General features: G+C 57.7%; 3 protein-coding genes and 1 long non-coding RNA gene across 5 annotated transcripts in view; 2 read left to right on the top strand and 2 right to left on the bottom strand.

Moving 5' to 3' along the window:
* The first annotated feature begins 14,467 nt into the window (after window positions 1-14,467).
* On the top strand, window positions 14,468-20,744 carry CBX4 (chromobox 4). The gene is made up of 5 exons (XM_003913530.4): window positions 14,468-14,720; window positions 14,849-14,892; window positions 16,014-16,079; window positions 18,199-18,265; window positions 18,510-20,744. Exons 1-5 carry the CDS (start codon window positions 14,652-14,654, stop codon window positions 19,947-19,949), a joined length of 1,686 nt encoding a protein of 561 aa, XP_003913579.1. The 5' UTR covers window positions 14,468-14,651; the 3' UTR covers window positions 19,950-20,744.
* A 6,214-nt stretch (window positions 20,745-26,958) lies between these two features.
* Window positions 26,959-31,329, bottom strand: LOC108582725. 2 transcript variants are annotated; one of them, XR_004179532.1, is made up of 3 exons: window positions 31,224-31,329; window positions 29,873-30,112; window positions 26,959-27,551 (listed from the first exon to the last, which is right to left on the bottom strand). It is a non-coding gene; the product is annotated as an uncharacterized LOC108582725 (long non-coding RNA). The 2 variants fall into 2 exon arrangements; XR_001896558.3 differs by lacking the exon at window positions 31,224-31,329 and having other exon boundaries at window positions 29,873-30,173.
* A 24,333-nt stretch (window positions 31,330-55,662) lies between these two features.
* CBX8 (chromobox 8) lies at window positions 55,663-59,244 on the top strand. Its single transcript, XM_003913529.5, has 5 exons — window positions 55,663-56,143; window positions 56,538-56,581; window positions 56,773-56,838; window positions 56,965-57,031; window positions 57,517-59,244. Exons 1-5 carry the CDS (start codon window positions 56,075-56,077, stop codon window positions 58,426-58,428), a joined length of 1,158 nt encoding a protein of 385 aa, XP_003913578.1. The 5' UTR covers window positions 55,663-56,074; the 3' UTR covers window positions 58,429-59,244.
* Window positions 59,245-64,634: 5,390 nt separating this feature from the next.
* CBX2 (chromobox 2) overlaps window positions 64,635-68,546 on the bottom strand; it is a 10,184-nt gene continuing 6,272 nt past the window's right edge. The window contains exon 5 of the mRNA XM_031657840.1: window positions 64,635-68,546. This exon is cut by the window's right edge and continues 650 nt beyond it. Within this exon, the coding sequence (XP_031513700.1) occupies window positions 67,892-68,546 (655 nt within the window). The 3' untranslated portion in view covers window positions 64,635-67,891.

Here is a 68,546-nt window from a genome sequence, read left to right as displayed (position 1 = left end):
ACCCCGTCTCTACTAAAAAATACAAAAAATTAGCCGGGCGAGGTGGCGGGCGCCTGTGGTCCCAGCTACTCGGGAGGCTGAGGCGGGAGAATGGCGTGAACCCGGGAGGCGGAGCTTGCAGTGAGCTGAGATCCGGCCACTGCACTCCAGCCTGGGCGACAGAGCGAGACTCCGTCTCAAAAAAAATAAAATAAAATAAAATAAAATAAAATAAAAATAAAAAAATAAATAAATAGAAAATACTCCCCATTGTAAGCTCCATATACCGATTGATTCACAGAACATTTTTGTTGCTTTTTTGCCAAACTCTGGGATCAGTTGCCAGCCCAGGCTTGCCTTTGATAAATGAGTGTGGTTCTGACTTGAATGGCTGTAGGTATTTTCATTTAAGTCAACCAGTAAAATGAAAGTAAAACAATGAAGGAATAGGTCAAACTTCTCTTTCGTAATGATGTCAGTAACTTCTTTCACAAATCAGGTAATAGTTTTTTAATACTACTTCCTCCATTTCTGTGCCCTTCAGATCATAATAGGCCGGGTGTGGCGGCTCACGCCTGTAGTCTCACCACTTTGGGAGGCCGAGGTCAGTGGATCACTTGAGCCCTGAAGTTTGAGACCAGCCTGGACAACATAGCAAAAACTCGTCTCTACTAAAAAATACAAAAATATGCCGGGCGCGGTGGCTCAAGCCTGTAATCCCAGCACTTTGGGAGGCCGAGATGGGCGGATCACGAGGTCAGGAGATTGAGACCATCCTGGCTAACATGGTAAAACCCCGTCTCTACTAAAAAAATACAAAAAAAAAAACCTAGCCAGGAGTGGCTGAGGCAGGAGAATACTGTGAACCCGGGAGGCGGAGCTTGCAGTGAGCTGAGATACGGCCACTGCACTCCAGCCTGGACGACAGAGTGAGACTCCGTCTCAAAAAAAACAAAAACAAAAACAAAAACAAAAATATTAGCCAGGCATGGAAGTGCATGCCTGTAGTCCCAGCTAATTGGGAGACTGAGGTGGGAGGATTGCTTGAGCCCAAGAGGTACAGTTTGCAGTGAGCTGAAATTGTGCCACTGTACTCCAGCCTGGGTGACACAGTGAGACCCTGTCTCAAAAAAAAAAAAAGGAAAAGAAAAAGTAAAAAGAAAAAAAAGAGGGAACAAAAGAACATAATGGCTATAAACAGGACACACTTTTGTTTTTTGTTTTTTGAGATGGAATCTGCTGGAGTTCAGTGGTGCAATCTGGGCTCACTGCAACCTCCACCTCCTGGGAATTCTCCTGGCTAATTTTTGTATTTTTAGTAGAGATGGGGCTTCACCATGTTGGCCAGGCTGATCTCGAACTCCTGATCTCAAGTGATCTGCCCACCTTGGCCTCCCAAAGTGCTGGGATTACAGGCGTGAGCCGTCGTGCCCGGCCAACAGGACACACTTTTAAGTTTAATCTGCATCGTTAACATTTTTTCTATCACTTTCTAAAGTCTAGACAATCAACAAAATGAAAACTCAAGTCATGATTTGTCATGTTTACCAATTTCTGTTGAGTAAAAGCTCCAGCCATGGCTGGCTTCAAGCTACCAATAGGACAGCGCTGAAGGCAGAATTGGGCTGAGATGTGCAGCAGCCGCCCCTGCGTGGCATTTTCCAGCACACACACAGGGGACGCAAAGAACCCGGGAATGTGGGAATCTGAGGAAATCATTAGGAAGGAGTCAGTTGTGAGCATTTATTATCGTTGTTCTTTACATCATTTCATTGTGAATGTAAATCATTTAATTTGTAATCACGGCTGTGTTCAACAATGGGTTCACAAAACGTCTGAGAATGTGGCCAATGGCTCTTGCCAGCCCGTATGGGTGGACCAGCTTCACCTGGCTGTGTGAGCTCACTTGGCCCCCAAAAAAATCCTATTGATTCAACATTCATCCGACAGGCATGTGCTGGGCATTGTGCTAGATGCCGGGGACACATCGGACAAGGGTGTGGAGCGGCCCCGACCCTTGCAGCTCTTATGTTCCAGCAGGAGACGCAGGCCGGAGATGCATTCAACATCCAGAGGATACTGTTTGTTAGGAGGTGAGGGTGCTATGGAAGCAGGAATAAGGAGATTGGGAGTGTGGGTGGGGACAGGGCTGGGATGGTAGTGATCAGGTGGTCAGGGCCAACTCATTACTAAGATGACATTTGAGTAAAGACTTGAGTGAAAAAGAACCATGCAGATATTGGAGAAAGAACATTCCAGGCCAGGCGCGGTGGCTCAAGCCTGTAATCCCAGCACTTTGGGAGGCCGAGATGGGCGGATCACGAGGTCAGGAGATGGAGACCATCCTGGCTAACACGGTGAAACCCCGTCTCTACTAAAAAATACAAAAAACTAGCCGGGCGAGGTGGCAGGCGCCTGTAGTCCCAGCTACTCGGGAGGCTGAGGCAGGAGAATGGCGTAAACCCAGGAGGCGGAGCTTGCAGTGAGCTGAGATCTGGCCACTGCACTCCAGCCTGGGCGACAGAGCGAGACTCCGTCTCAAAAAAAAAAAAAAAAAAAAAAAGAACATTCCAAGTGGTGGCTACAGTCAGTTCAAAGGCCCTGAGGCAACACCAAGTCAGTGTTTGAGGATTAGTGGAGGAGCCCGTGTGCCCAGAACACAGTGTGCAAGGGAGAGAGTGGTAGAAAAGAAAGCCAGGAGGTGACGGGGACACATGAGGCAGGGCCTTGGATGTCAGAGGACTTCGTAGGGTGTTGAACCAAGAAAGTCTCCTCTCCCCTTTGCAGATGAATACACTGGTGCCCAGAGTCACGCTGGTGGCCGGCGGGAGAGCTGGGAGAAGCCCGGGTCAGTCTGGCTCTCACCACGCCATGCTCCTGCTTCCACATGGCAGGGGGACAGTCATCAGGTGTACAGCAACCCAGCTCCTACCTGTCTCAGCAGTCCTAACTGGCCATGGCCAAGAGTTCCCTCAGGTCAGTCCCGGTGGATCTGGACCTCTGCCTGAGTGGCTCACGGGAGCTGGGAGGAACAGAGACTCTACCAGGTATTAGGACCCAAGGACCTAGGAGACTCCCACACGAAGCTGAAGACAAGGCTGTCTAGGACAAGTAGATGAGTCACATCTAGTCTGACATGCAAGTCACTGGGGTGCACCCCACTTGCAGGGGCATTCCTGCCACATGAGTAAGTTGCTCAGCTGCCGGTGACCTGGGGAGGTGCAACCTTAATGGGGTAAAGAGGAAAAGGGGCTGGGTGTGGTGGCTCATGCCTATAATCCCAGCACTCTGGGAGGCCAAGGCTGGCAGATCACCTGAGGCCAGGCGTTCGAGACCAGCCTGGGCAACATGATGAAACCCCTTCTCTACTAAAAATACAAAAAAAAAAAAAAAAAATTAGCTGGGCATGTGATGCACGCTTGTAATCTCAGCTGCTCAGGAAGCTAAGGCAAGAGAATTGCTTGAACCTGGGAGGTGGAGGTTGCAGTGAGCCAAGACTGTGCCACTGCACTCCAGCCTGAGTGACAGACGGAGACTCCATCTCAAAAAAAAAAAAAAAGGAAAAGGAAAGGCGCATGTAGTGTAGCTGGGAGGAGGGTGACCGAGTGTGCAAACACCACTACTGGGGCACCTCAGCAGGCTTGGGGACTGATGAGGCCTCAGCTCAGAAAGCCTGCTCCAGGCCCCTCCTCCTCCCCCCTCAGCCACGTGAGCCTGCTCATCCTGACCACAGCTGGACACCTGACCCGGGGGCCCCCACTAGTTTCCCCCAACAGGGATGACGAGGATTAACAGGACAGCTCTCAGCCTGGGAGGACTCTGGCTGCTGGAATGAGCTGGTCTGTTGGGGGAGGGGGCACTGGAAGCCAAAGGACCCAGAGGGAAGCGGAGACCAGACAGGAGCCGAATCACAGCCACGGAAAGCCAGCAGAGACAAGGACAGTGAGCTGCCAGAGGAGGGGACAGGGCCGGTCTCATGGGACCTGCAGAGACCCATGGGGCCCTGAGATCAGAATGGCCCCAGGCGGGTGGTATGGTCCAACACCTTGAAATTGTTAATAATTATTAAGCAAGGAGCCCCACATTTTCATTTTGTCCTGTGAAGTGAATGGCCCCACCACCTTGTCTGGGGCTGGCAGGGAATGGGGAAACTCTTAAGAGGGGGTCCCTCTAGGCAGAGTCCTCTGGATAAAAAAGGGACAGGTTCCGGGGAGCTGGGATGTTCTTTGTGTCACCTCAAGTCACAAGCCAGGGTAGGAGTGAGGGAGGAAAGAAACCTTTCTTAGATTTCTTAGGTTTCAGACCCATGGGCCCAAGGGGTGGGCAGGGGTGCTGGTGGGTTCTGTCCTGGGAGCCCAGTGCTCATTCTCCCAGATATTTCCACCCAGCAAGGGTCCTGCCTGTGGGCCTCTGGGCCATGCGAGGAGGACCAGAGCCTGGCTGTTTTGAAATAGACAATTATGGCCAGTAGGACCAGCCTGTTCAATACTCTATTGACAAGTTCACCTTGGCAACCTGGAGCCTGGCTCCTCCGTGAGTGATTCTACCTCCTGGCGTCCCTTTGGTCTTAAAGGCACATCTCCACCCTCTCCCAGACTATGCATGACCCTGACGAAGGGACCAGACCATACATGCACCAGCAGAAGGTACAGGGACTCCTCTCTACCCAACTCTCAGCCCCACTGCTACTCCTCCTCTGTGCCCCACCCTCAGTCCCAGGACCTCACGATAAAGCTCGTTTTCCTGGGGCAGGGGTTGCAGAGGTAGATGATGTATTTCACCCTAGTCTGCTCTGGAGGGTGGGATATACAAACCCTCAGGTCCAGCGACACCTCTGCAGGATTGGAGGGTCTGAGCTGAGGGGAAATCACAGACATGTATTGCCCCTAATCAGACTGCTAATGAGTGACATGAAAAATGAAGGCGGCACAATCTATGTTGCCCAGGAGCGGCCTGCGCCAGCTCGGCAGGCTGCGTCCATCAACATCGACTTTTCCTTTCTGGAAAACCAGAGCTGCCCCAGGGCTGGGACTTGTCCTCCAGGACACACACAGGTGCCACAGCAGAGCACTTGGTAGTTCCTGCGATGTGCACGTCAGAAGACAGATGTGGTTCCCCTGGGTCAGGCTGAGAAGCAAGTGAGAAATTGTCAGGGGCCAAGTTGCCCTTGGTCCAATTGCTTAACGCCTCTAGCATTGTGTCTGCACCCATCTGTCTGTCTGCCTGCCTGCCAGGGCCTATCTGGGGAAAGAAGGCAGAAGTCAGGCTTAGTGCAAATGAGAACGTATCTTTGCCCGTGGGTAACCAAGAAAAAGATGAAAAAGTGGCATCGGCAGAGTGTGGGAGTGAGCTATCCTCAGATCGCTCTGTGTACATACAGCTGTGGCTGTTTTTCAAAATTCCGAGAAAGACTTCTCTCCCACATAGCTTCTGTGGCAATATTTTCTCTGGTTTTGTGCAATAGTTATTGGCTTCTATGGTACTAGTTCTTGGTCTCCAGGCTAAAAAGATAAAAACCGCAGTCATCCCCAATAGCTTCAAAAAGAGAAGGATCCTTTCTCTGTGGCTCTTCTTCCATGAGATCCTGCCATTTCCTTAGAATCAAAACACTAGTTTCAAGCAAGGGGTTGGGGGTGGAGGACACGGGTCTATTTCTGAACCTTCCGATGTGAATGAGTCAAAGAATACAAAATCACCCCATTATCATCATTACTGTCAAATCACAGGGCAATCAGCTCCCTGACACAGGCCAGACGGACATCCGGGAGAAATCCATAGTGCCGGAACTGGTTCAGAGCCCCACGAATTAACTGGGAATAAAACCACAAGAGAAAAGCAAGCTTGTGTTTCTTCCCCCTTTTCCCTGTTACTTTGACATGCTTTTTGTTTAAGCAAATAAACAGAAGCCAGCATTCAATAGCGAGGAGAAGTGGCCCAAGGTTGTCCTCGTGTTCCAGGGCACCCGGGCAGGTGGACTCTGGGCCACCAGGGCCATCAGTCTAGGGCCAACAGTTGATTTCACTGAAGGCATTCACACAGGAAGCTGGTGGTCCCGACTCGTGAGTTCTCCTCAGAGGTGCCATTCTCGAAACTTCCCCCAGAAGCGAGACTGCACCTTCACTTTCATGGCCCCTTCCTCCATACAAAGTTATTTAAAATCACATTTTATAGGCTGGGCGCGGTGGCTCATACCTGTAGTACCAGCACTTTGGGAGGCTGCAGGAATTACCTGAGGTCAGGAGTTGGAGACCAGCCTGGCCAACGTGGCGAAACCCTGTCTCTACTGAAAATACAAAAAAAAAATTAGCCGGGTGTGGTAGCCGGCACCTGTAGTCCCAGCTACTTGGGAGGCTGAGGTAGGAGAATTGCTTGAGCCTGGGAGGCAGAGGTTGCAGTGAGCCAAGACTGCGCCATTGCACTCCAGCCTGGGTGACAAGAATGAAAGTCCGTGCCCAAATAAAATAAGTAGAATTACATTTTATAGCTTTGTTGGAATGAACACATTAATATTATATACTAAAATATTTTGGGTTTTGGCTGGGCGTAGTGGCTCACACCTGTAATCCTAGCACTTTGGGAGGCCAAGACAGGCAGATCACCTGAAGTCAGGAGTTCAAGACCAGCCTGGCCAACATGGCGAAATCCTGTCTCTACTAAAAATACAAAAATTAGCTGGGCGTGGTGGCACATGCCTGTAGTCCCAGCTACTTGGGAGGCTGAGGCAGGAGAATCGCTTGAACCTAGGAGGGGGAGGTTGCAGAGAGGAGACATTATGCCACTGCACTCTAGCCTGGGCAACAGAGCAAGACTCCATCTCAAAAATAAATAAATAAAAATTAAAAAAAAAAAACAAAATAAAAGTCTGTTTTTTTGAGACAGGGTCCTGTCCTGTCACCAGGCTGGAGATCAGTGGCATGATTTCGGCTCCCTGCAACCTCCACCTCTTGGGCTCAAGAGATCCTTCCACCTCAGCCTCCCAAAGTAACTGGGACTACAGGTGTGCACCACCATGCCCAGCTAATTTCCGTATTTTGTTTAGAGATAGGGTCTCCTGACGTTGCCCTGCCTGAAATTGAACTCAAGGATGAGTTCAACTCATGGATGAGCTCAAGCGATCAGCCGGCTTCGGTGTCCCAACGTGCTGGGATTAAAGGCATGAGCCACTGCGCCCAGCTAGTTTCTTCCGATTTTAAAATAAATTATATATACACAAAATGGAATATTATTCAGCCTTTAAAAGAATGGAAATTCCCTGGAGATATTGGTTTAAAGAAAAAGGATGGGTGGGCCGGGCATGGTGGCTCATGCCTGTAATCCCAGCACTTTGGGAGGCCGAGGCGGGCGGATCACCTGAGGTTGGAAGTTCAAGACCAGCCTGACCAACATGGAGAAACCCTGTCTGTACTAAAAATTCAAAATTAGCTGGGCGTGGTAGCACATGCCTATAATCCCAGCTACCCAAGAAGCTGAGGCAGGAGAATCGCTTGAACCCAGGAGGCGGAGAGTTCAGTGAGCTGAGATCACACCATTGCACTCCAGCCTGGGCAACAAGAGCGAAACTCTATCTCAAAAAAAAAAAAAAAAAAAAAAGAGAGAAAGAAAAGAAAACAAAAGAAAAAGAGAAAGGATGGAAATTCTGACTCCTGCTACAGCATGGATGAACCTTGAGAACATTGTGCTGAGTGAAATAAGCCAGTCTCAATGGACAAATTCTGTGTGATTCCACTTATATGAGGTCCCTAGAGTAGTCAAATTCATAGAGACAGAAGGTAGAATGGAGGTTACCAGGGTCTAAGAGAGGGAACTGGTGTTTAATGAAGACAGAGTTTCAGTTTGGGAAGATGAAAAAGTTCTAGCAATGGACCGTGGTGATGGTCCCACTACAACACGAATGTGTATATGCCACTGAATTGAGCCTGAAAAATGGGTAAAATGGTTCGTTTTATGTTACATGTATTTTACCACAATTTTTAAAATAAACAGTTTTTTTTATTAGAACATTTTCATGGGCCCTGCACAAAGCCTCCTGGGCCTGATGGAGAAAAGCCCCACCCAGGAGAGCACAGGGCTGGCTCCACCCCTGCACCACACATGCCGTTTATCAACCGAACACTCCCACAGCCACACCCACAGGATTCCTTCCAGTCTGTGTCTGTCTGAGCCCAGAAAAAGAGGAAATACTGAGCTCTATCTGGACCTTCATCCAGCGATGATAAATAATCTCGTGTTCCAACCCAGCTCCCATCCTCTCAAGGCCATGGTCTCCACCAGAGGTCTAGGTCTTGGGGCCCCTTCCCCGGACCTAAGGCATCTCTTAGGGCTTTAGTGTCCTCAATTAGCAACCCAGGGAAAGCACAGAAGTGCCTGGGCTCTGTTAAGAGGCGGCATTTATCAGCCAAGCGAACATTTTTTTCAGTGAACCTCAGTTTAGGGGAAGCAGTTCCTGGCGGGGCTTTGGTTCCAGGTTCTTCCCCTCCCGGGACACCCATTCCTAAGGGGAGCAGGCTGGTCTGCCTGGAAACATTTGCCCTGTAATATCAGTTTGCTTCTTATTGGCCCTTTGATAGCAGAACAAGAGGCTCTGTGATCCTCTGGACCTCAGATTTCCTTTTAAACTCTCAAATAAATAGATATGTGTGTGCTGCTCGTGTGGACTTCCCGCTGGGAGTGGAAGGGCCCCGAGGACGGGGCCCGCGTCGGGGACAATGGCCCGCACCCCTGGGGCCTGTTCCGTGCTCAGGGCGCAGGGGCTCCCAAGGTTCAAAGTCCCCTGGAGCGGGTTGTTTCTGGCTGCGAAAGCAGCAGCCCGGCCGCCGTGGGGAGGGGGAGGGGACAGCGTGTGCAGGAGGCGGGGTGTGCGGGGCTTTTCCGTCCATCTCTCATTGCAGCGAGACCCCGGCTTTGCCCGCGTCCTCCTTCCCCCCTGCGGGAGAGGCGCGGAGGGGCTGCCCGGCCGGCCCGGGGGAGCCCGCCCCCTAGGGGAGGGCGTGGCGAGTGCAAGCTCCTCTGCGCCCCTGCCTGGGCCCCTCCTGGGCACTCCGGACTGGCAGGCGAGGAGCCAAGGGCGATCCCTGGGGGTGGGGGGTCGGGGGGCGGGGAGAGGTCCTCATGGACTATCCCCAGGGACCACTTCTGGAAACGGCCTTCTGGAAGAAGCTGGGGAGGGGGACTTCTAGGGCACACCTGGGGTATCTTCCCGGAGGTGGGGTCAAGGGGACACCCGCACATTTCTACCAGGATTCAGGAGGGCGGAGCGACCAGATGGACTGGGGTGACCGCGTCCCACAACCTCGTCATCGGGGATGGGGGTGGGGTTGGGGGCTGGACAGGTAGGGATGAAGTTGCACTGCGACCGGACTCGGCTCCGGAAGTGTCCAAAGCCTGGGCCCCATGCAGACAATATGGAATTTTGGGGGTGCCCGAGGTGTTACCACCCGCCCTGCAGTGCAGGCCAAGCTGCGGTCTGGCTGGGCCCTCCCGGCCGCCATCCCACAGCCTCAGGATCCCTGAGCCCCTCTCGGTTCGCCCCTCAGTCCTGCAGAGACATCGGGGGCCCCCAGGTGTCCGGCGGGGTTCACCGCGCTCCCGCCTTTGGGGATCGATCGGCTGGCGGGCGACGCGCGGCCGCGGCTCCGGAGCCTCCGCCCCCTCCCCCTCTCGGGCTACGCAGGACGCGGCCTCCAAGCAGCGTCCTCGCGGTTCCGGGCCGCGGCCAGGCCCGGCTGCAGGCCAGCCGGGGAGGCGGAGACGCGCCGGGCCCTTCCGATCGGGCCGCCCCTCGGCTCCGGGGTTGGGGAGAGGGAACTAGAGCGAGCCCAGCTTCTCCGCCAGCGGCGCTCGGCGCCCCCTTTTCTCGCCCCCTCCCAAGCCAAACACCCCCACCTCGCGCGCGTGCTTAACCCTCGGCGTGCCGCGAGGCTGGGAGCTGGGAGGGGGTAGCCGAGGGGGAGGGGCGCAGGGGAGCGAGTTGGAGGGGGGCAGTTGCGCTTCGGCTGACGACCACCTCGGGGTCCGCCTAGCGATATTTATTTCATTCCCTGGCTTGCTGCAGCAGCTCTTGGTTGGAAAAAGGAAGAAAGAAATCTGCCCTGTGTGTGGGCCCCGCTGGGTTTGGGGGCGCGACGGGGACACCCGAGAGGAAAACACAGGGGCGGGCGTGAAGGGGTGAACCTCAGGGGCACCAGAGAGCCTCGGGGCGACCTTGAGCAAACGAAACCCAAATAAAACCACAGTGCGCCGAGGCCGTTGTGAGCGCGGCGGCTGCAGCGGCGGCGGGCGGTGGAAGCGGTTCCAAAGATCATATTTGAAATATGGATCCCGGGAGCGCAGATCTCCGGGCCGGCGGGGCCTCGCGACTGAGTGGGGGCTGGGGGCCGGATGGGCTTCTCCGGGCGGGCCTGAGGTGGCTGCCCTGACGTTGGGAGGGACGGACGTCGTAGAAAATAGCGGTCCCGCTTCGGCGCCTGCCACCCCAGCGTGCCGCAATGCGGAGGCGCGGCCCTGCGGGCGGCGGTGTGGCCCCAAGGGGTGCCTGGGCCCTGTCAAAGGGCCCTGGCGTCGCGGTAACTCCGACCCCGCGTCCCGGTCCGCGCACCCTGTCGGGCCAGTCCGCAGGAACCCCCGGCTGCAGTGCCGCGCGGCACGCTAGGGTGGGACTCGGGGGCGTCGAAGGCTTCGCCGCCCAAATGAAAGCAGCCCTTTCACGGGCGGTGTGACAAAGAGCAGAAACATTGGAGTGGGGACCGGGAGGTTGGAGGGGCACCCTTAGAAAGAAAACCACCCTTCCAGGAGGGTGGAGGGGCGGAGTGCAGGGCTCCCTCACAGCCTCCCCCTGCACGCACAACCCCACCAGTTCCGCTGCCCCTAAGCCGCCGCTACAAGTACGATATGATCAACGCCAGCGCGAAGTTTTTCTAAGGACAAGGGAGAGAAATGAGTGCTTGTTAAAGTCCGGGTAGATTTTGTAGTGGTTACTGGTAAATCCCCTCTCGATGATCTGCAATCCACCTCCGAGGGCCGGGAAAACGACACCAACTTGAGAGCTTTCTGAGTCGGGGGAGCGACCCGGGAAGCCACGGGCGGCCCCCTCAAGGCAGAGCCCAAATCTGGGTTCCGTGGGCGGGCGGTGGCAATCTCCTTGCCCAGAGCACCGGCTCAGCGAGAGGATTCCTTTAAGAAGTCGTTTATTTCCCCGGGATGGTGCAGGTCATGCCCTTTACCATACCGAACACTTAGTAGCCACCCTCCAGCCCACGGCTGTTAAAAGGTTCCCGACTTCTCCAGGGTCCACTCCTTCAACATTGTCCCCACCAGGAGCGAGCCTGTGGCTGAGCTAGATGGCAGCTCTCCTCTCCAGGGGCCCCTGAGGGCCCCGGGGGCCCAAACTGCGGTGGCATCTGGAAGGCTTCAGTCTGGCAGCAGAACCAGGGGCTCGACGAGCCCCTGTCTGGGAGGGGGCAGTATCAAATGAGCAGGTCAGCGGACCTTCTTGGGGGCCTGTGGGTCTCTGGTTGTCCGAAGTCGGGGGCAGAAGCCCTAGCAGAAGGCTCTGGGAATCCCAGGTGTAAGGCTAGTCTCTCCTGCGGCTCCCTTGGAGGGGCCAAGACAGCCGGGTGGGATGGCAAGGGCACCCCCATGGGAGGCTTCCCAGGAAGGGCTCTCTGGGGCATCAGGGGAGCTTCCAGGGGCGCCCACTGTACCTTCCCAGGATTCTGTCCCACCTCCTGGCTCCCATTCGCTCTCCCGCGGACCTGAGCTCCTCCCTACACCCGCTGGCAGGGGTGCTCCAGGAACCAGCCACCCAAATTAGATAGGGGCCTCTCTCCCCATCTGCCCTCCATCCACTAAGACAAAATAAATAACCACGGAAGGGAAGTCAATTGCTGGTGCTTGTGAATTTCACTTTCAAAGTTGTAGGCAAAAAGGCCAGGAACCGGGGTGGCCGCGGGCTCCTTGGGCTTCTGAAGTGCTTGGGCGGCCCCTGCGGCAGTCTTGGGGAGCCTGAAGACGCTTCCTGCCGCCGCACAAGCAGCTCCAGGAAAGATCCGCTGTACAGACCCCCCCGCCCTTCCTCCCCAGCTCCGCGGCTGGTCCAGCCCGGGTCCTGCGCAAACACGTCGTCGGGGCAGCGGGTCCTGCTGTGTGGCCCCGAAGTCCTCAGCATGGGCCCCCGAGGGGCCTGGGCGTAGTGAGCGAAGCGGAGTCCGACGCCCCTGGCAGCAGGGAGGCTGCAGCAGCCACTCGGCCTCCCCCGACACCCCCGACCTGGACGCCGCGGAAACACCCACTGCAAACAGATTTTCCAGGGGATTTTCAAAAGGGGGAGGGTAGAGTGTCGGGAAGCTCAGCCCCTTCCCGGACAAGGGGACTGGCCGGGACAAAGTTGCTGCAGACCTCCCGATGGTCCGACGGCGCAGGTGGCCGGTGCGGCGTGGACGGGTGACTGCCACCTACAGCGCTTCTCGCGCCAGCCTCGCGACCCCTCTCCTTCCACAGTGGAGCTGTCCCGCGCGACAGTTCTTCGCCCTGGGCAAGAATGCCAGGAAAAAGCCAAACACGGCAGGAGAAAAATATTTTCCTGTACACCCACCCAGCTTTTATAAACCCTGAGAGCCGGCCCCCACCCCCTGCAACTAGTTAGGGAAACCAGGCAGGCGTCTTGCCACCTTGCTTGCTCCCCCCGCACCCCAACACTCAGGGAATCCTAGGTTTGCACCTCAAGCTCGTTAGAGATCAGTCGCAAACCCAACACTTCTGCTGCCATCAGAAGACAACCTTCACCCCTACACCCCTGGGGAGGGGCCACGTGGGTCTCCGTGGGCAGGAGCCGCCGGGCAGCAGCAGCCTCCGTGGTGCAAGAGGTGCAAGGTGATAATGAAATGGAGTCCACGTGTGCGTTCAACACCAGACCGTCTTCAGGCTTCTCAGGGATTCCTGGGCGAACACAAGCCCCGCGCAGGCTCCTCCCTCCCCTGCTCGCCCAAGCCTCCGCGCGGTCCCCAACAGACAGCCGGGTCGTGTGTCAGGGCGGTGGTGGAGACCCGGATGGCTCTTTGCCCGCCCCCATCCCTCGCTCCACTCTCGCTCGGCTTTTGCTCTTTTTCTTTCTCCGTGGACGCTCAGCCAAGGGATTGCGCAAGCTTCCTGCTCGCGGTCCTTCAAGAGCCTGTAGCCGGGGCCCAGACACACCCCAGATCAGGCGCGCCCCTGCCCCTGCCCCTCGGGCCGCCCTGTCCCCTCCTAGGTCCCCCCACCCCGACCCCACGGAGCTCGCGGGCCCTCGGCGGCGCCCTCGGCAGGCCGCATGGGGCGCAGCAGCTCCACCAGCCGGACGCAGGAGCCGTGCGCAGGAACGCGCCGTCTCGCCGCCGGAGGTGCCAAACTTCACACTCGCGGCTGCTCGGGCCGCGTCAGTCCAGAGGGCCTTGGCTTGGCCGCCTGTCGGGAACAAGGGTCCGCGGACACATGGCGAATGCGTGGCTCCTCGGTTATTCCGTTCATCTCCCCTTTGCGCTGCCCGTTCATCCCCCGCTCAGCCCCAATCTCTTCCCGGCCCTCCGAGGTCCCTCTTTCCAGGCCTTTCCCTGGACCCCACGAAGTCCCCTCGGGCCCCCAAGCGGACCTCGGCCTCCCGCACCCGTTCTGTCTGCCTCCTGTGCCTCTCGCCTAGCTTGACTCTGGAGGCGGATAGAAATAGGACATCTCGCCCCGTCAATAAAGAGGACCAAGTGTAAATTCGGAGCCCTTGAGGATCGAGGTGAGATCGTATTTGGAGTCCTTTCTGCTGAGGTTCTTGGGTGCCAGGGTCCCGGAGCTGGCTGCTCCTCGGTCCCGTTCCTCGTGCGTTCTTCAAGCTCTCTTTGGCACCCAGTCCTCGGCCTTCTCCCCGCCCTGTCCCTTTCCCTCCTCGCGCTCCGATATGCCCGGAGCCTGGAGGCGAGGCGGGGCCCGCAGGAGGGCGCGAGCTGCCCCTGCCCCATTCCGCCCCCTGCTGGCGGGGCCCGCGCGTCCCGGGCCGCTGGTGACGCAATTCGGTGCAACTGGGAGCGGCGGCGGATGCTTCCGTGGCCCCCAGCAGGGGTCCCGGGGCCGTGAACACTGAGAACGAGCTGCGAGGGGGAGGCCCGAGCACCAGGCTGCGGGCGAGGGGTCGCTGCCGAGACCCTCCCGGGCTGTCAAGCTCTCCGCCCGCCTCCGCCCCGGCGGACACACCTCTCCTTCCCGGTCCCGCTCCCTCTCTGCAGCCTCCCTCTCCCAGGCTCGCCGATCCCTCCCCCCTGCACCTCCCCGGCGCCCTCCCCTCTGCGTCCCCCACCCGCGCCCTTTCCTCCTCCCCCCGCCGCCCAGGCCCGGGGCCTCCGGTAGGCCCGGCTGCGCCAATCCGCGCAGCGGCCCGCCCCCTGACGCCGAGCTGGGCCCGGCGAGGCCCCGCCCGCTGACGTCCGGGATTTGCATGAGTTCTTGTGCAGCCGCGGCCCGGGCTCAGTTGTCTGAGCGAGCGCGAGCCGGGAGCCGGGGCGGGCGCGGGCAGCGGCGGGCCGGCCGGGGTGTGCGGGGCGAGCGGCGGCGGCGGCGGGGGCGCTTCGGCCGGGGCGGCAGCTGGGCGCCGGCGGGAGCTAGCAGCGTCTGCAGCCGCGCCGGCCGCCCGCGCCCCGGCGCGCTGCGGCTGGGCCATGGAGCTGCCAGCTGTTGGCGAGCACGTCTTCGCGGTGGAGAGCATCGAGAAGAAGCGGATCCGCAAGGTAGGGCGGCGCGGGGGCGGCGAGCGGCGGCCGGAGCGGCCAGCGAGAAGGCGGGGAGGGGGTGGGGAGGCTGCGGGCCGGGCCGGGGATCCCGCGGAAGCTGATGGAGTGCTGTCTCTTCCCCCCAGGGCAGAGTGGAGTATCTGGTGAAATGGAGAGGCTGGTCGCCCAAGTAAGTCGCGGCGGAGGGCGGGGGCCCGGGGCCGAGGCGCGGGGCTTGGGGCCGCGGACCCGCCGAGCCAAGCTGGGGTGGGGAGCGGACGGGAGGCGGGGTGGAGGTGGGGTGGAGGGAGGAGGGGGTGGGGAAGTCGGTGGCAGGCACTGGGGAAGCCGAGCCGCCGAGCCCGAGCCCGGCGCCCTGTGTTGTGCTCCGCTCTCCGGGAAATGCCATCACTAATTTATGCACTAAAAGGAGCCGGAGGAGCTGGAGAGACGCGGGGCAGAGCCGGGGAGGCCGGCGGAGGGAGGGAGGGCTTAGGCACTGACTGATGTGCAGCAGAAAATGGCTCCTTTCCCCTTTCCCTCCACCGAACGGCTCCATATTGCAAAACCAAAAAAAAAAAAAAAATTAAAAAGCGACGAAAATGCAATTGTGTGCCTTCTCCCTCCTAGTGGTGCAGGGAGGGGAAGAAGAAAGGCAGAAAATGTTGGGAACTGTCACTGCAGCGCTTTTGGTGGAGAATTTTTTTTCTTTAATTTGAAATGCGAAGGCACCGGATGGAGATAGACGCGCAGGCACACGCACACTCACACACACACACGGAGGCATATTTTTGTGTTGCTGAGTATTTGGGGTTTACTTGCCCGTGACAGCAGGCTCCTGGGCCACGAGGGGGTGTGGGGGGGCGCTTGGCTGTTGGTGATCGGATTAGGGGTCAAATGGAGAACGACTGAAGCCCTCGCGGGGACTCGGGGCTGGGGAGAGGAGGGGGAGTGCGACTTTGCATTTCGGCTGCTTTGCACGCAGGGTTCCTGGTGAGCAAAGTGGCTTTGGAACATGTCGCAGTAACATGCTTAAAATTCTTGACAACTGCAAAATAAACTGCTAGTTTCATTTTCCTTACCCCTCCCCTTTCTTCCTACCCTTGCGTGTTTATTTGAGGGGGGCAGTGTATCAGGGATTATGTCAGGCCTGCAGAAATCTACCCTCCACATCCACAGCTAAATGTTCATAAAGACAGAGTAAGGCTTTATGTCACTCCCCACCTGGAGGCCTCGGCAAAGCTGGCTTTTTTTTTTTTTTTTTTTTTTTTTTTTTTTTACACCGTGTCCCCCTCCCTTTTCCCTTGCAAGATATAACACGTGGGAACCGGAGGAGAACATCCTGGACCCCAGGCTGCTGATCGCCTTCCAGAACAGGTGAGCGTCCCCCACGCAGCCACCGCCTGCCACCCGTGACCGTATATGGGAATGGCAAAGGGGGCGACGCAGTAATAGGAAAGGGGCGGGTAGGGAGTTGGTGGGAGCCCCCTCCCTAACCGGCCTGGATGGGCACGCTGCGGCCCCAGCTCCTCTAACCAGCGTCCTTGGCGGTTGCTGCAGCTTGGGGTGGGGGCGGGGCAGGGCCAAGGAAGGCCAGGCTTGGGTTTTGGGGGAACTTTAGGAAGGGTGTGTGTGGGTGGCCCTGCAGCTGCCCGGAGAACTTGGGGCTGTGCCTGGCTCCCCAGGGGCCCCCCCTGTTGCAACCTGGGAGCCCCACCCCCGGAGCCTAGGTGTTGCTGTCCTGCAGCCACTGGCCGCTTGGCACCAGCACCTCGCGGTGCAGCTCTGAGGGAGCTGGCATTGTGAAACCGCCCGGACGTCATGGAACTGAACTTAACCTGTTGGCGGCTGGAGAAAAGTTGACATGGCCTTAAAAGCTGCACCCACACACCCCAGGGAATTTAAGCTTGGTCAGGAGTAGATTCCATACAGTGCTGGGTTGCCCCCCACCCTGACCCCACTGGGCTGTTTGGTAGGGCAGGGCCACCCACCCTCAAGGCAAGGGGGCTTGACCCAAGGGCCTGGGGTGGGCGCTGCCTGGTGGTGGAGGGGTGGCTTCTTCTGGGGACTCATCCTCGTGCGCACGGTTGCTTGTCACGCTGCAGCTGCTGCAGCTGGGTTCGTTGCCGGTGGCTGTGGTTCTCTGTTTCGGAGAGGGTAGAAGGGGGAAGGGCGGGGAGGGGAGGAGCAGCCGGGGCCCTTGGAGCTCGGCCACCCCGCTGCCTTCCATCTCTCCTCCCCCTTTTATTTTGCACTATTTCCTGTGGCGCATTTGGCGCTAAAACTGTAAACTGTAGACCCTCTGAGCTAGCCACCGGCGGGGCAGGGAAGTTGCCCTCCTGCAATGCAGGGGGGCCCAGAGCCGGGATCCTGCCCCATTCCACCTGGGAGTTCACCACCCTGTAACCATGTCAGCAGCTGATGCCACGTTGCATAATGGGCCCCTGAAGAATTAAAACACAGGCTGTTGCAATGCCACGCAACTTCAGAGTCAGGCCCTGGCCCCCACCCTGGGGCATGTCAGAACTCCCCAGGGTTAGTCCAAAGGGGCATGGGGGTGGTGGCTAGAGTCTGTGAAGAACCCGTTTCTGGCCCAGGAATGGGCTGCAACTTTGGCAACACTAGAGAGGCATCCCACTCTTCTGTGGAGGGCTGGGTAGTGCCTGGGAAGATCCAGCCCCCAGCTGTGGATCACCCTTAGGCTGGCCTGAAGGCAGGAGCCTGGTGGCTGTAGTGACCGGTGCCTCCGCCCATGGGCTTTATTAATAATTTGGAAATTGAGGCAGCCAGGAGCCAGACTCCAAGGAGGAGGTGGTGCTTCTCCTAGCTGCTCCGGCCACGCCCACCTGCTCAGCTGGGAGGAGCCCAGGGTTCACCAGGTGGCTACAAACCTGGCCAGACCCTGGCCTTGGTGGCCTGCCCCCGCCCCAGCCCCTAATTGGCTCATTTGCCGCTGTGTAAACAAGGGCGCAGCCCCTCCCCCTGTTTAGTGCCTGGCCTTTAAGAAAGAACCCTCCCTTCTGCCGGAGGCACTCGTTATCGGAATCTTAATGAGGTCATTAGCATCCCGCGCTTCTGACGGGAGGGATGAGGTCGGCGCACACCTCGCTTGGGCTGGTTTGTCTTCCCTGGACCCCAGTGTCCACTCCGCTTCGCACAGAGAGCCACAGGTCCAAGGCTGCGGGCACGAGTGCCAGAGGTGCAGCCCTAAGCTTCTGCCTCCTGAGCACAGAGGTGGGGCCTGGGGGGTGCTGATTCAGGTGTGGGCATCAAAGTGGGGGAGCCCTTCGCCCAGGACCTCTTGGGCAGAGGAGGGTTGATGCGAAGGTTGAGGGCACTGAGGACTGACCCGCCCTAAGCTCTTGATTCCTCTGTGTCCTGCCAGCCCTACCTGATGCTCTTTGAAAGTGGGGGGCCATCACCGAAGATTCCGGAATTAGCGGGGAGGGGGTGACTCAGAGGCTAACAGCACTGCCCTCTGTTCCCTCCCCCTCAGGGAACGGCAGGAGCAGCTGATGGGATATCGGAAGAGAGGGCCCAAGCCCAAACCGCTGGTGGTGCAGGTGAATACACGTGGCCGCCCCCGGGGACCCCCTTGACATGTCCACCAGAGCTGCCTCCAGGCCCGGGGATGGGGGGGTGGTTCCTCCCAGCACCCCAACCCCGCTTCCTTTCTACTAGACCTCCCACCTCCTGCCCCCCATGAGGCAGCTGCGGACCTGGTGAGGGCTGGGACACTCCAGAAACTCCTGGCATGCGGTGGGGCCGGCTTCCTCCCTCCTCTCACCCCTGCACCCGTTCCCTCAGGTGCCTACCTTTGCCCGTCGTTCCAATGTCCTGACCGGACTCCAGGACTCCTCCACTGACAACCGTGCCAAGCTGGATCTGGGCGCGCAGGGGAAGGGCCAGGGGCATCAGTACGAGCTCAACAGCAAGAAGCACCACCAGTACCAGCCACACAGCAAGGAGCGGGCGGGCAAGCCCCCGCCGCCGGGCAAGAGCGGCAAGTACTACTACCAGCTCAACAGCAAGAAGCACCACCCCTACCAGCCCGACCCCAAAATGTACGACCTGCAGTACCAGGGCGGCCACAAGGAGGCGCCCAGCCCCACCTGCCCGGACCTGGGGGCCAAGAGCCACCCGCCCGACAAGTGGGCGCAAGGCGCGGGGGCCAAGGGCTACCTGGGGGCAGTGAAGCCCCTGGCTGGTGCGGCGGGTGCTCCAGGCAAAGGCTCCGAGAAGGGCCCACCCAACGGAATGATGCCGGCCCCCAAAGAGGCTGTGACGGGCAACGGGATCGGGGGCAAGATGAAGATAGTCAAGAACAAGAACAAGAACGGACGCATCGTGATCGTGATGAGCAAATACATGGAGAACGGCATGCAGGCGGTGAAGATCAAGTCCGGCGAGGTGGCCGAGGGGGAGGCTCGCTCCCCCAGCCACAAGAAGCGGGCGGCCGAAGAGCGCCATCCCCCTGCCGACAGGACTTTTAAAAAGGCGGCAGGCGCAGAGGAGAAGAAGGTGGAGGCGCCGCCCAAGAGGAGGGAGGAGGAGGTGTCCGGGGTTAGCGATCCGCAGCCCCAGGATGCCGGCTCCCGCAAGCTGTCCCCGACCAAGGAGGCCTTTGGAGAGCAGCCCCTGCAGCTCACCACCAAGCCCGACCTGCTGGCCTGGGACCCGGCCCGGAGCACGCATCCGCCCTCTCACCACCCGCACCCGCACCCCCATCACCACCACCACCACCACCACCACCACCACCACACCGTCGGCCTGAATCTCTCCCACGTGCGCAAGCGCTGCCTCTCCGAGACCCACGGTGAGCGCGAGCCCTGCAAGAAGCGGCTGACTGCGCGCAGCATCAGCACCCCCACCTGCCTGGGGGGCAGCCCAGCCGCCGAGCGCCCAGCCGACCTGCCACCAACCGCCACCCTCCCGCAGCCCGAGGTCATCCTGCTGGACTCGGACCTGGATGAGCCCATAGACTTGCGCTGCGTCAAGACGCGCAGCGAGGCCGGGGAGCCGCCCAGCTCCCTCCAGGTGAAGCCCGAGACACCCGCGTCAGCGGCGGTGGCGGCCGTGGCAGTGGCAGCGGCGCCCACCACGGCGGCGGAGAAGCCTCCAGCCGAGGCCCAGGACGAACCTGCAGAGTCGCTGAGCGAGTTCAAGCCCTTCTTTGGGAATATAATTATCACCGACGTCACCGCGAACTGCCTCACCGTTACTTTCAAGGAGTACGTGACCGTGTAGCTGGAGGGCGTCGGAAGGGGAAGCGCCATTCCCGCGGGGGGGGGGGGGGGCTGAGCACCTGGGGCCTCGGGGCAGACTCCCCTCTCGCCAACCCGCCAACCGCGAGAGACCCGGGCTGGCCCCCAGGGTGAGGACGCCCGGAGCGGAGGTAACCATGCTCCCCCTGCGGCGGCTCAGACTCGGGCAGAGGCCCGTTCCACGCGGTGCCGGCGGGGCTCGCCCTCTCCTGCCCTTCCCTGCTGGAGATGGACCCCCGGAACGAACAGGGCAGCTGTGCGCCCGGCCTCAGAGTTCTGGTATTATATTTTAACCGTGCTAACTTGTCAAGTGCTGACTCTACTCCCGTTTGTACGTGGTGTTATTATTGAAATGTATTGTTTGAGCTCAAAAGGCCCGACCACCCCTCTTCGGGCTGCTATATATATATTTATTTGTAGGTATTTATATATTGAAATATAAAAACCTAGATTTATGGAGTTTCCTCTAGATCATGTTATATTCTATATCAAACAAACTATTTTCTTTTGACCTTTTTTCTCCTCCATCCAGTATTTCGGTTGACTTCATTTTCTCCCCTCTTCCCGTTCCAGGAACTGCAATACCAGTAACCTTGGTATATATTTTTTGATACTGTACACATGGATGTGTTGTTTCTATGTGCAAAAAAAAAAAAAAAGTTTGTTAAAAGGCTACACGAGCTCTCTAGAAACTGCTGCTACTAGAAATGTCTAAACTATAAGCTTCCAACTATTACCTGCTTGAATGTAAATATTAAATGGAGATGTTGAAGGTGCATTTTCGCTGTTTGAGATGAGCTCAGAAGGAACGTCGGAGGCAGGGAGGGGCCGGACCCCTCTGGCCACCAACTCCGCCTTCGAGCCCTGTGCTGAACCTTTGCACCAGCAAAGTGGGCTGGTTTTGCGGGCCGCAGCGCCGGCGCAGGAGGGTGACCCCGCTCCCTGGGAAGTCGAGAGGCGCCCGGCTGGAAAGGGGAATTCCTGCGGGGGGGTGGGTGTGGGAGCCGTCCCCGCCCCCAGGGCTTTCCAGCCGGCGGTGCCCACTGCACTGGCAAACACTGCGTTCTAGGTAGGGGAGGAGGGGGTGCAGGGGTGGGCGGCGTGGACACGCGGGCGGGGCTAGTCCCCCTCGCGGCCCCCACCGGGCAGCGGCTGACCTTTGGCTCTCCTCCCCTCCAGCCCCCACCCTTGGGGCTCAACACACCCAGGCGCAGGCCCTGGCGGGGCAGGGAGGTTCCTTAATAACCGCGCCCGGTAGGGCAGGTTCCGCGGGGCGGGGACCCCCAGCCTCTCCGCGTCCCCGGCTGGCATCGCCGGCCCCGCCCCACCGAGGAAGCTGCCGAGGCCCTTGCTCTTCGGGCTCTCTCCCCGGAAACCACCAGGCCAGAGGCTCCCACTAGAGGCGCGGCGAACGCGGCTGGGGTGGGGGGTGGGGGGCTTCCTGCAAGATGGATGGGGACGGGGAGGAGGGCAGGCGAGCGAGGCCTGCCACCCCCACTTCCTTAGCGAGGAGAACTGGGACTCCTTACCCTTCTCCCTTGGGGTGGCAAGGCCAGGGCCCTTGGTGTCGCGTGGGAGGAAGGGGTTAAGGGTCCGGAGGGGGCGACGGGACTGGGCCGAACTCTAGAGTGCGGCTCAGCTGGCCAGGAAGCCGCGACCCGGGAATGCGGCGGCGGTGGCCAGCTTTCTGCAGACGCAGCGATCTTACTCCTGGTCGAGGTGGCCGCACAGGGCCAGGGAATGCGGGGCTGGGGGCCTGGCAGGCGCGGGGCTGCTCCCGGCCTCCGAAGCCCTTCCCCTACCCACTTGGGACCAAGGGGCCCGGGCCTGTGCGGGGCGCCAGGGCGGAAGAGGTCAACGTGGTTCAGAGAGGTGGGGGGTGGCGAGGTGGCGAGAGAGCCAGTGTGGGGAAGGCTGGGGAGAGATGAGGGCCAGGAGGGCGGGGAGGCCTGAATGCGGACAGTGTGGCCAGTGTTGGCTGCAGGCCACCAGCGGCTGGACGTGGGGGAGGGGTGCCCAGGGGGGGGGGGGGGGGGGGGGGGAAGGGAAGTTCTTTAAAAAAAAAGCCGTTAGGAGTTTCTAGCCCTGGCTTTTGTGAGTGGTCCCTCCCACTCCCCGGTCACCCCAGCCCCATTTAGAGTGAGTTACACACTCCCCTCCCCCTCCACGGAATGAATGTCCTTTGCCACCCCTGGAGTGGAAGGAGGGTGATCTTGCTTCTGGCAAACTGCTTGCTGGGCACGAGAATTGGGCCTGTCCTTCACTGGCTGGTACACAAAGGCCCATGCCAGGCATGGACGTAGTCTCCCTGTTTTTCTAGCTGAGGAGAACTGAAGACTCAGGATGGGAAGGGAAACCCCTTGTTCAGGCCCGCACAGTTAGTGACCGGAGTGACCCTTAGTCCTTGGTGGTGTTCCCCACCCTGTGGGTGGCTTCTGCCTGGCTGGGTCTGGGGGTGGGAGGGGGAGGTAGAGGATGGCAGTCCCACAGAGCAGGGATGGAAACCGTTCCACTACCATTCCTGGAAAGGCATGGCCTGCAGGTGGCCTGAGGCCTTCAAAACCAGGCCTGCTGGCAGAGCCCTCGAGTGGAGAAGGGTGGTCCTGGGCAGAGCCTGAAGCCTGAGGTCAGAAGGCAGACAACGGGCAGAGCTGCTGGGATATCAGCCTGCTGCCAGACCTAACAGAGTGCCTAAGACCCCCTCTGCCCCTAGAGGGTCCAAGACCCCTTCTGTCCCTAGAGTGTCCAAGACCCCCTCTGTCCCTAGAAGGAAAGGGACATTTACTGACCTGAGACATGCCAGGTGCCACTGGGCTTGTGGCTCTTGTTCAATTCAGTCCTCACAGGGGTTGGGCTTCCCTGTGGGAGGAGAGTCTGAGGTCCTGATAGGCAGACAGCCTGCCCAGGTTCCATGCTCATTGGAGAGCCCAGCTGGCTGCTCCACCACCTGCAGGGAGACACCCCATGGCCACCTGCCCCAGGGCCTCTTAGACACAGGCCTTCTAAGGTGTCAAGGGTTTGGAAATGCTCCAAGGGGGTCAGGGGCCCTGGCACTGGGACAGGAGGGTTTCTCCTCAAAGGGTCTTTGGGGTGGGGAGAGTCCAGCTGCCTTGGTTCTCCTGGGTGTAGACTGCCTCTTCCTAACCCTGGATGTCCCTCAGTGCCCAGCACGTCACAAGCAAAGGGTAGTAAAACCTCTCTTTGAGCCCAAGCTCAGGGAAGAGAAGGAAAGCAGGGCACTAGGTCTTAACCTTGAACACTGGGAAGCCTACGTGTCTATTTTTTCTCGAAATGAATCTTTCTAATGGGGCTGAGCCTCCAGCATCCAGGCTGGAGTTCGCCCAGCGCAGAGAGAGAAGCACTTGTGTATCCACCCCTGAAAAGCGAGCCCTGCCTGCCCCAGCCCCGCCCCAGTCTCTGGTCTCGGTGTAGCCTGCCCCTCCCCCAGCTCATTTGCAGAAGAGCCAAGTTCAGCCTTTTAGCATTTGCTCCATCCCTGGATCCCACTGGGGCCAACGGAGAGGAGATCCACAGATCCAGGGTGCTTTGGGTCCAGTGTTGGCAGATTGAGCAAATAAAAATCTAGGGCGCCCAGTGAAATTTGAATTTCAGATGCATAATGCGTAATTTTTTAGTGGAAGTATGTCCCATGAAATGTTGGAGACATATTTCTACTTCTTAAAAAAAGGGATGTGTTGTTTATGTACAATTCAGACTTTAGTTGGCCATCCTGGATTTTATCTGGAAGCCCTATTTTGGTCCTGTGTCGTCAACAGGATCAGTCCCTGCCCACAGGAATGTTCTAGTCCAGTAGGAGAGAGAAGGCACAGGAAGCTGAAAGCCACCTGTCCTGCCACTGTGGTTATGATACTGCATGTTGTCAGGCATAGAACATGCTGGATGACTGCATGACGGTAGGGTCCTCACCTGGTGTTTAGTGGGGGCTGGCTAGGGGTTCTCGGGTTCTCTGTGCATGCGATACAACCCAGAGAAGTGGGGGAGACCAGAATGGGTCCCTCTGCCATTTGGCTCATGTTGGGCTCCTCCCCCACTCCTGCCAGCACCAAACAGCAAACTTCTAGAACAAACAAGGGAGACTTGGCTGGTGCACCAACTCCCCTCACCAGAGAACCTTTACCTGCCCACAACTCCCTTTTCTTGCTTACCTTAATGGATGAACCAAGATGGTGAAGATGAATTGGGTCGGGAGAGAACCTTGAGCACTCCTGGAAAACCCCCTAAGTAAACACACAGGTTGTCTTTTCACCAGGGAACAGTAAACATCTTGTGTCAGATCTAAATGCCTTCTAACGATTTCTGGCCTGGAGTCTTAGTTTGACTGAGGTATGGACACGCAGTCATATTTACCTCTGAAGAACTCTCCTGACCCCTCTCCCTCTCTCTAAAGCTCTCTGCCTTCTTCCCTCGGTTCCTGCTGGGGGGATTATTTGTGGATCTGAGACCTCAGCCTCAGCCTCCCCAACTTTATCCTGGATCCCTAAGAGTGACATTGAGAGAGTTAGGACGAGCCGCAAATTGGCAAGCCTGCACTTGGACAAAATCAAGTCTTCTTTCTTCTCCAAATAAGCGTATTCTCTGGTTCTGTGTTCTGGTGGCTGCTCCTCTAAGAAGGTGACTGCTGGGCGGAGGAAATCCTACTGAAGGTTGTTATTCTTGGACACAAGTGTCTACTTCCTGTAGCCACCACACCCCCAACTCCCTCCTCCTGCTCCTCTCTTCCCTTTGCAGTAAATGATAACAGTTAACATTGATTGAGCTTACTATGTGCCAGGCACTTTAGGGGGATTATCTCATTTAATCCTCACATCTGGTGAGGTGGGGAATGTCATTGTCCTTATCTCACAGGTGGCAATATGGAGGCTTGAGTAACCTGCCCAAGGTCAAACAGTCGGTCAATGAGGAAAGAAGGATTTAGAGCTAGCATCATCTGCCTCCCAGGGTCCTGCTCCCAATTTCCAGGGTTCGATGAGTCCTTCAGAGGCCAGCTCAGGCCCCATCCCCTCCCTGAGGTTGTTCTAGATTATTTCAGCCTTTACCAGGGCCTGCTCTGCTGAATTATTGACCTATTCACTGTTTACTGCCTCCCACCCCCGCCCACTACTCATTGTCAATCAATTGCACATTGCAGCACACATGTGTGCATGGGCCTGGATTCTCCAACTAGACAGAGACTGGAGCTCCTGAAAGGAAAACAGTGTGTCTTGGGTGTCCTCTCCACTCCCTCAGCTCCTGCACAGTTCTTAAATAGAAACCTCAGAATCTGATGCCTTGTGTGTGTCTGTATGGAACTGTGTGTGTGTGTGTGTGTGTGTGTGTGTGTGTGTGTGTCTGTGAGAGAGAGAGACTGGGGCTTTCAGGCAGGGAAGCCAGTTCCTGCTCTGCAAGCCATTAACATCACCCACAAACCAAGGGCCCAGGGCTGCCCCGAGGAGCTGCAGCATTCAGGAGACTCATCTCCCCCCAGCCCAGAGGCTGTTCCCTCTCTCCCCACCATGGGCAGAGCAGACACATGCACAGTCAGCTGCTCTGGGGTCCTGCTGCCCCCTGGCTCTCCACCTGATCCATTTGTGAGAATTTCAGGAGACTCCAGGTAATTATGTAGTAATTGAATTTGGGGAAACAGACCCTAAGGATAATCCTGGAGTAAGTTCCAGAAGGCTCATGGTTGAATTTCTGTATTTAGCCTAGTGGTACATGTTATACATTTCTTTTTCTTTTCCTTTTACTTTTCTTTTTTTTTTTTCTTTTTTCTTTTTTTTTTTGAGACAGAGTTTCACTCTTGTTGCCCAGGCTGGAGTACAATGGCGTGATCTCGGCTCACTGCAACCTCCATCTCCCGGGTTCAAGCAATTCTCCTGCCTCAGCCTCCCAAGTAGCTAGGATTACAGGTGCCCATCACCGTGCCTGGATAATTTTTGCATTTTTAGTAGAGATAAGGTTTTGCCATGTTGGTCAGACTAGTCTCAAGCTCCTGAGCTCAAGTGATCCACCCGCCTCAGCCTCCCAAAGTGGTGGGATTGCAGGCATGAGCCATCGCACCTGGACACACGTTATATGTTTCTAACAGCATGGCAACCACTTTACCCTTATGTAGGCAACTTTAATATGCAACTGAGGGTGGCAGAGATGTGGGTGTGCATGTGACCACACACACACACAGCAACACACAGAGGACAAAGCACACTTTGATTTTTGGATCTGGTCTTCATGTGAACTGTCTGGATAAGGCCTGACACATACGAGCTTACTAACTGTTGGCTGTGATTATTTCTCTTAACCAGAAAACTTGATTGCCTACAAGTTTTCAAATCTAGTCTGGGGCAGAGGGCTGACATTAACAAGAGATGTCCAAGATGCATGTGTGTGCATGCGTGTGTGTGTGTGCACGTGTGTGTGTGCATGCGTGTGTGTGTGCACGTGTGTGTGCACGTAGGGCTGGAGATCTGTAGCGATGCAACCTGTCCTGGCAGGAACGCCTCTCTTTGGCTGCCCGAGTGAAGGACCCTTTCAAACGCAGCCTGGAGTTTAATATTGCCAACAACTGGCCCCGAATCCTTTCAACCTGAGCCAGGTGTAATGTAAACCCCTCTGGATTTCCTCCCTTTCCTGTTTCATCTGAGAAATTCTTCACTAATTCCATGGTATCTGGTTTCTCATTGTTTCTCCCTGCGTTAGACAGCCTCTTGGGGTGGGCTTTGGGAAGGTGTGTGGAACGCTCTCAGCCCTTCAAAATGACACGGCTCTATGCTCACTCCCACTGCCACCCTCCGGAACCTCCTAAGAGACTGTGCTGGCTGTCAGGGCCACGTGAGCCTTAGTACCCTGTGGAAAGGAGCGAATACCTGTCACACAGTCAGAGAACAGTCTCCAGTGGTCACCACACTTTCGTAAACCAGTGTCCAAATTAGGAAGAGGACAATTATGTCAAGCTCCTTTGGAATATGACACTGAGAAGAATGTCACAAAAATAATAGCGTGCTATCCATTCTTTGTTAGGATACTTGCTGTTTGGGGTTGAGGACAAGGAAAAAGACAAGCCAGGTAGAGGAAGGCCAGGCCAGTGCAGCAGGACCCTCTCCTCCTCTGAGCCTCCAGAGGAGCTGGGAGTACAAAATCCTGTGCATGGTAGGGGGTGGGGAGAGGAGAGATTGGCGAGCAGAATCCCTTCTAGGAAGAGCGGAAGCGAGCATCATGATAGCCGTTTCCTGCCTTGTTTATGGCGCACTCCAACTCTCCCGAGGAGGGGAGAGGAAGTGCCCAGCAGGGCGAGGGAGACTTGGGACTGGCTGTGTTCCTCTCAACCTTCCATGCATCTTCCCACCGTCTCCTCTCCTGGCATTGAAAATTATTTATGTTTGCAAATTGCTTTTGACTCACATGAGTTATTCCTCTTGCCTGCCAACAAGTCTGGGGAGAGAAGAGAGTTATCGAGCCTGCGAGCTGAGAAATCCAGGGGAGACAAATGCTGGAGCACCGAAGTCGAAGTCATCAGCCTTGGGATTCAGTCCCTGCTCTGCTGCTGCTATGGCCATTGCATCCCCTTTCTGGCCCTTGGGTTTCTCATCTGCAAAAGGAGAGGGTTGGGTAGAGTGTGAGCTCTCCAGGTTTTTGGTTCTGACATCCCCGAGCTGTGTCACCTTCACAGAAAAGGTAGGCCAGCCTCTGAGCTGCTCCCTAACCTGCACCTGGCAAGCCCTCAGACTGCTGAGGGCCTGAGGCTGGAGATGGTGCTACCCAGCCCCTAGCCCAGCAGGAAGAACTAGACAGGGTAGCCAGGAATGTTTCTCCCCTTTGTCTTTTGCATCACTCTGGTCCTTAGTGATGTCTTGTTCCATAGACTAGGATGCAAACAAATGTCTGCAGAGGAACCAGAAGGGTGGAAAGTCCCGGAGGTTGGTCCAGGAGGGAAACACACACAGACATACCAAATCATCATAACCAAGACCAGGGCCGGCACAGAGCCAGCTCCATAGGGAGTGTAGGTCATCTGCCCCTCCCAGAGGAAAGGGTTGGCCCAGTGATGGTGGAGTGATAGCTCCTGGAAGCTCAGAACAGAGAGGGCCCAGGGGGTTTCTCTTCCAAGTCATTTGTTCTACAGTGGGGAAAGTAAGGCCCCAAAGACCAAAGTCAACATCAAGGTGAATTATTGACATCATCCGAGATAGATCATTCTTTGCCCACAAGCGGGTATCTGAGTTCTAATCAGGAGCAGTGTTTACCTATCTACCAGCTATAAAATTGGGTATAGTAATAGGAATGATGATAACATAACTCAAAGTTCAATGCCGAAGCAGTGAGTGAGTGGTCAAGTGTGGTTGTTAGAGGGCCATGGTCTGGCTTCCATTCTCCAGACTGTGGTTTGGGGCCTAACCCAGAAAGATGTGAGGGTCTGGTCTTCCTCCAATCCGGTGACCACCAAGTGGAGAGGAAGGCTGCTGTGGGCCCAGTCCTTCAAAGGGTGAGAAACCTGCTAACCTCAGAGCTGGGAGTTGGCTCTGCCTTGGCAGACAGACAGTATTTGCTCAGGCCTAGCCAAACCACAGCGGACCTCAGCCCTAGGTCCACAGGGGAGTAGGGGTCTGTGTGCCCTCCCGTACAAGAGGACCTATGGGTGGGCAGAAGGCAGTCAGATGGCAGGGAGAGGAGCTTTTCTATGGAATGCTTGGTCCTGAAGCCAGCCCTTTCTCCTGGGCCTGGAGATGAGTTCCTGGATGAGTCTCGCCTAGGGTAGAGTATGAGGCCTCCAAGGTCCAGCTCCGCAGAGGGACCTCTCCTCACTTCCATTTTATTCCTCATAGGAAAGAAGTGCGAGCCAGAGGGTGCACCCAGCAGTCTTCAGCTGTAGGTTAACCTGGTGGTTGATCCATGTGTCACTTGCAGTCATGGACATTTCAGTGTTTTGGAGAGAGAATAAGAAAGGGATGAGACAGGAATAAAATCAAGGGAAGAGGTGGCAGCAGGGAGGGAGGAAACCAAGAGAAGAGCAGAGATAAACACAGAGACAGAAACAGAGGTCAGGAAGCCAAAGGGTCGGGGACCAAACACTGGAGAAACCTCATAACAGAAACAGACAGAGGCGGGCAAGGAGCACCCAGGATGACCAGGGGCGCCAGGACGATGTGGAGGAAGACACAAAGGCCCAGAGGAGGCTGGGAAATGGTGCAAATCAAAAACACCGCATTGGGCAGCCATAAAAAGGAACGACGTTGGCCGGGTGTGGTGGCTCACACCTGTAATCCCAACACTTTGAGAGGCCGAGGCGGGAGGATCACCTGAGACCAGGAGTTCGAGATCTGCCTGGCCAATATGATGAAACCCCATCTCTACTAAACTTACAAAAATTAGCCAGGTGTGCTGTTGTGTGCCTGTAGTCTCAGCTTTTCAGGAGGCTGAGGCACAAGAATCGCCTGAATCCTGGAGGCGGAGGTTGCAGTGAGCCAAGATTGCACCACTGTACTCTAGCCTGGGTGACAAAGCGCGACTCCATCTCAAAAAAAGAAAAAGAAAAGAAAGAAAGAGATCATGTCCTTTGCAGGGACATGGATGGAGCTGGAGACCATTATCCTCAGCAAACTAACACAGGAACAAAAAACCAAATACCACATGTTCTCACTTACAAGTGGGAGCTAAATGATGAGAGCACATGGACACATAGAGGGGAACAACACACACTGAAGCCTTTTGGAGGGTGGAGGGTGGGAGGAGGGAGAGGATCAAGAAAAACACGGCTAATGGGTACTAGGTTTAATACCTGGCTGATGAAATAATCTATACCACAAACCTCCATGACACAAGTTTACCTACGTAACAAACCTGCACTTGTACCCCTGAACTTAAAATAAAAGTTAAAAAAAATCACATTGGAAGGATCAAGGCCAACGTTACCCATGATGGGCCGGACTGCCACCGTGGACCTCCCAACACTGAGAAGCTGCACCAGAAGTCCGTAGTGTCATTCCAGTGGTTTTCCTGCCAGAACGCAGGGCCCGAATCCAACCACGAAGAAATCCCAGATGCGTATTCTTCAGAAGCCAAGGTGAAGGAACACAGAGAGAGGCCCAGGTCCTGCCCAGCACAAAGGAGACCAGAGGGAGGGGGCGTGGAATGAATGCAGGATCCTTTGCTCTTGAAACAGAAAAGAGAAGAGAGTTATAAAGAGCATTATTGAGGAGACTGAGAAAACTGAATCTGAACTGTGGGTTTAGGCGACAGTATTGATCGATGTTAAACATCCTGATTCTGGTCATTGCATTGTGGTTGTTGTGTAAGAACTTGTCCTTGATCTCAGGGAAAACACACTACCCCAAAGTATGCAGGCAGAAAGGGCACAAGGTTTCCAACGGACTCTCAAATGGTTCAGAAAAAAATATGGGGGAAGGCTGGGCGCGGTGGCTCACACCTGTAATCCCAGCACTTTGGGAGGCTGAGGCAGGTGGATCACCTGAGGTCAGGAGCTTGAGACCCTCCTGGCCAACATGGTGAAACCTCGTCTCTACTAAAAATACAAAAAATCAGCCGGGCGTGGTGGCAGGTGCCTATAATCCCAGCTACTCAGGAGGCTGAGGCAGGAGAATCACTTGAACCCGGGAGGTGGTGGTTGCAATGAGCTGAGATCACGCCTGGGTGACAACAGCAAGACTCCATCTCAAAACACACACAGACACACACACACACACACACACGAGAAATACACACAAACACAGAATAGAGAGAGCACCAATGACAAAGCAAATGGGGCAAATGTCAACAACTGGTAAATCTAGATAAAAAATATAGGCAAGTTCCTTTACTCACTTTGCAGCTTCTCTGTAAGTTGGCCAAAAATGCTGAGTTAAAGCCAGGCACAGTGGCTCATGCCTGTAATTGCAACACTTTGAGGGACCAAGGTGGGAGTACCACTTAAGCCCATGAGTTTAAGACCAGCTTGGGCAACACAGTGAGGACTCACCTTTACAAAAAATTTAAAAATTAGCCAGGGGTGGTGGTGTATGCTTGTTACTCAGGAGGCTGAGGCAGGAAGATCACTTGAGCCCAGGGGGTTGAGGGTACAGTGAGCCATGATCATGCCAGTGCACTCCAGCCTAGGTGACAGAGCAAGATCTGTCTCAAAACAACAACAAAAATGCTAGGTTGAGATTTAAAAGAGGTTCTTGGGAGTGCCTCCTTGGGGCTAGGGATAGGCGCTGGCCCTGGAGCCTCACAGCAGGCCTGGGAAGGACAGTAAGTGCCTCCCTACCTGGGCCAAGCAGAGAGTCCCGAGCTGCTGTGGTTGTGAACAGTCTGGGTGGGTCATCTGCCTGTGCGTGCATTTTCAGATCCTTCACCCCATGTCCTCAACACAAATGAACAGGAGTCTGAGAGGGTGAGGACACTGGCACCAGGGCCCTATATCGGGAGGCTCCTGGCCACCTCCAGCTCACCCTGGCCCCTCCCACTGCACAGCTTAGCCCCACCTTTGGCCAACCATGATTCTCTGGCCAAGTGGGAAAGCAGGATGTGTCAGAAAGAGCAAGGATTAGGGGTTCGGGCAAGCCCGGCCCTGGGCACCAGCCGCTCTGCACTTCCTAGCTCTGTGCCCTGGCACCGATGGCTCTGTCCCCAGAGTTGCCCAAGGCCAGCTCATTGTTACCATTTAGTCCCCTAAATGCCACCTCTCAAGAGAAGCCGTCCCCGACCATCGGCCTAAAGTAGACTCCATCTCACTCCCCAGTTTTTCTTCTTAGAGCAGCTGCTCTTATCTGAAATTATTGATTTGTTGACTTGTCCCCTGCCCCCACTAGAATGTAAACACCGTGAGAGCAAGCCCTTGTCCCTCTTACCTGTCACTCTGTTCTCAGCTCCTAGAACTGCTCCAGGGCTATTTGCTAAAGGGAGGGAGGAAGAAAGGAAAGCAAAAAAGGATGTAGGAGGGAAGGAGAAGAAAGGGGAGAGAAGGGGAAGGGAGGAAAGAAGGAAGGAAAGTCCTTGAACCTCTCACCAGTAAAATGGAGGTGATCATTCCTGGGACAGAAAGTTTACCTAGAGATGGGCTAAAGAAAGCCCTGGGTAGTGTGAGCCCAGAAGAAGCAGTAATCAAAAGCTGGCATCCACATGATTGTCAAGCTCACCTCTGCCCTGGCCCAGGGCTGTTCACAGCCAGTATGCTCCTGCTTGTGATCCGCTCATTAATCTGGATGCCCAGTCATTTTTATTTCATCTAGGGAAGGGTAGATTGGAAGGGGTGAATTATTTTGTCATGATGGGGCCAGGTATGGGGCCAGCTCCTGGAGACACCTGTACTGAGAAGATTTTAAAACCAAAGCACCCTCGGGGCCAGGCGAGGTGGCTCATGCCTATAATCCTAGCACTTTGGGAGGTCCAGGCGGGTGTATCACTTGAAGTCAGGAGTTCGAGACCAGCCTGGACAACATGGTGAAACCCCATCTTTACTGAAATAGAAAAATTAGCCAGGCGTGGTGGTGCACAACTGTGGTCCCAGCTACTTGGGAGGCTGAGGCACAAGAATAACTTGAACTCGGGAGGCGGAGGTTGCAGTGGGCCAGGTGGGCCGAGATCATGCCTCTGCATTCCAGCCTGGGCAACAGTGAAACTCCGTCTCAAAGAAATAAATAAACAAAATAAAGAAATCACCCTCCCCCAGGTCACTCTCCTCATGCTGGGCTGGTGTTCCCCTCCTGACAATGATCCTTGCTAGAGAAGGACAACGCCTTCCTCCTATCCCACTTGCATCCCTGTAATGGGAGCGAGGCAAAGCCAGCAGAAAACAGTCCACGTGGCCCGGCTGTGAGTAATGACTGGGCGAGTGAAGCCCTCTGGTAGTTTAGGTGAGTGTAGCTCACAATTTAGGTTGTCCCCTGGCACATATGACACTGTGGGAACGACAGACCCGCCTCTAGGCCTTGCTTAGAAGGCTGGCATTAGGCAGGACTGCAGCACCCAAGGAGTTCGCCAAGGGTGCTGAAGGCACTGTGGCCTCCCAAATGGGACTGGTCCCTTCCCCAACCCAATTAGGGCCCAAGGGCCTAAAGAGGGCCCTTATGGAAACTGAAGCCCCAAAGAGACAGGAAGTAGCTCTGAAGATGGAGGTGGAAGCCTTCAGAACAGCGTCCCGGGGAGTCTGCGTGCTGCTATTGATGGCTGTCTAGCCTCCCTTACAGCATTGATGAAAGATCTAAATTCGTACTGTGCACTGCAGGGAACACACCACACAGGCCAATTTAGCTGGTCAAATCTTGGCAAGCCAGCAAGGAGGGACCATATTGATCTTTAAAACATTTGAGGCGATCTCCTGGTTTGCTCCAGCCGCCTGCCCAGCTGGGCAGAGAAATGAAATGTGCCTCAACTCCAGACCAGCTGGGTCTCTTGCAGCCAAGCCATCTCTTTGTGTCGTCCAGGCCTTGTGCAGGGTGTGGGCATTGCCATGTTGAATGGATTGCTGACAAAGGAAGAGTCCAACTTGTGACCTAGTGTCCCAAATTCCTGTCTTCAAGATAAGAGTGGGCAAACAGTCAGATCTATAAATAATGCTTTCCAGAGTGGCCCTTCCCAAAGCACCTCGCAGGCTCGGCAGGCGTGGGCCACCTACTTCTCTGCTGCAAACGCAGAGCTGGCTAGCTCTCACCCAGAACCTTGGAAACTTCCCATGAAAGAGCCCTCCTTGTCTTCTCTACCTAGCAGGGACGAGGGTCACAAATCAAGGAACAAGGCGCCTTTCCTCTGGAAGGCTCTCTTCCTTCTGCATGCCCTGCAGTGGCACAGCTGCCCAGAAATTAGCTTGGGTGGGAAAGATCCCTGGCTCTTGGGGGTTTTAAATCCCTAATGCATCCCTGGTTAGGGTGAAGAATGTGTCCAGAATTCCAGACCGAGGCCATGTGCTCAGTAATGCCCGGAAGGGATCCTGGTCTTGCTGCCCCGCTCTGTTGGCTTGTCTTGCTCATCAGCTGGAACCAATGTCTCTCGCTGGTAGGGACTGTGTCTTTTTCACTATCACTCTCTAGCACAGCCTAGCACTGTTTCTGGAAGGCCTAGATAAATACTGATTGAATGAATGAGTTCTGTGTACAAGGTCTCAGTCACTGCTGCTGCCTAGAAAAAGAGTAGAACTCCCAGGGGACCATGACCACTCTTGGCTCTCCGGCCAGGCTCCTGGCACACAGTCCACTCAGGGACCATCCCAGGGTCCCCAGGGCCAGTGGTATTTCCCACCTGCCCATGATAGTAGAAGGCAGAGGAAGCATCTCTCTCTCTCTCTCTCTCTCTCTTTCTTTCTCTGTCTCTCTGCATGTTTAAACACTAGTTATTGGCTTTGGTCTCTGTCCTTTTCTCCGATTTATGAAATAGAGATTCCTTTTGTCATAGCTTGTGGGGCATTTTGTTCTCTCCCTCTGATGACTTTCATCATCAGCTTGAATTTAGGAGAGATGCCAGAAGCAACACCCACCCCGGATATACACACCACCGACTAGAGTTCCCACGGCCTCTCAATGACAACAGCTCACAATTACAGATTGCTCACTGAGCCAGGTGATGCGGAGGAACCCTTACATGTGTTCTTTTTTCATCCGTGTGGTAAACTGAAGTTATATATACTATTACTACCTCCACGAGGAAATGGGTGCCTTGGGAGGTCAAGCACCTGGCCCAGGGTCACACAGCTATTGAGTGGTGGAGCCGGGGCTGAAATCCATGTGACCTGGGCTCCTAACTGCAGTGCCGTGCAGATGCCATAGGGAGTCATCAGGTGCAAACAGTGTGCTGGCCAGGATGCCTCCCCAATAGGAGTGACAGCACAGTCACAGCCACCCCTGCATCAGAGGCATCAGCTGTGCACTGAGATAACCCTATAAAGTGAACAGTTTCTTAGGACCATAGAGTCACCACAAGGAGCTTTGGAAAGACTCTGGGACACCACTCTCATTTTACAGGTAGACCCATGAGACTGAGTCCCACGCTTTAGCTGATGAAGCATCTAAGACCACTGGGGAATAGCACTTCTTCTTCCTGTTGTCTCCTCTTGGGACTGCTACTCAATGCAGACTGAGTGAGACAGTTCAGCTGGATATGGGACGGGATCCGCTCAGGCCCTGGTTCAGACCCAAACACCTTGGTTTGTTCCAGAACTGGGTCAGCCCCGCAGGAGGCCTCCCAAGCTGAATATGGCTTCAGAGTAGCCCCCAAAACAGAGGCTGCTGGTAACCATGTCTGCACTCCAGAACTGGCAACTCACCTGTCTTCACACCTGAGCGTCCTTGCAGCCTCCTCTGTCCTGCAATCACAAGCTGATGAGAGGATCTTCCCTCACCGTCTTCGCTTCGTGGTGGTTCTGTTTCTATAGCTATTCCATCAATACCCAAGTTCAAGACACAACCTCATGGGCTGAGCTGCTAGCCCTACACATCCTAAGCCAGAAGCCCAGGGTGGTTAGACAGCTTCCATCTGACCTTTCCTCCACCTCAGCCCTAGGTTAACCTCTGTGGCACCCAACATTTCCCCTTCTTGGCGCTTCCCAAGGTTGTAAATTACATGTGTGTGGCATTTTGATCAGTCTCCTTTCACCCCACGCTGTAAGCTCCACGAGGGCAGAAGCTATGTCTGTTTTATTCACAAAAATATCTCTAACCCTGAGCACTGGGCTGGACCAGCAGAGAGAAGTAGTTAGGAGGCTAGATGGCTGGATGGCTGGATACTGTGAGAAAGTGGAAAATTGTCTAGGATGCCAGATGGCCAGAACGGCACGGTTCTGTGAAGATGAGCAATGTCTCATTGTGCAGAACAGTGAGGCCAAAAGCGGCCAGCGTTACTGTTCTAATTCTTCCCCACCGTCCTGCCCCACCTTCAGTCTCTTCAGGCTCTGGAGGGCTCCCGCTAAAACTGTCCCAGAGGGCTTTCCATCCCTTCAGTTAATATCAGCTCCCAGTGGCTGGTGAGTGAGGCTAAGTTCTTTCTTCTTTCTGGTCATTGGTATTTTGTCCCCTTCCTTCTTTGGTTGCTGCCCCTAGGAAGGTATCTGGGCTATCCCAGTAACTGGGGGAAGCTGCATGGGCTGCTCCTAGGAGGGGATCTGGGCTATCCCAGCACTGGGGAAAGCTGCCTATACAGGCAGAAGGAGCTCACTTTTACTCTCTCCCCAGAAACCCAACCCCAGGTTGATGTCTCTTGTCTTATCTGGAGATCTCCAAGAAGAAGAGGAGGTGGATGGGGCACAGTTGCCCACTCTCAGAGGCACTGGTTTCCCTTCCACTGCTGCCTCCATGCTGGTGATGCATGGGACCTCCTGGGCACCTTTTACATACCAGCCTGGGTGCAGGACCTAGAACAGTGCCAGGAACTGAGGAACATTGGAGCATGAAATGAAGTTTTCCATGATCAGGATGGCAATGGGGACTGTGGGGCATGGACACTGACATGGAAACCAAAGGCTGTCCTTCCCACCGATTTTGTAATGTGGCACCCACCAAGCACCAGGCAGTTGGTGTTATTTCAGAGTTCTCACCACGGCCCCATTGTGCAGACAAGGAAATGGAAGCCTGGAGGAATGAAGGCCAGAACTGGGATTCAAACCCAGGCGTGGGCCTTACATCTATTTGGTTCCTTCCCTGATAATTCGAAATCTCGGAGGTAGAGGACCTAGATGTCATTCAGGTCAACCTCCCACCTAAGGAGGAATTCCCTCCCAGAAGGGCTGCCCTGCCTATGGGGTGACCCCCAGCCCTCACTATGCAGCGGCCTGTTCAAGGGGGCCTGTAGCAGCTGTGGGCTCCTACTCAACTCCGCCCTCCTCCCCCACACCTGCAGAAAGGAGATCAGCTCTGCCTCGCAAGGGGTAAAAAAGCAGTGTCTTTTCTTGTTTTTCCCACTACCCGGGCACCCCCACCTGCTTTTAAAAACCTTTCAACCTGGCCTAGAAGGAATAAGCAAGCCATTAGGCCCCTTGTGTGGAGGCAGATGCGCCACAAGTGCAGACAGTACCTCCTCCCCTCCGCAGGTTAGTTTCGGGGAAGGGGAACCGTCAGGGAGTGGAGATGGATCGGAAGCCCAAACTGGGAGGAGTGGGCTGGTCTGGGAGGAACCCCCAGCACAGCACCGACACTGCCAGTGGGTGCTGACGGCTCCACTCTCTTATCCCAAAAAAGCGAGATGGGGTGAGAAGGGGGCGGGGCTCGGAGGGGAGGGCACCCAGCGCACCTCAGCCCTGCTGACTTCGCAAAGCTGGCCCCGCGTGTCCCAGCTGGGCACTAGAAGTCGCAGGGGCCGCCTGACCGAGCCCTGCGAGTGGCGCCCCTCCAGCGGCCCTGCCTGCCAGCCCTCCCTCGACCCTCGGCCCGGCCCCACGCCACGGGTCTTTTTCTCCCCCCACCCCGGAGGCCGCCAAAGCGCAGACCCGCACAGGGGCCGAGACCACAGCCCGGCGGCCACGCACCAGCCTGTGCCATGCCAGAGCCGTCGCCACGTCGCGGGTGGTACCCGGGCACTGGGTCCTGCCCTCCAGGTGGTTCTCATGGACGGGGCGGCTGGCTGGACGTGGGGGCGCAGTTGCTTTCTTGCAGCGACGTGGTGAATTGCTCTTGGCGCCTTGGAAACCTGTGCGTGGGTGCACATGCCCACCCTCCCACCGCAGTCGGGCAGCTGAGGCCGGTCACCGATGCCAGCTGTTCCCCTCCTGTCCCGCCCGCCGTCCCCTCGAGGCCGGCCTTGGGCTCCCCGGGCGCTTTTCTGGGACCTCGCGCCGCCGCCCCTGCGGGCCTGGCCATATTTTCCGCGGCCCGCCATTCGATTCCGGGCTCAGCTCGGTGGCCCAGCCCGGCTGTAAGCAACCCCAGGGCGGCACGGGGCCGGGTGCAGAAGGCGGCTCTGCGCCAAGTCGGCAGGGGACAGGCGACCCCAGCCCTAGAGCAGAGCATCCAATCGTCCGTTTCGCGATGGGGGACACGGGGCGGGGAGCGGCCTGGAGGCCCGGGGCGCGCGGGCGGGAGCGTCGCTTTGACGCCGGCCTTCTGGGCAGATCCATTCATCGCAGCGCGGCCGAGGCGGCGGCCGAGCCTGGCTCACCGCACCCTGGAAGCTGGCCGGCCGCCGCCCGGGGAGGCTTGGGAAATGGGCGAAGTGGTCAGACTGGTTTCCGGAGCCGGGCTCGGAATCCACGCGGACTGGCAGAAGTTGGTGGGGGAGGACCGAACCCCGAGGGCGGCGGTGGAGAGGCCGCCCTGGGATGCTTCCTTTCCCGACCCTAGCAGGCGACCCCGCCAAGTGGAGAGGGGGGACGGCAGGCATCCGGTAGGGGAAACCCCGTTTTCAGGTGTGGACCAGCAGACTGGCCGCTCCCCACCCCCATCCCCCAGGTGCCCGCGCCCCTCCCGCTGCCGCCGGGCTCCCCGAGGTTGGCCAAGTGTACTTGGAGGAGTGAGCTCCCGACCCACCAGTGAGCCTGGGCTTTGATCTCCGCATCTGAAAGAAATGGGGGTGGGGTGAAGAGGCAGCTCTGCCACAAGCCTTAGGAAAGGCCTTACCCTATCACGTCCCCCCTCCCAGCCTCAGTTTCTTCATCCACCACTGTCCCTTCCAGCCGGACGCTCCTGGGAGTCTAGGTACACTGGGGCACGAGAACTCCTAGGGTCGGTGTCAGGAGGAGGAGGATGGCAGAGCTGGTGGCCACGTGCTCCCCTGGGGTTGAGCTGTCCCCAGGAATACAATCGGTTGTTGAGGACAGGACTGTGGGTGCTCCCATCCCAATGGCAGGCCTGAGGACTTGGAGACAGGAAAATGGAATCTTTGGTGAGCAAATTTCCTACCAAGGAATGGCATAGCACTTGATAACATAGGCTTCCAGGCACCTGGTTCTCGGTGTTTCTGGGCTGAGGAAGAGGTGCCTCACTCCCCACACAGCAGCCCAGGGCCTAAGTCCCGCGTTCCTGTGTGGGAGCGTCAAGGAAAGGGCCGAGAGGGCTAGGGGATTGAGGCGAGAGCGCTCCCATCTCAGAGAATGGAGTGCCCAATTTTCCAGGTTTCAGCAGCTGCTAGGCGGTGGTGGGGGGGAGGTCTCGAGAGCCGCCCACGCTGCCGTCTTTCTCGCGGTTCTTCCGTGGGAAAATGCGCGCGTGGGGCTGGCCCTAGGAGGGGGTGATGGGGGCTCCAGGGCTAGTGACCCCCCCAACCCCATCAGAAGAGAGAAGGAACCCAGAGCTAGAAAAAGTCTCCAGCCCTCATCTGTGCTGCGCCTGTGGGGACCCCGGCTCCTTCCCGCAACCAGGGTGGGCTGGTGCTGGGGCTTGGGCGCAGGTCCAGTCTGGCGATCAGGAGTGGAAGGGGGGGTCTCGGCCGGCCCTCTGGGGCTGGGTGAGTGGTCGCCGCACGCAGAGCCCCCCTTGGGGCGGGGGGGGTGCGCCGGCCCCCAGGAGGGGCGGGGCGAGGGTGCGGGCCTCGGGGCCCCCAGGCCGCGCAACCCGGGTGGGCTGCAGGGGCCCCCGCTGGCCCGGGGCGGGCTTTGTCTGCGGCAGCTCCGCTTTGGGAAGGCGCCAGCCGGGGTACAAGATGGCGGGGAAAGGGTGGGATCGCAGGCGCTCGCCACGCGGAGCGGCCCCGCTCTGCCTGCAATGCAGCAGGGGGAGGGGCGGGGGCACCCGCGACAGCGCCCGCCCCGCCCCCCTCCGGCCGCCGGGCGCCCCCCCGCTGGTGACCCCGCGCCCGCCGCCCCCGCCGCCTCTGTCTGGCGGCTGCAGCCTCCGCCTCACTCCGCAGAGCCCCGGCCGCGGCAGCTGCAGAAAATGGCTGCCAAAGCGGCGCCAGTCGCCACGCTGCCCCGGCGGGGGCGGGCGCCGCAGCCCCCAGCCCCGCTCTCGGTGCCCGCCTGGGGACGCTCCGCCGGGCGCAGGGACCCTCCCGGGGGAGCGGGCGGGGGCGGCAGCGGGGCGAGCGGGGGAGGGGCGGTTACCTGCGGGCAGAGGGGGCACGGGGTGGGGGGCGGCAGGGGACTGAGCAGGAAGGGCGCCCTCGATCTGTCCCCACCCCCACCCCGGTGCCCGTGCCCTCGCGAGGTCGCGGCGCTCGGGTGGGGAAATGTTAATGGGGTGTTGACCTCGGTGACCGTGTGCCACCCCCACCCATTTAGAAATCAGTCTCCTCCGCACCCTCCGGCGTTGGAGCTGGGCCGGCTAGCCCCGATGCTCCCCGCAGAAAAATAAAAAAATAACAAATAACAAAGCTGCGTGCGTGCCGACTACAGACAAGCCAAGCCCGGAACTCCGCGGAGAAGATCCGGGTGGATCCTCGGGCGCCATAAACCGCAGCCACCGCGGCAGCTCAGCAGGTGCCGGGCGCCCACCCTCCTCTCGGCGGGGAGTCGCTCTCCGACCCCCTCCTCGGCCTCGCCGAGAGCCACCCGCGCCGAAGAGGCGCCGGCGGCCACCCCGCCGCTCCCCAGCACCCGGGCCCGAGCACCTTTCTCCGGGCCCCAAGGGGAGCTCAGGGCTAGCTGGACACCCGGCCTGGGGCGTGGGCTCGGGGCAGAGCCAGGGAGCACACCAGGGCAGGGGACGAAATCGCTCCAGGAACTCCGGGACTGAGATTGCTGAGAAATAAACGAAAAGTGTGCACAGGGGACTGGTGGGTGGGGTTGGGCTCCGGAGTTGGGACCCCTTGGCACAGCCGCGTGGGTTCGTACCCCCACTTCCCCAACCCAAAGGAACCCAGGCCCCAGCGGGCCGGGCCGGCCAGGGAGAGGTGTGTCTGTAGACTTGGTGCTTTATTTTTCCCTATCTGCAAGTTTCTCTCTCATCCCTCTCCGCCAGCTGCGTTCTCGACTCTTCTGATTTCACCAACAGTGCCTGGAAAATTCAAATTCAGTGTATAAGAGGGCAGGGGCCAGGGACCAGGAGCCAACAGGTCAGGAAAAGGGGTTTCCAGATTCGAGAGCGCTTCTGCTCCTGAGGTTTAAGAGCAGAGAAGAAAAGGCGCACTTCAGACAAGTCCCTGTGCGGAGAGAAGTCGGGGGACATCTAGGGGACCGCATTCCCCCTCCCCCACCTGGGCGGAGGATTCCATGTACCTAAGCAAGCAGAAACTTGAAGATGGGGATTTATTATAAACGACCTGGCTAAATGGGCGTGGGGAGAGCGGGACAGGGATGGCGTATTTCGGGGGCACCAAGAGGCAGCACCCGGGTATCCATGGATTTTCCAGGACCTAGAGAGGTCTCAATGGCAGAGGTTCAGAGCTGGGCGAAAACCCAGGCAAACTCTCTGCCACGAAGGCACCCCCCAGTCCCTCCTCTGGAAGGAAATAGCTTTCTGCTGGGCAAAACACCGCGGCAGCGAATCTCAGCTAAGGTCAGGGGGGATACGTGCTGGCACCAAGGGCTGCCGCCGCCACAGCGCTTCCTTCCGCAGATACAGCGAGGAGGAGGCGGCCGAAGCTAACTCGATCCAGCAGGCAGCGCCCTCCCCAATCTCGCACCCTCGTTCCCTGGCAGTGCCCGCTTCCACCACCTTCCTCTGGGAGGGACCAGGTTAAGGAATTTGAGATTTCGAAGGGAAGGAGGGCGAGGGTAAGGGAGGATGCCCAAGACGGGCGGAGGTCGCGCTGGTCATAGCGTCCTGGTCCCCATCCCCCCCTCTAGCTGGCCCTCCCACGCGACCCCCACCTGCGGGGTGTTCCAGGCGCAAGCTGCCCAGCAGGGGGCATCGCCGGGCGCCTCCCGGAGGCGGCAGCCCTAGAGGCGAGCTCGGTCACAGGCACACTCCCTAAGGGCACTAGGGTGTCCATTGTCTTAGCGGTTCCCTTTGGGTGACCTCAGGACTGGAGTGGGTCCCCGAGAGGATGGCTCTGGCCGCCACGGCGTCGCTAGAACACGTGCGCCGACACTGTGACAGCCCCAGAGGGGTCAGCCGGACACCTGTGCATAGGTGCGCGTGCGCGCGCCTCGGCGGGTTAGGGAGGGAGCGAGGGGCGTCCCCGAATCCGCAGTGCCCTTTCTGCCTGAGTTTGAGGCGATCGAGAGCCTTATCCCCAGAGGAAAAGCGACGCCTTCTCTCTCCGCCCGCTCCCATCCCGCGGGTGGGCCCGGCGCTGGGCACCTGACCAACCCGCAGCCCCCGCTCCACTGCATTCTGCCTGGAAACCCCAGAGTGGCTCTTCTATTGCATTTTTCTCCCCACACGCAGGTTTTTTTTTTTTTTTTTCCTTAACAATTGGCAGGTTTTTAAAGTAACCTTTAAATGAGACATCGATTTACCATTATTATGATTGCATTCAGAAATCCAGCCCGAAGGGACACCCTGGGAGATGCTAATTCGGAGGTACCTAGAGCTGTTTATGGTTTAGCACATCCCTAGCCTCGGAAGCACATTTCTTTTGCAGTTAATTGCTCTGATTATCTTGGGGGGAGGTGACGGGGGGGGGGGGCGACTCGGACTGTTCCCAGAGCCCCGTGCGTGCACGCAGTGAACCTGATGCTGCAGCGGCTACTGCGGCAGCGACACACTGTCTCACACACACACACACACACACACACGCGCGCGCACACACGCACACACACACGCTCCCCTCCCGCATCCGGGCCTTCCCGCTCCTCCGCCGTTGCTCGCCGGGTTTGGGGTGGGGGTGCGTGGGGTGGGAGTGGGAGCGTGCGCGGAGCGGGAGAGTACAGGCCGAGCGGCCACCGGAGAAGAATGACAACGAGGCAGAGGGGAGGAGGAAGACCGCGGGAAGAAAAATTGGGGAGAGGGTGCAGGCAAAAAGGGGGGTTAAGCAACGAGGGGGGTGCGGAGGCGAGAGGCGGAGATACCCGGGGAGAAAGAAAGGGAGGGGGCGGGGAGCGGGCGGGGAGCGGGCGGGGGCGGCTGGCTGGTTTCCACTCGTGAGAGCCGGTTGCCGAGAGACGCGCGGGCCAATGAGCGCGCACCAGCTCAGCCCGGCGCCCGCCGCGTGCCCTTATATGGTGCGGCCGCTCGGCGGGCGCTCGCGCACATCGCCATATAAGGGCAGGAACCTAAATACAGGCTATACCTTGTTCTCCGCTCGCCCGGCCGCGGCCCCGGCGATCGATGAGCGCGCCGCCGAGCGGGCTGCGGCGCGCGGGCCCCGGGAGCAGGCGGGGAGGGGGCCGCGGCAGCCGCTCAGCCCGGGCCAGATGTGGCCGGCGCAATGGCAGCCCGGCCAGCTGCAGCGCTCTCGGAAGGTGCCACTCGCGGTCGCCGCGCTCCCCCTCCTTTCCCTCTTCCCCTGCCCCCGCGTTTGGAGGTGCAAATGCAGATGAACCGGGATTGAAATATAATTGCTTTTGTTTAAAAAAATGTGAGTCAGTCCGTGTTGAGTTTGAGCAGAGGCCTGGGATCCCGGCAAACCAAGCAGAACGCCTCCGGGAGAGAGGAGGAAAAACCCTAGGGTCTGGGCGGGGAGTGGGGGTGGGGGCGCCGGTCGAGTGCTGCGTGGAGCCGCAGCGCCAGGAGGCCGGAAACAGTGGCCACGAGGACCCACTGGTTCTGTGCCCTGGAGGCGCGGGCGGCCTGGAGCCCGCCAGGTGGTGGAAGAGACAGGTGAGAGGTGTCACTGTCACACCTTTCTTCGCTGTCGCTGAGCCAGCCCTGCTCTTGAGGGTAGGCTACAAGAGGCTGGTGGGGACAGGGGACAGGCCCCCCAGCTCGGAAGACTGAAGCCATCAGGGCCTGATCTGGGCGAGGGAGGAGTCATCTCAGGGATTCTCTGTCAGAGGGGTGGTGGGTCCTGGGTGAAGCCTTCTGAGATCCTGGTCGCCTTGGTCAGATTGATGCCTGCCTGTGCTGGTGACCTTAATGTCTGTCTCGAACAGGACACCCCACTTGCTTTCCCTCTCTCCACTTCTGGCTGGTCTCCTTGCCCACGGAAGAGGAGTCTGAGCTGCCCCTGCAGACTCAGGGTCTGGGCGGTAAGAGTGGCCCCAGGATGTCCAGGGAGTGTGGAGGGGCCTCTGTGGCTAGGACACATGGTGCACTGACCCAGTTCTCTCACGCAGCCTGGTGGCACGGCGACTTGGTGCAGGTGTATGCTGTTGTAGACCTGGTGGTAGCCCACCCAGCACCCCCACCAGGTACAGACTGAGGCCTTTACCGCCCACCGGTGGCAGCAGGCAGGAGAGACCTCCGGACACCCACAGGTCCCAAGGCTCCACCGGTGGATGGCATGGAAGAACCTTACGCACCTGGAGCAGTGGCCCCTAATATGGAGAGTACTGTCCCCCAGCACGTACCCATCGCCCCTCAGGTGTCCTTCTCTGCGCAGTTTAGACTGTGATTGTGTCAACCTTGCCTCGGATCCCCAGTGCCTGGAGATGCTGACAAGGGAGCCTCTCCCTCCAAGGAGGCCATTTCCAGTAGCATGATGCCACCTATAGAATGTACCTGGAATTAGTCTGAGCTGCAGTCATGCTGCCAGCAGTGTGGAGCTGGAGGGAGGAGCATGCCTTAGATTGTTCCTCGCCAGAGTTGAGCCCGGAATAGTAGTCTAGTCACACAGGCCTTCCCCCGGGGTCCTCCTCTTGCCATCCTGGGTCTCCTAGGTAGGTATTTGGTAGCTCTGGGTCTGGCGTCATTGGGAAAATGGTGGCCAGTACCTGGTGTATCTGGGACAGGAATCTGCCACTCCTACTAGGAGTCCCCAGCTTCCTGGGCAGGCACAAACTCCAGGGTTCTGTGTACTGCCCTAGGCACGTGCATCAGTGGTCAGCACTCAGTATTGAACAAGTATTTCCAAAAGGTTCAGGGAAACCCCCATATGCCTACACAAATGATCTCAAGGTGTCCAACATGGAGACCAGACTGGCGGCTCCAAGGCTGCCTGCTCAGAATGCTGGGTTTTGCAGGGAGAACAGGTTAGGAGAAAGAGAGAGACTTGTCCAAGGTAACCCAGCTAGCCAGGGGCAGAGCAAGCCTGGGTTTCATTCCCAATCCACTGTTTTTTGTGTTATGCAGGTGCATCTCAGCAGCAGCCCAGGCATGGGCTTCTGTGTCAGTGTGGCTTGTCAATCCCGGAACCCAGGAGCCCTAGCATGGGGACTTAAAACTGACTACCATTGATTTCAGTCAGTCCTACTTCCTGAGCAGCTGGGCAGAGGCTGGAAAAGGCAGTTGGTCTCTGATCTCAGGCTGCTAAGCTCCTGGTCCCGCCAAAGGCTGGAATTGGCCAGAGCCAGTGACACTGCCATAGGCTGCTCTCTCACACCAAGCTCCAAACCCTAGAGCAGCGCAGCCATGCCCGGCTCCCCTAAGTTCCTGGTTCCACACCAGCAAGAGCTACCCTGAAACCTCCCCTTAGGCTCTTCAACTCCTGGGTGACAGATTTAGGTTGAGCTCTGTCCTGTGACTTAACTGGGTCATTAACAAGTTACTTAATCCTCTGAGCCTGTGTCTTCATCTTTAAATGTGATTAATAAGCCTCCCTCTAAGGGTTTTGATGAAGAATAGAAGCAGAATCCAGGAAGCCTCCAGCACAAAGCCTGGCTCAGAGGAGCCCTCACTCAGCGGATGGTGGCTACATCTGTCCACTTCCAGCACTCTGGTACACCTTCTTGTGCCAGGCTAGATACCAAATGGGATACAAACACCATAACACATCATGTCCATTTGAGCCACTGTAGAAACAGGTATTCCCAGCACTCCCTAGCAGATGCCCTGGTGAGTGGTTGGTGGGTATCAGATCCGACCCCCTTCCTACCCTTGCATAATTTCTTCCAGTCCTGCCTAGCTCCACCCTCTGCCCTGCCCTGTCCCCTGTGACAGTCCAGGGCCCTGCAACCCTTCACACACCCACTTCCCAGGGCATCCTCGGAACTGCCGTGTAGACAGCCCCAGAAACTTTCCTTCCAGGGAAGGGGATACGTGAACCCACAGAAGCTGGGGAAGAAACTGAGCCTAGGACCCCTTTCTCATCTTGGAAAAACAGCAAGTGTGTGTGTGTGTGTGTGTGTGTGTGTGTGTGTGTAGTATGGAGTCCTGCTTTCCTGGGATCCAAAGTACTCACCTGTGGGTCCATTACAGATGCCTGTCATAGCAACAAAATGGGAAAGAACCAGCCCATTCTGCAGGTGGGAACACTGATTTGTAGGAGAGAGACCTGACCTTGCAGTGCAAGCACGTGAGGCACTTCCCCAGTTTCCACTGGGCCCCTAGTCCCACGATTTGAAGGGACTGGCAGTCAGTGTTGAGAGAGGCAGCTGGCGAGGCACCCGGGTTAGCCTGCAGGTGCTGAAGGACCCAACAGGAGCTGTGGGAGAAAACGACTCAGTCTTGCCCTGTCTTGCCATGGCAAATCATCTCCCCTAACATCCACTCCTGTCTTTCTCCCCTTCTCTTTCCCTACACTCCATGCCCTCACCCTGGGAACCACATCTCTGTGATCTCCGCCAGCGTCAGCCACATCTGCTCCTGAAGACCGTCGACTCCCCCATGCCTACCTGTGTCCACCTTCTTCATTTCGTCTGGACACCACTGCACACCTGACTTGTGCAAGTGAGGGTCAGACTTGGGGATATGCTCTTAGACATTCCCGACTCCTGTGACGAAACTGTACCCACCCCACTGTCCCTCACTGGGGAGCTGCAAGACCACTCCAAGGCTGACGCCCAGTGTCCTGCACCCCGATCCAGTGGGTACCCTTCCCATTGCTCAGGCCCTTCCAGGTTGAATGGCGCCCCCCTCAAGACGAGAGGTCCAACTCCTCCCCTCAGCTTGGGACAGAGTGGGAGTAGGGTAGAAAGGACAGTTCCCCAAGGGACTGCCCACCTCTTCCTAGAGCTCGTGTAATGTCCGGAGCAGGCTGGAGAATGAGGTCGCCAGAGATTCTGTCTTGCAGACCTAAGAAGAGGTTTGAGGGAACAGGAGAGCTGACAACTCCTGCAGGCCTCCCTGCTGGCCACTTTCTCTTTTCTTCATCCCAGGTCCTCCCTACTCTCCAAAAGGGAGAAACTGAGGGAGAAACCTGGGACTGACTGGAAGGCCTGGAATCCCAACTCCCCCTGAGTTTTTTGACTGGGAAAATACCTGGGGACAGCTGGAGTCTTCAGGTATCCTGGGGTGCTCCTCCCGCAGAGCGCCCCCTTACCCTAGGGAACCTTCGATCTCTCTCTCTCTCTCTGTGACACACACACACACACACATTAGAAAGGAGATGATACCTCTAAAGTCAGGCTGCACCATGGGGGTGGTGTAAAGAAGTTAGAGACTGCCTCAAAAGAGCAGTGGGAATGATCACAGAGGGAAGAGGAAGGAGATAAAATGAGGCCTATCCGTCCCAACCCAGCGCCCGGCTCTCCAGAGACACTCCCTTTTCCAGGCCCCACAGTCATATGAAGGTGTCACTGAGATCTGCCACCCATTTTTCCTCCCTCTGCCCATCTCATCCACAGGTCGCTCCACCCACAGCAATTCCTTCGTAGGCTTCCTCCTGTAACCCTGAACTGTTTAAAAGTTCTTTTAAAAAAGAACTTAAGAATGATACCAAACTTCTTAGTTGCAAGCCTAAACTGTGGGCACCTTCTCATTAAACGTAAAACCTGCCTCTTTCCCAAGAGAGAGGACGTTCTTGTCCATAGAGGGGTGAGGGGAGGTGCTGCAGAGCCCTTTTGCGCTCCTCTTACTCTCTGCTCTGTGACTGCAAAAGTGAGAATGGTGCCCTCGGAGGAAACACGTTTTACTGCAAAAATTCTCTGGAGCCCGGAATTGCCCTGAAAGTGGCCCTGCAATTACAATTCTGGTCCAAATTCATTTACCATATTTATTTGTGGATTTCTCTTCCCACTCCTCTTCGTATTAAAAAAGATCAAGAAGATTTTTTAATGTATAAAAGATGTTTCCTCCACATAATGTGCCCCACCGCCACCCACACACCCCTTTATTCTGCTTTGAATTCAATGACTTCTGCCGTCTCGGTGACTGAGGCGACCATCTCAGAGCAAGGAAGTGCTCTGGCTCAATCTGTTCAAAGGGTCGGGAACTGAGTCCCTGGAGGGTCCAGACCCAGACCCAGGAGCTCGTTTGCAGGACACTCCCTTAATCCTCAGCAGGCTGCCAATCTACCCTCTCCACACCCCACCACATTCAACATCTGCCCCAATACCCCAGCCACAGTCCATGTCTCTGCCTTGAGGGCCACCGAACCTCCCAGGATGGATGGGGTGATGGTGGGAGTGTCTGCTGGGACTTCCATGGTGGCTCAGCCCTTCATCCGTTTGGCCAAAAAGTAACAGCTCTGAGGTTGAAACTAGAAAACTGCAGAAACTCAGCGTGAACATCACATTTCACTGCTTTAAACTTTCTCCTTGGTCCTGGTCAGGAACCCCATAACCTCTGCTAAACCAGCTTTTCTTGCCATAAACCTCCTCTGTTTTTAGGATCTCAAGGACTAGCTGAAGAAAATTAATTTTGCCTCTGATTGCTGTGCTATACTAGATAAGCCATTATTATGCAAATGAGGGAGTGCGGCTCTCAGGATGAATAAGACGGTGCCGGTAGCGGCGCGGGACAGCCCCAGATGTTTGCATAATTACTTCTGCCCCAACTTCGAGAGTGCAAAATGTCAAGGGAGGAAGTTGTGCGGGTAAATACGGTACCATGTTCCCTGAATTTGATTTCCTACAGAAGGGCGGGGAAGCAAATCGGAGGCTTCAGCTGCAGAGAGAAAAGGCATCACGGCTCCCGGGCCGAGGGTGTCCCGGCCGAGTGGCCGTCTGCGTCCATCCCCGAGATGCTGAGCCACCCCTCGGCCGAGGGCGGCCAGAGAGAGCATTGTCCTGCCCGGGCAGCGAGGCGCTTGCGCGGGCACAGAGCAGCAGCTTGGCCCCACGCTTTCCGGAAGCCCCGGAACCGGCAACACGGCTTCTGGGCGTGCGCGGAGTCGCTGCGCTCTGGCCGCTGAGCCTCGACGCCAGTCGAGCCCCGTCAGGTCCCAGACAGCCTTCTCCCGGGACAACGGCTAGAGGTGCACCGAGGAAGCCCTGTACCGGGGCTGCAAGGAAAGGCGTCGACCACACTGGAGGACACAGAGGCTTCGCCCAGAACCTCGCTGGCACCGTCGCGTTTTTTCGGTCAGCTCCCAAACGTCTGCCCTCGGATTTGCCGCCCGCGTGGCCCACTCTCGCGGAGGGTAGGCAGCCCGGCAGACGCGTCTGTTCCCCGCGGTTCTGCGAGAGGCCCCAGAGTGGCCTTCGCAGCTTGTGCCTCCTCGAATGACCCGGCAGGCCCTGCACTTAGGATTTTCTGATCTCTACAAGGGGAAGCTGGACTGTGGCTCTTGGCGTTAACAGCCTCGCAAGGGAACGGCACCGGCTGAGAGACCTCCACTTTGGAACTGACTTGAGGTCCCGGCGTCCCAGCAAAAAAGTCACTGCAATTCCTTCTGCATGGGGGCGGGGTAGGAAAAGAGAGAACAACAAGCGCTAGGCGGAGTCCGAGGAGTACCTGGAGCTTCCCTGGGGCTCTGGAGAGCCGCGTGTGGTCCAGGAGGAGGCGTGAGGACTGTGGCACCCTGCATCGCTGGAGGCAGAAGTGCCCACCCTGGCTGAGCTCCGGCTCAAGGGAACCCAGGAGGTCCAGCTGCCTCTCTGCGCCCAGGCTCTGGTGCCATCATTCCTTGAATCGCCCAGCCTCTCCCCGTGTATTCCCGTGGGAGGGTTGGTGCTCCTGCCTTTCCCATGAGCTGGGTCACGGGAGGAGGGGCGCGCATGAACGGTGGCTCGTAACCGCCAGGCCAAGGCTGTCAGTGCAGGCAGAATCTGGGGTCAAACTCTCCACCGGGGCATCTGGAACCACAGCCTGCTGCCCACGGGTTGAGCCGTCAGGACCCGGGGTGATGCGGGAACGGAGTCGGTGAGCCCCGGGCATCTCCAGGCAAGGGTTGGGGCTGGGGGTTTCTGATAACGTCCTGCTTTCGGACGGGACTCCAAGGCCTTGACCTCTAGGCCGCCCGCTTGTCCCAGGTTGCTCTGCTACCACACCCTGCCGGCCTCCCCTCGCCTCTCGCAGTCCCCGTCCCTGGCTGTGCCTAGTCCGTCCCGTCTGAGCCCCTTCTCCCCAGACCGTGAGAACTGAGCGCCCAGACCCAAGGACTCCCGGACTCCTTCCAGGCTGCGGTTGTCCGGCCCAACTCTGGACCGTCCCTCTCTGCTCCCCAAAGGCGCTTGGGGCTCCTAGGACCGGGTCACACAAGCAGCACCAGCAAGCAGTGCGGGGATTGGGTGTGCGTGTGCGGGGGTCGGGGCGCGGGGTGGGGGGGTAGTGGGAAATGGGGCCGGCTCGCGGCGCGCATGCGTGCTGGTTCGCGCGCTGTGCGCGTGCTCCAGCGGCACCCCACCCTCTCAGCTTGCCTGGCTTCGGTGCTCCGAGGGGACGCCCGCGCGTTTTCCCAGCGAGCCCACCTGGCCCAACCGGTCAAGATGCCCAAGGAATGAATCAAAACTGCGTCTATGCAGCATACTGTCGAGCACCCTCACAGGGCGTCCCCCTCATGGAGAAGTAGGGACAGCCTAGGCTGATACTGGGGTTCCTGGGGAAAGTCACTCAAATCAGAATCACTAGGTCCCATGAGCTTGTTCTGGTCTCAGAACACCAATAACAGCAACAACAGCAATACTGAACATTTATTGAGCATTTACCTGTGCCTGACAGTGTGGGGGTGCTTCCATATCTCATCGAACCCCCCCATGGACTCTGTTGGGAAAATGTGCTAATATTCCTTTTCTTATAGTTATGGAAGCTGAAACACAGAGAGGTTAAGTAACTTGCACAAGGGCACACAGCCAGCAAGTGCATTGGAACCCAGGCAGGCTGGCCCCAGAGCCCACCTTTTTAGCCACTGTTCTTTACCATTAAAAAAAAAAAGAAAGCAAAACCGCCCACCAACACCCAGCTTCCAGTTTACTTAAATCAGCCCCTGGAACTCCCTTCCGTCTTTACTGTTGCAGCCTCATCCTTGTTGCCAAGGGCTCTGAGGGTCCTCCTGCTGGAGCAGTGCTCTGCGCTTCCAGGAGGCTCCACTGGACCTTTCTTGAATTCTTTCCTCAAGCCTTGGAGGAGCTGAACTTCACAAGGATCCAAAGCCCCAGCTGTGGAGCTTTAGGGACTTGAGCTTAGGGCTTCTCAGGCAGAACCCCTGCTGCGTCCCCCTGCGCAAGTGACTTGGCCCCAAGGTGCCTCTCTTTCCTCATCTAGAAAATGGGGGTAGTAGAACTGATGTTACCTGGCTGTTGTGAATCTTAACTGGGATAACGCAGGCACTAGATATAGGGCAACTAGTTAAGCAATAGATGTTGCTTAACTCTGATGGGATATTTTCCTCCTGTGGAGGGGAAGAAAGGGGGCCTGATTTCAGTTTCTGGGGTTTAAGGCAGAAATGTGGCTTCTAGAATGTGTGCAGCCTTCTGGGAGATTCCTGTAGAGTGGGCAGGCAGCCCCTTCTTATTCTTTGCAGCCTGTTCTAGTGCTTCTCTAACAAGGAGGATCTGTGGATGTCTCCTAGGGAGGAAAAAGTGGGACAGGAAAGGTGGGAGCTTCTTACTCTTGGGAACAACTAGCGGCGGGAACCAAGGCCAGAAACCCGGACAACCTCATTTTCAGTCACCCAGGCTGGGCCTTGGGACCAGTTTCCAGAATGTCGGGTCACCCTGCGGCATTCCCGCAGCAGGCGGCAGGCGCCCAGCCCTAGCTCGGCGTCGGGGAAGCAGCGCTGCGGGACGCCCGCCCGGCTCCGGGGCCGCGGGAGGTAAGCCACTGGCCACAAGGCCACGCCTCGGAGCCGCCAGCGCTCACTTCACTGCCGGCCCGCCCGAGGCAAATGGTTGACTTCCAAATCTGCCCGCGTCCGCAGCCAAGACCGGGCAGGTCCGACGCCCGCCAAGCCGCGGAGTTGAAACGCTCCCAAAGAACCGGCCGGCCTCATCCTCGAGCTAGAGGACGCGCTAGGGCTTGCCGGCCTGGCCCGCGACCCAGGAGCCCAGCGTCCCGCTGGGGCCCGTTCACCCCTCTCCTTGGACTGCGCCAGCCTCCAGCCTCCCTCCCGGAGGACGAGTCTTTGGGCCGCGGGCCCAGGGAGGCCTAAGAGGGCCCCCAAACTCCGGGGTCTCAGGAGGTTGCACTATCGAGTGCAGAGTCCCGGCACCTTTTGGAGGCTGGGGCCGAGGGTAGGGCGGGCTACCGGGAGCAGGTCGCAGACCGTGGGCCTGCAGTCGCGGGCCGTGCGCCTAGGTCGCCAGAAGAGTGCAGAACAGGGCGGGAGACCTGGGGGTTTGGGAAGCAGGTGTCCCCAGGCGGGCGGGAGCCCGCATTTCCGTAAACAAAGAAACGGGGCAGCTAGTCTCAGGAGAGGGGGTGGCTGTTAAGAGAATTGCGGACAATTTCCTTCATAAAAATGCGATCTGAGAGCATTTGATTTCCACTTTCACTCCCCCCATCCCCCGCCCCAACACACGCACCGTCTCTAAAGACACTCAAATTGCAGCCATATGGGGCTAAAGTAATAGGAAGCAGTTACCTTATTTACTGCAGAGGCGGCGCACGCAAACCTGGCAGCCGCAGCCTCAGCAGCGGACCGCCGAGCAATGGGATTAAGAGTAGCGTGTCTTGTCTTTTACAACTTTGTTTTGTTTGCTCCTGGGAGGTGTAGGTGGGAAAGGCAATTATCTTAACTTTGAACCAGGAAAGCGGTTGTGTGGAGAAAAGAGAGGTGGCGAGAATTTAGTCAGTCAGGGAAGGGGGTTCGATAAGAAAGGTGGGGAACAAGGATCCTCTTTCTGTAGGTTCCTAAGACCGTACCACCAGCTGACCTGTCCTCTCGGTCTGGTTCAGACCCGGCTGGAATGACTGCAGACCTCCTTCCCCTCCACGCCCATGCGTGCTAGCCCCCTCTCCTAGCGCCCTCTCCCGGAACACAGGACTTCCTCCCGTGCCCACCTAGCCAGAGCCCGGGAGGTGGGCTCCCATTTCTCAGACCGCCACCTCCCGCTTTGTCTCCAAATTGTCAAGGAGTGAGGTTGCCCGGTGACCTGTTTTCACACCCCCTGCAACGCTGCTCTCTCGCGGGCAGTTGGGGGGCAGCGGGTGCGCCAGGCAGGGATGAGACATACTCATCCTTCCTTGCTTTCCTTGGCGGGACTGAGAGCGTCTGCTGCTGACAAGAGCCGGGCTCCCTGCCCTTAGATTATTCTATACCTCTTCTTTCCTTCTGAATCGAGTTCCACCTTTGCCACAGGCTTTGCAGGATTCCCCGACGTTTGCAAACTCAGACTCTTTGCAAGTGATAATTTTGTTCAGAGCAAGCATTTCCGAAATAATCACCATCAGGCACGAAGACAGGTGGAGAATTGGGTGGGGAAGCTAAGATAATTACCTAAGACCATATCCAGAGGAGGGGGCCGCACCTGCCAGCATCAGAGGTTTCATTTCTTCAAGTTTCAGAGGTATTTAGGCAAAGAAGGGAGAATGAGGCAGAAAGAGAGGGAGACGGGAGGAAGGAAGGAGGGAAGGAAGGGAGGAAGGAAGGAAAATGGAAAGAACGCATGGAGGAAGGACTAAAGCTATCTTTTTCGGGGAGAAACTGAAACTATCTCCTGCACGCCTAGTGCAAACCCCATGGTCTGTAAAGGCATCAAGGGCAAGCACAACTCCGGGAACCCGGTTCCAGAAACCCTATCTGAAGGAAAACCACCGCTCTTCGCGGGTGCGTGAGAGCTTGCCAGGGGTGGGGGTAGGGCGCGAGGTCAGGCGGGTCAGGTCCCCACGGGCCACGCCGGGAAGGCCCCCTCCCTCCCACTTCCACAGTGGCCCTGAAGCCAGCCCGAGGAGCTGAGGCGGCCGGTGCGGGGCTGGGGCCGAATCCTCGGCGGGCAGCGGATTCCAAGAGGGGGCAGGCGGGAAAGGCAGAGCGACCCGGGCCCAGGGCGGAGGGTGGGCTTTCTCAGGGCGGGGAAACCAGACACTTAGAGGCGGCTGAGGCCGACTTTATTTTTACTGCCCAAACTGTTGGAAAGTATTTAAGCTTAAGCAGAAACAGCTGTATCGCTGGCACCGGCCGACGAAACTATTTGTTACCGGGAATGACTTTTTATGATTCAGGACGCGGCCGTCGGCGGCCTCCCACGGGCGGCCCGTGAGGGTCCCTGGGAGATCTGAGCGTCCTCGACGCGCTGTTCGTTCAGACAGAACGGCCGGAGAGATGGGACTGTTCGGCCAGCGGTCACCTTGTGAAGTTTAGGAGCAAGGCCAAAACCTGAAACCCGTGTTTCCAGGGGCTGGGGCAGGACCGGGAGGGAACATGGGCGAAGCGCCCCGCTTGCCGCCGCGGGTCGAGGACCTCGCGGCTGCCGCCGTCTGCGCGCGCCTCACTTTGGACAGGAGGCCAGTTTTCCGCTCTGGGCTTCCTGCCTCTCCGAGTCAGACTCCTTGGCTGCTTCCCTCTCTCTTCCTATCGTTCTCTCGCTGCCTCTCTTTTTTTCCCGCCTCTCTTTCTTCCACCCCATCTCTGGCCAAGGGAAACCGCTTCCAGTCGGGCTGATCATCGATGTTTGAACTAAATCGTGGGTTCCGAGGAGTGGGAGTTGTCATTTGGAGCTTGAGCACTAAGAGAACAGGGTGGGAGGGAGCTGGACCCAGAGTGCGGCTGCTGTCCCCAGCGCCGCCCCCGCCACGGGTCACCGGCAGCCTAGCGGGCGGCAGGGTCGGCGGTGCACGTGCGTATGTGCGCACGGCGAAGCGGTCGCGGCCGGCCCTTGTCCCTTTCCAGGAGCCCGCCATCTTCGCGCGTGAGACCCTCTCGCGCAGCCCGCACTGGACCCAGCGACGTCCCCCAGCTTCCCGCGCCGGCGTTTCTCGCAGGATGTCCGCCGCTCACGTTGGGAAAAGCGGTGGACAGGAAGTGCACGGGCCGGGCGCCGGGGTCGGGGGGAAGCCAGACGCACCCCCAGCCGCGCACCCCATCCCGTGCCGGCTCTGCCCAGATGCCCTTAGCCCACCGAGGCCACGGGCAGGGGGCGACCAGGGCAGGCAAGGTCGGTGCTGGGGCCTGGCGGGGGCGGGCAGCGCGGGCTAAGGGCAGGGGCAGGTGGCTGCGGGCGTCGGGGACGGTCGGGGGGCAGGAAGAAGCCGCGCGACATCCTCTGTGGGGTCCCGGGCTGCAGGCGGGCTCCGGAGGGAACAGCCGGGCCTCCACCAGGTCTGTGTTTGGCTTCGGAGGAGCGCTCCAGCCAGCCCGGCTCGCAGGGCCCAGAGGGTGGCCGAGGGCAGGGCCGCTCGACAGGAGCCTGAGACACAGGCACATTGATTTGTTAGCGGGACCAGGCTGTGGGGGGGTGGAAGTTGCCATGGAGACCGGGGGTCGGGTGTGCGGGGCGGGGGGCGGGGGCCGGGGGAGAAGCGGGCCGATGGGCGCGCCGCAGGCTCTCGGGGTTCGGGCGCGGCCCGCGGCGCCCCAGCACCTGTGCATTGTGCATTGTGCGGCGCGAGCGGCGGGGGGAGGGGAGGGCGCGAGTCCTGGGCGGTGGGGGTGGGGCGGGCCGGGGTCTGCCGAGGGGCGGAGCTGGGCTGACATCGCCGCGGGGATCCCAGCGAGAGCTGTGGGGGACGCCGAACACCGGAGGGACAACTTGGTGGCGGGGGAGGGGGCCCCGGCGAGGACAGAGGGCGGCCGGCCCCCCTCGCCAGCCCAACAGACTGACAGCGGCCGGGCCCGCCCTCCACGCGGCGTCACTTCCGGCGGCGCCCCCTCCCTCTTGCGCGCTCCGTCTCTGGAGTCGCCTCGGACTCCGCCCCCTGGCGATTGGAACGCGGGTCACGTAGCAACGCGGGGGAGAAAGGGAGAGGGGCGTGGCTCGGAGTTCGTCCAATCAGCGTGCGGGGGCGCAGGCCTCCGGCCGCTCGGCTTTAGCAACGTCGTTAGCAACACGTGGGGCGGGAGGAAGCGCTGGGCGGAGGGGAGGGGGCCGAGCGGAGGAGCGCGGGAGGGGGGCCGCGGGAGGGAGCGAGAGCGCCGGGAGGGGGAGGAGAACTGACGTCAGCGGGAGAGTATTATGGTCTGTCGTGCGCTGGCTGCTGCTTTTCTGCTCCTGGAAGCGGCCAAGAGGGGAAGCGGCGAGTCAACATGGAGCTTTCAGCGGTGGGGGAGCGGGTGTTCGCGGCCGAAGCCCTCCTGAAGCGGCGCATACGGAAAGTAGGTGCTCCCGGGCCTAGGGCCTCCGTGCGGCCGGGCCCTCCCCTCCCGGCCCGGGTTCCCTCCCCCTGCTGCAGCCCAGCTTCCCTTCCCCCAGGTCCCAGCAGCGGCCGCGGCCGTGGCGGCGGCGGCGGCGGCGGCGGCGGCTCTGAACCCAAGCGCTTTCCTTAGACTTGCAGCGATGCACGGATTGCATGGGTGGGGGGCGGGGTGGGGAATGAATGCCGGTGCATGCACTTTGTGCAGCGTTAGGTGCCGGGTGATGCAGTGGGCGCGTGCCTTTTGCGGCGGGGTTTCGAGCATTCATCTGGTGCATGCATTTTCGCATGCATTTCTTGTATCCTCGTCATGCATTTCTCCCCATGCACACACATTATCCCCTTTGCACCCGCAGGGACGCATGGAATACCTCGTGAAATGGAAAGGATGGTCGCAGAAGTAAGTAGGTTATATGCAATTCTCAATCCCATACTGTTATTCGGGAGCTTTCTTTCTTCCTCTTTTTGCCTTTACGTTGAAATACAATACAATGCAATGAGAAAAGTTACACACACACACACACACACGCACACCCTCTGCTCTCACCCTGCTCCTGGGACTGATGCCCACTTCTTCCTGATTCCCTTTAGGTACAGCACATGGGAACCGGAGGAAAACATCCTGGATGCTCGCTTGCTCGCGGCCTTTGAGGAAAGGTACAGACCCTTCCAAGTCCCAGCCACTCACTTAGAAACAAGTAGAGTGGCTTCTCTCCAGCCTGGACTAGAGTCCCACTTGCTTTCTTTACTCACGCATCTCTTCTCCTTTCCTTCTTTCTCCAGGGAAAGAGAGATGGAGCTCTATGGCCCCAAAAAGCGAGGACCCAAGCCCAAAACCTTCCTCCTCAAGGTAGGTTGGCAGTGTCCAATGGTGGAGGACAATGTTGTTGAGTCATTTGTGGGAAGGGGGCCCTGAAGACTGTGAGCCAATGGGGTGTCCACACATGTTGCCTATTTGTAATCTAGGAGGGAGTTCCCTGACAAGATGTCACCAAGTCAGTAGCAGCTCCAACCGTGTCTGGGGGGACTGGCTTGGCCACACTAGAATTCCTTTACCCTCCCCCTCCCAAATGGACATATAATCAAATGCAAAAAGTGTGCTTTTTGCGAATGACTGCTTGCAGCCAAATCTTCTATCCCTTCTCCCATCCATCTACCTCTCAGCTCCAACAACCTCCCCACCTATTCATCCACCCACCCACCCACCCATCCATGCATCCATGTAGAAATTCCCAGGCATCATAGGGTAAAGATAGGAGATCAAGGCTAGAGCAGGAGTCGTGTGGGGGTGGACAGGGCCCTGCCCCACTCTTGATACTATCTTCTCTCCTGCAGGCTCAGGCCAAGGCAAAGGCCAAAACTTACGAGTTCCGAAGTGACTCAGCCAGGGGCATCCGGATCCCCTACCCTGGCCGCTCGCCCCAGGACCTGGCTTCCACTTCCCGGGCCCGGGAGGGCCTTCGAAACATGGGTTTGTCCCCGCCAGCAAGCAGCACCAGCACCAGCAGCACCTGCCGCGCAGAGCCCCCTCGGGACCGAGATAGGGACCGGGAGCGGGATCGAGAAAGGGAGAGGGAGCGAGAGAGGGAGCGGGAACGTGAGAGGGAACGAGAGCGGGGTACCAGCCGAGTGGATGACAAGCCCAGCTCGCCGGGGGACAGCTCTAAGAAGCGAGGCCCCAAGCCGCGGAAGGAGCTCCCGGACCCCTCACAGAGGCCCTTAGGCGAACCCAGCGCCGGCCTCGGAGAGTACCTCAAGGGCAGGAAGCTGGACGACACCCCTTCCGGGGCAGGAAAGTTTCCAGCCGGCCACAGCGTGATCCAGCTGGCCCGAAGGCAGGACTCGGACCTGGTGCAGTGTGGTGTGACCAGCCCTAGCTCAGCTGAGGCCACGGGCAAGCTGGCTGTGGACACCTTCCCTGCCAGGGTGATAAAGCACAGGGCTGCCTTCCTGGAGGCCAAAGGCCAGGGTGCCCTGGATCCCAGTGGTGCTCGGGTCCGACATGGCTCAGGCCCCCCCAGCTCTGTGGGGGGCCTCTACCGGGACATGGGGGCCCAGGGGGGAAGGCCCTCCCTCATCGCCAGGATCCCTGTGGCCAGAATCCTGGGGGACCCGGAGGAAGAGTCCTGGAGCCCCTCCCTGACTAACCTGGAGAAGGTGGTGGTCACGGATGTGACCTCAAACTTTTTGACCGTCACCATTAAGGAAAGTAACACGGACCAAGGGTTTTTTAAAGAGAAAAGATGAATGCTGGGTGGGTGTGCCCAGGACGAGAGCAGGGGAGAGAGTGAGCGTGAGCTTGGCATAGTGATTTTTATTTCTGGGTGGGATGTGGCCTTTTGGCTGGTCCCGTCCCTGATGTGACCCCCACCCCCACCAGCCCCTTTCATCCCTCCTTCCTCCCCATCAGTTTTTGTTGGAAAGATTATCTCTAGAGTTATATTTTCTATTAGATGTAAATATGTTATTTAAGAAAAATATCTAAATATATATATTTCAACTCTTGAAGTTGTTTTATTTAAAGGAGAGAGACTCTCATTGTGCTTTAGTTGGGGCAGGCAAATGAGCTGGGGCAGGAGGGGCCCCCTTGCCCCAGGGCTCTAGGGAAGTTGGGGCCTGGGTACAGGTTTCTGAGAGTGTCTGGAGGGGCTTGGCCTGCCCACCCCACCCCTCCTCCCTTCTCCCACAGCCCAATGCCAGACTCCTGGCACCAAGGCCCGGCCCAGATTTGCTCTCTCTTCCCATTGGCCAGGCAGGCCAACAAAAGGTTGGCTCCCCAATCAGAAAAAAGGGGGGGTGGGGTCAGTTTTCCTTTTTTCACTTTTTTTTTTTTCTTTTTTTTAAGGTAAAGAAGTCTATTAGGGAAAAACAGTATTAACTTGAATAAGCTTTTCGTGTGTGATGTTGAAGGTTAAAACGTCTCCAGCAGGCAGGGACAGGAGGTTTCTCCCCAGGACCACACCAGGAAATGCACTTTAGGGAGGGGTGTGTGTGGTACACGCAGATCGTGTGTATGTCATGTGGATAAAATCTCCCCGTTCCCTCGTTCCTTTCCTTACTCCGCAGAAAGAAAAGAAATCCAGCGAATCTGTTTACATTCCCGAAATGCCAGGATAAATTAGGAGGATTGCGTGTCAGTGCTCAGAGTTCGAGACAGTTGTTTTACAAGAAAAGTGTTGGGGTGGACTTTTACTTTTCGCGTCCTCTAGCTTCGCCAGGAGAAGAGACGGTGGCCCCCACCTCCCAGGAAGAGTTGGACAAGCCTCCCTGCCTGGGGAGGGCGGGCCGCCAGCTCTGTGATGGACACACGGCCAGACAGGCCCACCCTGCGGGACCCACGGAGGGAGGCGCGGCGGCGGGCACTGGGCGGCGGGCGCTGCTGGGAGCAGTGACTTCGCACCCAGGCCCTCGCCACGGCCAGGCTTGGAGTGTGGCGGAGGACCAGGGCTCGGGGCTCGGAGATGGGGCTGGACTCACCCCCGCGGCTCCCGCCGGGCACGGAAAGGAGGGGCGAGGCGGGGTTTTCATCCAAGTATGTGCATCGGAACTTTTGCTTTTTCCTTTTTTTTTCCCCCGCCCTTCTTAAAAGCAAAAGCTATAATTTATAGGTCTTTTCGATTCGCAGTGTTCTCTATTTGAACTCGACATTCAAACTCCGCCAAAGGGGGAGGGAGGAGCGGGAGTTGGGAGTGGGGACAGCCGCGGCGGGGAAGGCCGTACGCGGCGGCGGGGCCTGGGACGCCCCTGCCCGGCGGACTTGACCGCTCTGCGCTCCGAGGGCGCAGAACGTGCGCCCCTCTTTTGACTCAAAAGCACAAATCAGTCCCCTCCACTCCACCCCCGTCTCTCGGAGCAGGGATCCCGCAGCCTCCCTGCCCTCCCCGCCCTTAAAGGGCCAGCGAAGATCTAACTTACCATTGCTTGTAGAGGGAGGGGCGCGGGGGCCCTGAGCGCCAGAGGAAGCACAGACTCGGGGCGAGCGAGGCGGGGAGTCGGGGGTGAGGGAGCTTCGCGTGGAGTGGGGGGTGCTGGGAGGGAACCCAGCCTCATCCTCCGCACTCCCGGCTTCTCAGCCTCTCTCTCCTCCAGACTTTCTTGCCTTTAAAGAGAGAAAAGGAGGGAAACGGTGTATTACATGATGGTGTTTGTTTTTGAATATCAAATTGCGCCTATAAAGAGAAGCCCCTGGAATGGGGATTTTTATCTACTCACATTTGTAAAACTGGTATTTTAGACTTTGTATAAAGAAGCGCCGTTGACTGAGTGTATCTATTTAAATGTCGATGCTATTTTCAGATGAAACTTCACTGAGGGGGCATGTCTGTTACCGAGAGGACGGGACTGGGGGACACGCGTCTTCACCTGGCCGCCGCCTTCCCTTCTCTCCCGCCTGCCCTTTACTCCCACCTCCCTCCCTTCCTGGGGCTGACTTTGCCCCTTCCCTTGGACCTTCCTCCAGCCAGCTTGGCTCTGTCCCTACCACCCCTCTGTCCTGCTGTTTGTCCGTGGCCGTGCGTGTGTGTCTCCTCCTCTCGCTCTTGCGACGCTGACCTGGGGGGTGGGTGGGCAGGGGCCGGGGGCCACGTGGCTGGGAGTCTGCAACCGCGCAGGATGTGTGCGCTGTTGGGTTTATTTGATTCTAAGATTTGTACAAATCTCCAATCGATCTCCGCCTCAGCCCAAGAGTGAAGCTTCGGTACTTATCTTCTGCGGTTGTGAATGTCTGTATCCAATACCGCTTTTTACGTGTTTAAATACATACTTTGTAAATAGAGACATGGCTTGGTTTTATTCTTCTTTTTCTTTCCCTGAGCAAAGGGAAGAGGCATCCCAGGAAGAGAGGATCCGTCCCTCTTCTCTCAGTACCCATCCCATCCTCCCGCCCCCATCCTCTCCCCCATCGGCGGGGAAACGGTTCCTGCAAAGGCCCTTCCCCAGCTGGGGAACCCACCTGGCTGGGATAGAGGTGGGCGTGGGAGGCCGCGGCGGCTGACTCTCCTCAGCCCGTCTAGGGGAAGCCGTTTGGCTCTCCGCGCCTACTGGCTGCACTTCTTCGGGACCTGGGCAGTATCTGGGGACTCCGGAGGATGCGCCTGAGGTCGGGGGTTCACCTTTCCTCTGACGGGCTCCTCCAACGCGCCACACCCCCAGGCCGGAGGTGTCTGGTCTCCGAGGCCCCGGGGCCTCGCCGCGTTGCCCACAGCCTCCCGGGCCAGCCCCTCGGAGCTGTTGTGAGACCCGCTTTCCAGACCCACCCAATCCTGCTAGCGCTCCCCGAAATGCAGAGCCTCGCGCCTATTGATTGAGGAATTGAATTCGCGGGTATTGCTAGGCAACTGCCTGCTCGGAGCCGGCGCAGAGCGCTGCTGATGTGATTAGTGAACCTGGCGCCGCGGCGCCGCAGCCCCGTGCACCCCCGCCCCGGAGTCCCCGCAGCCTTTCCGGCCCAGGTCTCCTAGGTGGGCCTAAACCCCAACGCTGGGCAAGGGACGGTGCGGGGAGATCAGAGTGCGGGGTGGGGGTGGAGAGGGAAATGTTCTTGGCCTTTTCTGGCCACAGACTTCACAGCAGTGGGGGCGGGGTCTTGAAGCCCGCACAGGAGAGCCATCCTTGGGATCCCCAAAGAGGCCACCGCACTAAACCCAGTTCTACTTCCATAGTACCCGGCAGACGTCACCCTGCCAGGAGCCGCGATTCAGGCTCACCGGTAACACCCACCCGGAGGAACATGGACAGGGGTAGCTCACGCATCTCCAGCCCCTCGCTGAGGAGTCAGTGGCCCGGCCCTTGGCAGATCTTCCCCCTTCCCAGCTGTGACCAGTGTGGGAGGGCGCGGGAGGACAGGAGCGTCCTGGCGCCCGGGCCCAGGGCAACGGATCACAGAGCCTTGAGTGCCCTTCCGACGTGAGGGCCTGCGCTGCCGGCCGAGTAGGGTAGCTGGCCGCCAGGTGTCAAAGATCTCAGCCCCGAGCCTGCCCCACCGCAACGGGTGGTCTCTGTGCTGGCAGGGGACATCACGAGAAGGTGGGTGGGGTGACCCAGCGATGGTCGCCGCTTGGACGGGGCTCCCTTCCGCGTCCATTCCTGGGCGTGTGGGGCGGTGGAATGGGCTCTTGCTTAAGCAGACGGGAGGGCCCCCACCCTGCCCCTTTTTTGGGTTCGCTGGCCATCAACCTCGGCTTTGAGGAGCGCCCTCACGGGTTTCCGTTTCCTGGGCAGATTCCCTGGGAGTCCCCCACAACTGCAGAGACCAGGTGTGCGTGGCGGCCTCCAGCCGGACTGGTTAGCCTGCGTCCCGAGGACAGGGCAGGCTAGTGCGGCCACCGCGGCGGGAAACCTGGCCTCGCACAAACATTGGTTGGGTTGGAAGGTTCATGCTCTTCCTAGAGTGTTGGATAGGATTCATTTTCCGTCCCTTTGATGCTGGCTTCGCACCAGTCCTGATCTAGGCACTGTGCCGTGCGCCCCGGCCGCCGGCGCACAGATCTGCCCCGGCCCTCTGGGGCTCCTGTGCCGGTTTCCTCTTCTCATCTAAAAGCCCTCCAGGCCGAGAGACGTGCTGTCCAGCGTGGAAGGCGGCTGCCCGCAGCCGCGGGTCCTGAACGCAGCGAGAGAGGCTGCGGGCAGGGTCGGGGCTTTCCTCCTGAGACTTCCGAGGCGGAGGTGGCCGGGGGGGTGCAGGTGGTGCGATGCAGTCCCGGGCACCCTGGAGACGCGGCTGGCTTTTCCCTTGTCGGTCCGAAGGGCCGGCGGCCGACCTTGGTGGGATGCGCGCGCCCTCTACAGGTGGCGGCGTCGGCCCGGGTCGCCCGCGCCCACCCCTTACCCCCGGGGAGCCAGTAGCTTTCTGGTTGGGAGCCCTAACTGAGAAAGCCTTATCTAACCCCCACCCAACGGCACCGCTGGGCGCCCACCACCACGGGCGCCCCTCTGCGTCCTCCCTGAGCCCCGGCGCTGGATCCACGAGGGCGGAGGGGAGGACGAGGAGGTCCACACGCCCGGACCACCGTCCTCCCAGCCCCTCCGCATCCATCGCTCCCGGCGCCCGCGGGCAGGTCGCGGCGGCTTGGGGCCGGGCCCTCGGCAGCCCAGTCTATTCTTCTGAGGGGGCACTGGATTAGGCGATCACATCAGCGGCGCAGAAACTAACAAAGGCCGAGCGAGCTCGGCCCGGCACCCGTCTGGCCGAATCCCCGTAGAAATGGGCTCTCCGGAAAGCCTGGCTCCGCATCGGGAGCCGCGCCTGCCCCTGCTCGGCCAACTTGCTCCTTCCTGGTGGTCCCAGCCGCTTTCTGCAGCCCTCATAAGCCAGAGGACAGGCTCGCTGGGGTCGCCCCTGCCCACTTTCTCCAAAACAAAACAGCCAGAGACTTGCGAAGGCAGCAAAAGAGAGCCCACCAACAGTCTTCTTTCTCTGCAACAGTCTGATTTCGAATTCGCAGGCCTTCCTGGAGCGGACTAGTGCTGGGGGTCACATTTCCATCTGTAGGGGGAACGCTTTCCTGAACCAAAAGACTCAGGCCTTGGCCCCAAGTAGCTTTTCACCCAGTGACCGCAACATCTAGGCCCAGCTTCCCTCTTCACTTCAAAGAAACTCTGTCCTCCCTGGAGGCTGGAATTTATGAATAAATTCATGCTGAGGTTGGTGCAAGCCTTAAGGGGTCGGGGAACGTTCTATAATAAGCAAATCACCTCTTTTTTCGCGAGCCTTGGGTTAGGAGTTGCAGTAGCTTCTAACTCACAGTGACTCCTCTGGAATTTTATGGCTGCCTCCTTGTAAAGCGTTAGCACATGTGGTGGCTTCAAGGGGTTGAGTGGCTTTCCAACATAGCTTCTCTGGATATTGTGGGGGCGGGGAGAGGGAGAGTTTTGGTTTAACTTTGAATGTCTCTGGAAGGGGAGCAGTCTCAAAAATGAGTTGATTATACATTGCAGCATCCCTGACCTCACCTAACAGATGCCGGTAACGCTGCCCCTGTCCCCAATCCCTGCCATTGTGTTTTTTCTATTTTTCCCATTAATTCAGTCTCTCAAACTCAGCACTACTGACGCGCTGGGAAAGATCATTTCTTTCTGTCATGGAGACTGTCCTGTGCACCTCAGGACATCCAGCAGCACTTCTCTGGTATCCACACACTATATGCAAATGGCACCCACCCCACAGCGTGACAACCAAGACCTCCAGATCTGCCAAGGGTCCCCTGCAATGCCAAATTGTTCTCTGTTGTGAACCACTGGTATATGGACTCTTAAACCCCCATCCCTTGCTTGGAAACACATGTTTTTCTGCACCCTCTGCAAGCGGCCAAGCCTTTCCCAGGCTTTGATTTTTCTGTGCCACAAGTATTCAGCCCATGTCCAGACGAGTTATTTTGCCTCAAGAAAGGAAAAGAGCAGAGTCTATTGTGTTTCCAGGGATCACTCATGATGTACACCAGGCCAAAAGTTTTTTAAAAAATTTATTGATATACTAAGAGATAACAAAAGGACAAAAATCTTCTGACGCCATTTGCTGTCTTTCCCCTGTAAAATAAATTAACATCAGTCTAAAAAAAGAAAAAACTCTGCAACTTTGCTAGTTTTCCAAAAATGCTAGAAAATCAACAGAATCATGGGATACACTTGAGTAAAATCTGGTCGTCTAGGCACTACCTGTCCCCAACTCCATTCCCTTTCCCCACACCATCAGGGGCTTTTTGGGGGAAACATTTCCTTGAACTGATTGATCCTAATTAAATGTGGGCCCTGGGCTGCTGTCCTGTTTCAACACAGATCCTCTCCTAGGGCAATAACATATCTACTTTTGTTCTCTTTTAAGAAAGCAAACAGCCATAGTTGAAAGCAATTAGAAGTGGCATGCATGAATGATTTTTTTTTTTTTAAATTAAAAAACACAAATCATGCCAGTGATTGGCTTTGGTTCAAAGCTTGATCCTCCCCCAGTCTCCCCTTAATGAAAGCTCTGGGCCCAGAGCCCTCTCCAACTAGGTCAGAATTTCGAGCGTAACCAAAACAAGGAACACTCTTTTTTGGTACAAAATATATACATATGAAAATATGCCAACACCTCTAAGGAAGACAGAGTAGCCACTGCTTCCTATTCAATACAGGAGCAAACAAGATGGGGTTAACACACCATTACACACATACACACTGCCACAGTTCCTGTGGGACCTTTGGGAAAAAAGCAACAATGCATCTTGTCAGATGTGCCAGACACCTAGCTACACAAACACACACACACATAAATAGCAGCAAATAAAAATAGAAAGTCTACTTTTATTTATTGGTAAACGTAAAACAACCAAGTCTGAGCATTTGGTGCAGTTCCCAGTGGTGGCCCTTGCCCTGCACACGTGCACACGCTCTTAAAGCACCAGGAAAGACACACGACACAGTAAGAAGGCAAAGTGGCTGGGAGTAAGGTATCTGCAGATTCACACTTTGGGATTGAAGTAGCTGGTAAGCAGAAAGGCACCGAATCAGGGTCTGGAGAGACCTGGCTGCTGGGGAGGACAGGCAGCCAGGGACAGATCCTCATTTCTCCAACAGCTCCTGGAAGGACAGAGTCACCCCAAGGGCTTGGAGAGCTGTTAGTCTGGCTTTGGAGCGTTGAAGGTAGCACAGCGCTCCGCAGGAAAGAGTCACAGGCTTGGCTGTCTGGGCACAAGGAAGCTGGTGCCCGAGGCCCATCATGCCAGGATCCATGCCTCCTCCCAGGATGCACGGTGAGCTGGAATTTCTCCCTCTCCCATTGGGAGCAGCTCTTCCTTACTGTCTGCTTCCAGCTCGGGCCTAGCTATGTGGGACCCCCAGCCCTTCAATTCGCCGAGGCGGGCACCATTCCTGTGGCAGCCACCACCACCACTGTGGGCTGGCCCTCAATGAAGCCATGGACATGGGTCCCTCCCCAAAGGCACACTGTTAAGATCAATTTGGCTACACCAAGGCCACCTCTTCCTATTTGGCACGGTGAGGTACTGGGGGGTCTTGCAGTCCGGTAGGCCTGTCCCCCGGAAAACAGAGCCCATTCCCGAAGTCTGGGCTACTCCATGGAAAGGTAGCCTTCCCTATAGTCAGGCACTGGAATACAGCCCCATGCCTGCGCGCTGACTCCATCCAATCAGAGGAACACAAAGTGACCACCCCACCCCCTTTTGTTTTTGGCATCACAAAGACCCAGTGACCAGATTGCCTGCCGCTGCCACCTCTGGGCTGCCCTGCCTTTCTGCCCAAGCTGCTCTCTCAGAACAGAAATCCTAATACTGGTCAGAAGCCATACAAGGTAGCTCGCAGACGTGGCCACCTAGAGGTGGCTCACAAACTTAACAGGGGCCTCAGGGCCAACGCTGACAGATTCAGCTTCCCAGGGCCCTCTATCAGGTGGGTCCCCTAGAATTTGTCCAGCTTCCCAAATGGTACAGGTATAGTTTTTCAGCTGGAAAGGAGCCAAGCAGGGAGCACCTAAAGGTGTGGGGGATTGTCAGGGAAAGTGATATTCCTTAAGGAATGCCTCATCCACTTAGGCAGGACCCACAGCACACACCTGCAGCATGGGCAGAGCCGACAGACGGGCCCATCGACTCGCAAGTGCCAGCACTCCTGTCCTCCAGGTCTCCGGGGCAGTCTGTGGGCCATTAGCACGAAGCCAGTCCTTTATTAGCAAAAGGGAGATGCTGGGAGTGGAGGGAGGGGCTTGCTTGCCAAGGCTCCTGCTCACTGGACTCCCCTGGACCTGAGCACCTCCACTTTGGGTTTTCCTTGGGACACTGAACTCTGGGCTTTCTAGAAATGGAACATGCTTCAGTGGGCCTGGGGCAGGGGGTGGGTCTGGGTTTGGAAGGGGACTCGGGTCACTTCTCATTGGGACACGGGCAGGAAGGAGGGCGGCAGCCACAGCCTGCCTCTCCTGCTCCGAGGCGTGGAGGCTCTTCAGGTGGAACCTAGCTGTGGGACCACCCCCTCCCCACCCATGCTGGCTCGTAGGCTGTTTGGGGGCTGTGGATGCCACCCTGAATTGGGGCTAGATGGCCACAAAGCCAGCCTTTTAGGGCTCCTGGGCTTGCTCTACTCTAGCTGCCTGCCACTGTCCTTTCACAGTAAGGCCCCAGCCAGCCCCCAGCTGTCAGGGGCAAGCTCCCCACCTCACCACTGTGGGTTCAGGCAATGCTAGCCAGGCCCGCCCCTGCTCATCCCATCTCCCAAAAGCTGCCACCAGGTGGAGGGAACACTAGTCCCACTGGCCTTGCCTCCCCCCAATACTCTCTGCCCACCCCAGGGCTGAAAGCGAGACACACCAGATGCCCCAGCTGACACCTCAGCCCCTGCAAGACAGGGAGCAAAGCAGTGATGCCGTCACACAGGCCAGTGAGGAGTTCAAACGCAGCCACGAAGCAGCCTGCTCTGTTCAAGACAGTCACCTTGAGCCACAGGTGCCACTGTGTTTCCTGAGGCAAGAGGCGAGAGCGAAGAGGCCTGCAGAGGTAGGAACACGGTGGAGACCAACAAGGCAGCGAGACCCCCTGCCCTACCTCGCGGGACAGGGCAGGATGAGGGGAGAAGCCCCTTCCAAGACTGCCCATCAAGGAGACCACCCGCTCCTCCTCCCCGACCCAGACTCTTGAGGGGGCTTGGGCTGGGAGTCAGTTAGCCAAGCAAAACCACAGGCAGCGAAGGGGAGGAAGACCGGGCAGCTGGTGGCGCGGGGGATTCAGTAATGCCTCAGGTTGAAGAAGCCCACGCTGGTGGGAGACTCCTTCACTGTGACGGTGATGAGGTTGGCAGTGACGTCAGTGACAAAGACATGCTCGATGAGACTGCGGGTGGGCTTCCAGTCCTGGCTGGTCTGAACGGACACTGACGGGTTCTGACCAGTGCTGGGCGGCGAGGCGGAGTCCGGGTCAGAGTCCGAGCTGCTGCTCTCCTCGCCTGCGCTCATCTCCGGCAGTGTGGCTGCCTTGCGGGCTTCTCCAGGGGCTGTGCGGCTCTCCTGCCCACTGGGGGTAGCACTGCCCTTGACATAGTCCCTCTTGCTGGCAGGGGTGGGCGGCGCCACTGCTCTGGAGGCCAGCTTCTCACTTTTGCTTGTGTCAGTGGGCATGGCAGCCCCGCTGCCCCCAATGAGGCCACTCCCAGTGCCCTTCCCAGGGACTGGGTTGGTAGCTGGGACACCCTTGGTGGTGGTGGCATGGCGGGCAAGCAGACCCACCCCAGGCATGCCATTCTTGACACTTTGCAAGTCCAAGACCTGGAGGCTCAGCTCCTGGGTGGGTGCTGACTGAGGGCCTGGGCACCCAGCAGGTACCCTGCTGGCACCATGGGTGTGTGTGGGACCCCCTGTGCTCCCTACTTTCTGCTCCACAGCC

This window comes from Papio anubis, chromosome 17 (assembly GCF_008728515.1).
Source record: "Papio anubis isolate 15944 chromosome 17, Panubis1.0, whole genome shotgun sequence".
Classification (NCBI taxonomy): domain Eukaryota; kingdom Metazoa; phylum Chordata; class Mammalia; order Primates; family Cercopithecidae; genus Papio; species Papio anubis.
This window is presented reverse-complemented; position numbering and strand designations above follow the sequence as displayed.

Coding starts and splice junctions, on each gene's coding strand:
- CBX4 (XM_003913530.4), top strand. CDS start 14,652: ATGGAGCTGCCAGCTGTTGGCGAGCACGTCTTCGCGGTGGAGAGCATC. Junction 16,080..18,198: donor CTGATCGCCTTCCAGAACAG/GTGAGCGTCCCC, acceptor CCTCCCCCTCAG/GGAACGGCAGGAGCAGCTGA. Junction 18,266..18,509: donor CCAAACCGCTGGTGGTGCAG/GTGAATACACGT, acceptor CCGTTCCCTCAG/GTGCCTACCTTTGCCCGTCG.
- CBX8 (XM_003913529.5), top strand. CDS start 56,075: ATGGAGCTTTCAGCGGTGGGGGAGCGGGTGTTCGCGGCCGAAGCCCTC. Junction 56,144..56,537: donor TGAAGCGGCGCATACGGAAA/GTAGGTGCTCCC, acceptor TTGCACCCGCAG/GGACGCATGGAATACCTCGT. Junction 56,582..56,772: donor TGGAAAGGATGGTCGCAGAA/GTAAGTAGGTTA, acceptor GATTCCCTTTAG/GTACAGCACATGGGAACCGG.